At 36.9% G+C, this 56,050-nt stretch overlaps 4 protein-coding genes across 4 annotated transcripts; 1 reads left to right on the top strand and 3 right to left on the bottom strand.

The window, feature by feature from the left end:
* Positions 1-2,788: 2,788 nt before the first annotated feature.
* Positions 2,789-3,721, bottom strand: LOC100717846 (olfactory receptor 10D3-like). The gene has a single exon (XM_003472627.2). It carries the CDS (start codon positions 3,719-3,721, stop codon positions 2,789-2,791), a length of 933 nt encoding a protein of 310 aa, XP_003472675.2.
* Positions 3,722-25,878: 22,157 nt separating this feature from the next.
* LOC100718128 (olfactory receptor 10G7) lies at positions 25,879-26,817 on the top strand. The gene has a single exon (XM_003472628.3). It carries the CDS (start codon positions 25,879-25,881, stop codon positions 26,815-26,817), a length of 939 nt encoding a protein of 312 aa, XP_003472676.3.
* An 8,398-nt stretch (positions 26,818-35,215) lies between these two features.
* Positions 35,216-36,151, bottom strand: LOC100735664 (olfactory receptor 10G4-like). The gene has a single exon (XM_003472747.1). The coding sequence runs from the start codon at positions 36,149-36,151 to the stop codon at positions 35,216-35,218; it is 936 nt and encodes a 311-aa protein (XP_003472795.1).
* A 5,044-nt stretch (positions 36,152-41,195) lies between these two features.
* LOC100718411 (olfactory receptor 10G9-like) lies at positions 41,196-42,131 on the bottom strand. Its single transcript, XM_003472629.1, has one exon. It carries the CDS (start codon positions 42,129-42,131, stop codon positions 41,196-41,198), a length of 936 nt encoding a protein of 311 aa, XP_003472677.1.
* Between the last annotated feature and the right edge of the window lie 13,919 nt (positions 42,132-56,050).

Raw genomic sequence — 56,050 nt, 5'->3', positions numbered from 1 at the left:
AGAGATGTCTCAGCAGAACAGAGAGGAACAAAAGAAAGAAAGCGATGGAAACAGAACAAGAGTCAACAAAAGCAGGAAGGCCTTTATACACATCCCTCCCAATGGAAATCACTTCTGTCTAGTGCAGAAGTGGTTCTCTCAAGTTTCCAGACTAGAGGAATGTGTTCCTAAAGCCATAACTGTTTTACATGAAGACCACGGCAAACAGCCATGACATTGCACACTCTCCTCTTGAATCTAACACTGAGACTCCCACACTCTGGCCTGCTATTAAAATGGTCCAGAATTTATAATGCTTTCAAGCTGTAGAGAGTTAATGCATCTTTCGGGACAATATTCCCAGTGACCCAATATCCTGATTCAAGAAGGATGAACGAGTAAAACAATTACAAGTTTTTGTCTCTCCCTTGTCCACATTCGCATTCCTTTCCTCATTACTTTGTGATCTGATATGTTGACTATACAAGTGCATTAAAATTTTGTCAGCTTCCTTCTAGCTTCCTGGAGCATGCAGTATAGTGATGTTATCTCATCAGTGCAGTTACTCACCAGAAACACATTGCTTCTACTTGTAAGTTATAACCCATACATCAACCTTTACCCAGTAAGAAAGGCTTTTATAAAAAGACTAGAGATTGAAAGTGCTGACAAAGATTTTAAGTACAGGGAATCCTTGACCACTGTTGGTGGGAATGTAAATTTGCACAGTCAATACATACAACAGTATGATTAGTCTTTAAAAAATTAAAAACACAATTACCATGTGATCCAGAAATCCCAATTCCCTCCAATAAGAATAACCTTGTGCTCCTCCATCCCCATTACCTGCTTGGTATATTAAAAACTTTCAGAGAAAAGAAACCAATTATCTATAAAGAAAACTCATTAGAATCATGAAGGATTTCTTGATACAAGTCATCAAATCAATAAGAGCTTGGAATGAAGTAAACCGTGCTCTGAAAGAAAATAACCTCCAACCCAGATTGATGTATCTTGAAAAACTGTCTCTCAAAACTAATGGAGAAACAAGATACTTCCATGACAAAGAGGAACTGGGGGAGTTCATGACCACCAAACCAATCCTACAAAAAATACTGAAGGATATTAGAGAGAGAGAGAAACAAGACCAGGTTTCAGGAACAGTGGCACAGGGGGATCACTGAATGGGGCAGACAGTGGAATGAAGGAGAAAAGTAGACAACCAATGTTAGAAAAATAACATGGCAGAGATGAAGCAGAGAAACTTGGCTACCACTAATGTAGATGGCCTCAATTCACCAATAAAAAGAAACAGGCAGAGTGGATCAGGAGATAGGGTCTATCAATATGCTCTATATAAGAAATACAATTAACCTGAAAGAGGATTTATAGACTGAAAGTCAAAAATGAGAAAACAATGCTCTGTGTGACAAGGAACCAGATATAAGTTGGTTAGCTTGCCCATCAGCAGCAGATTGGCTAGAAAGACATAACACTTTTATACAATGGAAAACTACTCAGCTATAAAGAAAGAAAACCTTGAGGCTCTTGTAGGTAAATAGGTACAACTTAAGATCATGCTCAGGAGTAAAAAGGTTCAGAATCACTTAGGTGAATAGCAGTCTGCCTTCCTAATCTAAAAACTGAAGTAGTTAATGGGATGCAAAATGTACATTGCGCTCTGTGAAAGTGAGAGGGGAAGAATTGTCTAAAAAGGGAAGGCAGTGGACATTGTTAATATTTTATCATAATTTGAATCCCATATTGTTTTTCATCATTCTCTTTAGTTTGGTTTTATTCTGTTCCAGTTTGCCTTCTTGTATTAGATTTGATGGCATGGACAGTGGACAACTATTCCAAAGATAGCAGGATATATTATGGTAACTATATCTGATTTCCTATTAACTTGATTTGAAGCCCTGTATTGCTTTCACTGTCTTGTTTTGACTGATTTTACTCTATTCTGTTTTTTTTTTTTTGATAGTACCAAATCTGAGGGTATAGGCAACTGCTTTGAAGACAGTAAGACTCACTATGATACCCATTCTGATTTGACTGTTATCTTCTTTTGAAATCCTGTAATGGAAACTTCTGGAATGATTTTCCGGAATTCAGAGCATTGTGAGAAACCATCTCCCAGCCTCCTGCCCAAACCCTTTCTTACATGACTGTTTAATCTTTGCCACACAAGTCATATACTTAACAAGCTCCTTTGTACTTTGAACTATAAAAATAGGCAGATATTTAAAATCTTGGAGAACATTTTGAAAGTTGTTTGAATTTGGTGTCTCCTGAATGAATTCTTTGTTGGCAACCAGGTTGTTTTTATTTTGATGAATAGCAGTAATTAATATTTACCATATTTCCTGAATGTTCAACCTTAATTTAAATTTCATTTCTTTGGGACTCTAAAATACAGCATTGTCAAAGAGTCAGAGTGATATTGTAGCACAATAAAGTTGGGCACATTAAAAGAAAGGAAAGACAGAGAAAGGAACAAGACACTCTATTGCATCTAGAAACTTGTGGTCATATTATGCCAACTAAAACAGGTTTTCAACAAGTACAGACTAAGTGGAGAAGATGTACACTGTTTTGGAAAATTACTAAAAAAAGAAAAGCTTAAATTAATCTGAGAAAAAGATTTTAAAAGAGTAAATATGTCTCTGCTCACTCATTCCCTACCACAGAATATTTAGGACTCCCAGGAAATGAGAGAATATAATTTTGCCCAGCTTTATATTTAACAAAGACCTTATGGATCTGAAGCAGCTTCCAAAAATTTTCAGAGACAAATTATTCCTACTCCTTATGACTCAAAAGGGTGGGCCACTTGAACTAATATCTTCTTTAGGGCCAATTTCACATCCTTGTTTCTCAAGGTGTAAATCAAAGGATTGAGGGAAGGCGTTACAATACTGTTCAGCACCTGAACCACAGAATCTAGCCAGGGGCTGGAAGCTGGACGGAGATAGACAAGAAACACAGGCCCGTAGAAGAAGAGGATGGAGGTCAGGTGGGCACTGCAGGTGGAAAAGGCTCTGCGCCTGCCTTCTGAGGAGCTGATTTTCAATATGGACAGAACAATGCGCATATACGAGGTGAGAATAAGGAGAAAGCACATGAGTGCAACAACACCTATATTGGTGAAACTCACCATCTGTGCTAGGGAGGTGTCTGCACAGGCCAGGGGAAGCACCACAGGGATATCACAGAAAAAATTGTGCACTTCGTTGGGGCCACAGTAGGGTAACCTGAAGGTGAGGAAGGTGAGAACACTCCCGTGGAGACAGCCCCCCAGCCAAATGCTCACCGTCAGGACAGTACACACCCTGTGGCTCATGATGACAATGTAACGCATAGGATGGCAAATGGCCACAAAGCGGTCATAGGCCATCACAGTATAGAGGAAACACTCAGTGCCACCCAGGGTATGGTAGAAGAAGACCTGGGAAGCGCAGCCCTGGTAAGAGATGGTGTGGCTTCGCCCCACCAGGAAGGCCATCATTTTAGGGGAAACCACAGATGGAAAAAGTATGTCAAACATTGATATATTTCCCAGGAAGAAATACATGGGGGTGTGGAGGTTGGAGGAAGCCAGAATGGTCAGGAAGATGGTCAGGTTGCCCAGTAAGGTGAAGAGGTAGAAAGTCAGGAACAAGATAAATATCATGCTCCCCAGCCCTTTAGTATTAGAAATTCCCAAGAAGATGAATTCGCTCACGGATGTGTAGTTCCTCATAGTTAGCTGCATGTTCATGCTGTGACCGACAGCCCTAGAAAAGCAAAGCAACAAGCATGATCGAGTCTTCTGTGCTCTCAACCAATTGTTTTCATCTTGGTTAGTGATATAAATTGGTATTTACCATTATAGTCAGGAGTTGTGAGGAGAATAATTACAATCAGGACACACAATTTATTTTATTATTTTATGATGGTCACCCAGAGTTAAACACAAGAAAGTACAGGAAATCTGTTCACAACACAGAAGACACAGAATATTTATCCAAGGGCCTGGATCCTACTGCAATGTCCTGCATGAGTCCAGATGAAGACCTAGAGCCCATGACAATGCCTCCCATGTGTCCAACTGGAGGTCTAGAGCCTACAACAAGGACTCACCCAGGCTGTTTTACAAATCTGCTGGGAAGGTCCAAAGGTCAGTGGTGGAAGCCAGAAAGTTTATGCCAGCTGGCCAAAGGTGCTGTGCTGGTAGGTTGAGGCTTCTACACTGGAGCCAAGATGTCATACTCAAAATAAGGACCACGGCTGCCCTGAAAAGTACCACAGCCATCCTCAGCAATACAGAGGTCCCGAGCTCCTCCAATGATGAGAACAGTAAAATACATGCCAGAAGGCCAGTATAACAAGCTTCTCCTGGAGATTAAATGACACACATCTTCCCTTCCAGAGCCAGGGAGACATGCTCAATGTAAGTAGCAGAGCTCCCCCAAAGTGAACCACAGCCACCCTCACCAACAAGGTCCCAAGCTCCTCTGATGATAATAACTGAATTCATATCAGGCAAGCTAGCCAGACAAGCTCTTCCAGGAGAACCAACAGCCAGAAACAGCAACCTTGCCTTTCTTAAGACAAGAAAAAGAAGTCCAAATGAGGAATAAGAGACCATAATAAATCTGGCCTGGAGGTTATAGTAAGAAATATGCAAAATTTGGCATCAATTTTCTCACATAAAAGTGTATTTGGCAAGACCTTATGGAAGTCAACTCAGGACCAACTTAATTTATTTTATCTAAATCTTTTTATCATCATACTAGCATATTTCATAGCAATCTCTCTTCCTCATAAAAAAATTTGCTAGGAGATGACAATGTAATAATCATCAGCTAAGTTATAGTTTGTAAGTAGGGTTACTAACTATGTGCATGGACATATTTAAAATAACACAGAAAAGATAAACACCTTAGCTTTACTTTCCGCAATGCTTGTTTTTCATCATTTATATTTGAGTGAATAAATATATAATTCATATTCATAATCTTCTCACTCTTCTACAAAGACGTAGACTGAGCATAGAAGCTTATAGAAATGATTATTCCAACCACTAAGAATTCATTCAACTAGATTTTATTTCTATCCCACAGAACTCCAGATACAAATTTCAATAGCATTACTGCAATTGGCTTTATTAGTTAATACTAGTACTAGATAAACCTAAGAAACAACCTAAATTAGGTTTGCTAAGGTCCAATCCATCCCTCTGATTTTGGGGGATTTTTGTCATTTGTTTGTTTGGGGTTTATTTGTTCCATCCCATTTTTTTCTATATCTCCATTTGTTGCTTTGAGATATAACTAATTTTCCTCTGCTATGACAGGTTTTCTTCACAGCAAATAGTCTGACAAATCTATTTTTAGCAACTTTCAGACTGTTATCTTGCTACAGTTGTCTAAATTATTGCACTTCTGACAAGGGTAAAGCTGTGCTGTGGGTAAATTTCTCAGGGGTGTAATCAGGACAAGAAGGAAGAGGAGGGAAGGGAGTGCTCTTGGGAGCAGTGCTGAGGGCAGACTAACAGCCAGAGCCTGAGGGACAACAGGCCTGCGGCAGGGTTTCAAGGGTTTGAAAAAGCGGCAAAATTATGCCGAGGAAGTGAGAAGGACTCCGGTACACAAGCAACTAAATTTCATGCCTGTAAGACTGAGTTAAATGTTATAATGTCGTGGTACCAAAAGTATTTCCAAGATGAACAAAAATGTGATTAGAAATGGATTTAAGCTTTGGATTTAGCTCAGCAACTCAAGTGCTTGCCTGGTAAGCATGAGATTGTGAGTTCAATCCCCAGTACCAAAAAAAGAAAAAAAGAAAAAGAAAAGGATTTAAAAGACTCCAGGCAGAGGAAGAGAAATGGACCATTAGGGCTCCAGACAGTGTGTTAGGTAAAAATACCCGCAAAGTTAAAATATAATCTTGTAGGTGAAAAGAACATAAGCATCCATCTACTCTGAAGTTTCCTGTGTCTAGCTCCGCCATCAAATTCATACCACACTGAATTCACACTGCTATATGACACAAACGTGTGGTCCACGTGCCCCAGGCAAAAATAAGTATAAAGCTTCACCTTAAATACACTTTCTCTTCTTTGCATCCCTTCTTTCTTCCCTCCTCCCTTCCTTCCCTCTTTCTTATCTTTCATTTTAATTGTTTTTGCAGTACTGAGGATTGAACATACAATCTTTGCATTGAGCTATTTTCCTAGCCACCACCCTCTTCTTTATTGTTTTGAAACCATGTTGTACTAAATTGCCGAGGTTTCACTAAGACTTGCAATCCTCCCGCAGCAGCCTCCCAGAGTAATAGTACTATAAGCATGTGGTACCACACGCGGGTCATAGATATATTTTCAAGCTTGTCCTGCCTTCCCACTAGATATTCAATTCCACATCTCTGTGCACATCTATTATTAAGGAAAGTCTGATATCAGTCCAAGAAAAAAATCCAACACCAGTTTTCACCAGCTCATAAATATATTCATTTGGAAAGAACTGAGTTTCAATCACAGAGTTTCATAAACTGTTCTGCAGAGGATTGCAAGTGGAACCTTCAGGATTATCTCTCAAGGAAAGAAGACAAAATAGATACTTTCTTCTAACTATAAATTCTAAAATTTTATAATATTAGCTTTCATAAACTTTTTGAGTTTCACAATTACCACACTCACTAATATTTGCATTTTCCCCTTTGTTAATGACAGGTTGGAAATTTACATGTCTAATAAATGAAGTTTCTATATTGATGGCTATATGTTAAGGATAGTGAAAATTACTAATTTTTATATTAATTGAAAAATAAGATCCCTGAAAAAAAGGATGTATCTCATCCCATGTCATCTATCTTCTCCCTAAAAGTTGCACTCTTGACACGTGTGTGTGTGCGCACAACTCTCCCTTTCACTGCTCACTCAGTGCTGGCTTAGCATCGATTGCTGAAATAATTGGCCTAATATAAAATTTCTCTTCAGTTCTATGATTCTCCTTCTCTCCTTGGCAGACCAGGTAAAATGACTAGGACATATAGAATATCTCCATGGGACAAAGGAAAACAAAGAAGACAGCAACATGGGCAGAAGAATAATTAACAGAAGCAGAAAGAGAATCACACACCTACCAGCTGATGAGAAACACATCTAGCGTGGATACAGACAATTTTTCTAAAATTCCTAGGTAAGAAGAATGTGTCCCTAACACTGGACCTCCATTTTCCATAAGATGCCAGGGCAAAGGGCCATGATTTGCACCTTCTTCTCTGGAACCTAAGACATAAATTCCACACTAAGCCATGCTATTCATCTGGTCCCCAGACTCTGAATTTATAAGGCTTTAAAACGGCCGTGTATTAATGGACCTTCTTTTGAGACAATATTCCCAGTGGCTCAAGCTGTGATGCAAGAAGTTGAAGGAACAGAGAAAGTCATTAGAGGCTTCTTGCTTTCCGGGAGCCCTTCACCATCCCCTGCCTCATTATTTTATCATGTGGCGTATTTACCATGGAAGTAGGATGAAAGTACAACCTATTTGGGAAATAGCCAGAAAAGCAAGAAAAATACCACATTTCCTTAAATATAATGTCACCAGGGTTTTTCCAGTCACTTCTGTTTGTGGTAAATTTTTAACTACTTACAATCACAGTGTGGGTATAACTGTGCATCTCTCTTTTTTAAAAATTTGATATGAATTTATTTTTTCAACAAATTTTCCATATCACTAAGTTTTTACAACTATATTTTAACTGTAGTATCATCTTCATTATTACATGCATATATACATATACATATAGGTATATATACATATAAACATATATAAAATAACATAATATAGAATATATTATTATATAATATATATTATATATTAAAGTGCTAATTTTTCATAAGCCATTGTTAAACAATTGTGTTTAATATTCATTTTTCATTAGTTACCAGTTAAATGTATTTGGAATTTCTTTTTATTACTTTTCTTCATAACAATTAAAACACAGTGGTGTTAGTGTAGGACAAGATAAAAAGATAAATGCAGGCCAGGAATATAACTCAGCAGCCCAGGGTGTACCAGGCAGGTATGAGATTGGGAGTTCAATCCCCATTACTAGAATAAATAAATAAGTAAGTAAGTAAATAACAAATGGAAGAGGATAAAGACCAGTAAAAGAGCACTTGAAAATACGAGTAACTGATGTTAAAGATGGTCTGGAAAAACATGAGAAAAAAATTTTTGCAAGAAACTATACTTGGGAAATAAAATTGAAAAGGAAACAGTGAAATTCATCTCTTCCCTATGTATGGTAATACACAGGATGAAAGTTAATTTCAAAGTTATTATAAACTCAAATACATAATATAGAAACAAAACTTTTATAATTCAAATTAAGAAAACCCTTTGATCAAAATAAGGAAACTAACAGTAATAAGGGATACACTGAAATTTTTGTTATTTTAATGTTGAGTTAATATTTAAAGGTAAGGAGGAAAAATTGAAAACTAGAGGAGGAAATACAGCCAATATTACTAACAAATACAACTCATATTTGAACTATAAATAGAACTTCTATAATTTTTGTTAAACAAATTAAATATTAATAAATGACTTGGTTAATCTTCACCAAACAAAAAAGCATTTAATTTTAATAAGCAAAAGAAAATCTGCTCAGTCAATTTAAGATTTGAGAAACTTAAAATTACAATTAAAATACAATTTTTCGTAAAGATGTTAAAATGATCAATTACTAGAACTTTTACACACTGCTGAAGATAACATCAACTTATGAAATCACTTTAGAAAATGGCTGGAAGGTACATTGGCCAGAATATGCAAATTTCTCTGTAAAAATTCAGGCATATGTGCATCAGGATAATGTCCAGGAGTCCCAGTAGACTTTTCAGTGAAATATTTGTACACTCATTGTGCACAGGTGTCTGTCTTTCATGATGCTTGGATATGTTTCAGTAAAAAGATAAATCTGCAGTTATACAGGTGTTAGGTTTGAATTATCAACATCCCCAAAGATTCATTTGGGGATGGCCATATCGGGAGATGGAAAAACTTTAGAAACTATGCCAAGTTGAAGAAAGTGGGCTGTCATGCCTTGAAATTGATATTGGTACCAGCCCCTTGCCTCTCTCTGTTCCAGCCACTGTGAAGTAAGTAGCTGTGCTTCAGCATGTGCACCTCACCATGATGGTTTCTCTGGCCACAGGCTCAAAGTGATGAGGCAAAGTGACCATAGAGGAGACTTCTAAAACCACGAGCCAAAATTAACTTTCCTCCTTTAATTATCTCAGTTATTCTGTCACAGCAACAGAAAGCTAACACAGAAAATCTGTACCAAGAAAAGGGGTCATTGATTAGATTATAGCTGATGATGTGATTCAGCAAGCTTTAAAACTGATTTCCAGGAGGAATTTGGAACAGTTTAAATTGTTCCAAAAAATTTAGGATACTATAAACAGTGCTTACTGACATAGGAACAATGGCCCCTGAAGGCAGGGAAAAGATACAGTGAAGGCCTCATGGAGTTTTATCAAAAATTAATAGGCAACCTCAGCCTCTGGAGGGAGACTCCAGCAATTAGAAAGACAAAAACAAAGAAATTAGGTCTACAAAACTCCCTGGTAGCACAATTAACATAAGAACTACTTGGAAGACAACAATTTGCAATATATTAACTAGTATTACTTTCCTATTATTTTGCTTTGTATTCTTATTCTTTTGTTGTTGTTTTGTTTTGTTTTTAAATTAAAAGTAAAGAATTGCATACTTTTCCTTTACTTAATCCTTAAATCTAAACTACTTTCCTTAAAGAACTCACCCACTCCCAAGGATGGGAAAAGTCATAGCCAGAAGAAATCTAAGGTTAGTGTGAAAGACAAGCCAGGGAGCCAGTCAGATTCCAGGAGACTGGATGGGGGATGGTACTCAGTGAAAGGAGCTGCAGATAAGAAAGTCTTGAGCATTTCACTCTTGAATATGCCCTACTCATTCAGAATCAATCTCTCTCTCTCTCTCTCTCTCTCTCTCTCTCTCTCTCTCTCTCCTCTCTCCTTTCCTCTCTTGTAATCCACAAATGAGCCCCCAAGCTCAAAAAATGAGGCAAAAATATATTTTAAAAAAGCAACACTGATCTATTTTATCCTGGGCCCAGCAACACGGTGCAGTTGGAGATTGCAAAAACTGTGTGTGTGTGTGTGTGTGTGTGTGTGTGTGTGTGTGTGTGTGTGTCTATACTTGCCACCTTTAAGCACATATCACAATTTACAAAGTAAGGGGGTCATGGGCTTGGGTCAGGAGGTAGGCTAATGGGGAAGGTCCTGTTTTCCTCAGCAGAGAACAGAGAAGTCTAGCAGCAATTAGCAACCTTTTGTTACCTTATTTTAGCACCACATCTGTTATTTGTAGAGGGAAACAATGGTTAACATATCAATTAGGTAAGATTTTACAATTCTTTACAGAGGAGAGCATTGATTAACACATCAATTAGGTCACCCAGAGGGGAAAAGAAAACACATACACAGCACAGCCACATTACAGGTATTTTGGTATAATACAAATATAATGAAGCTCTCTTTTCTAGTGTACAACATCCTTCACCTTCAGATAAGTCCTCTTTTATTTTAAACTCTGCTGCTTTAGTTACTTTACCCACACTTGGTTTAGGGCCCGGAGCTGGAGTGCCAGCAGAGCAGTAGCATGGCCTGGCATGGTGCAGCATGGTGATTACCCTCCCCAGACCTCACACTGAGCAATGCTGGGGGGACCTCACAAAACCAGAATGCTGTTAAGGACTTGGAGTACAAATGTCTGCTGATGTTTCAGATGCAAATGAAAACTCCACTGAGAATTGGATGGGAAAACTGAACAAGCAGTATCACATTCTGGCAAAGAAATTCTTGATGTTTCTTCCCTGTCCTGAGACCTTGTCTGAGGCTGATTTTAAAGGCAGCAGACTAACTTGGCAGAGGAAATTTCATGCAGAATAGTATTCACATAGTGACATGGACCTTGCTGGCTTGCACTAGACAGATTTCCAGTAAGACTTCAGAGCAAAAAGCAGAGTAAAAAGATATGAAAAATCTGTGGTTTGGTGAGAAAAGAACATCGTACAAAGTTGCAACCAAGATGGGTATGGTTGCTAACGAGATTAACACCATTAAAAAAGAAGTTACATAGTTGTCACTGAGACAATGGGAAATTTTCTTTGAAGGGGGTCTCAGGAATTAGCAAGACAACACCCATCCAAACTCCAGGGTATGTGATTATGCACTCGTGTTAAAGAATTTCCTTACAGAAAAGCCAAAGGGTGCACTACTAAAATAGCACTTGGAGGACCATCTAAAGAACTATTTTTCCAGGATTTCTTTCCACATATTCAGCCATCTGATACAGTTGACTGGATCAAAAATAGTACAAGTTCTTGCCAAGTGTGTAGTGTGTAGTAAGTTTACTGAAGATCACAGGGCAGCGGCAGGAAGAGGAAGAATGGTAAAGTAGGCAAAAAGGGCCTTTGTAATGTAGGCTTCCAGTATTTACAGGGTTAGACACCCACTGATTTTAGGTGCTTCCTACTCTCTCTCCTGACCGATGTCAGCAGTCTGTATGATCTCCTAAGCTTAAACCTGAATAATCATCAAGATGGTGTTGCATTTATGGTTGAATAGAGAAAGGGGAGGTGGTTCACACAATGTCCCTGTGTTAGGATTATGGAGGTGTGGATAATCATTAGAGTGGTATAAACAAAGGGAAGAGTGACTCAGCTCCTTTTTTCTAACTGCACTATATCAAGATATTCAAAGACGGTCGCAGCTATGGTCCAAGTGGGTCCTGCTACTGCTCTAGCCAGTGACAGCAGATCTTGGCAACATTTGCATGATTCTGGGTTTGTAGGCTTGCACTATGCAAGAGGTAGAAGAATGTAAAGGTTTCCGCAAGGATTTCAAAGGGAAGACTATGAAGTCAGGCACCTTCTGGCACATAGTAGAATGTAGCCATGTTGGATGGAGAATGGAGCCCATGTTGGATGGTGTGTGGGTTATGCAAATAAAAGCAAAGCTTCAGTGGTGACCCTAGAACCATGGAGATGCCAGGTATAAGAAAGACCTGCTGAAGGAAGCTACAGGTGGTGAGCAGAACTAGGTGGATAATAGGAGAAAGACTTCCCAAGCCCTTGGAGCTCACGTAGTGACCTGGGTTTCAATAATGAAACTATAAGATTTCATATTTACGTTGCTGGATTTGGGTCTTACTTTGGTTCAGTTTCTTCTTGGTGTTTTCTTTATTCCTCCCTTTAAAACTGGAATGTTTACACTATGCTATTGTTTACACTATACTATCTTGGAAATATTTAACAATTTTGTTTTTCAAGGACTCATGATTAAGGATTTGCCTTGGGTCTCAGAGATTTGAATAAGACTTTTGGCAGTGCTGGAACTGTGAAGACCATGGGAACCCATAGGGATAGACTGAATGCATTTTGCATTGTAAAATGCATGAGAGCATTTCGGAGTCTGGGATAGAATATTATAATTTGCATCTTCAATGTCCCCCAAAATCTTGCATATTAAAGGCTTGGTACCTAAGTGACAGTGCTATTGGCAGATAGCACAAATGTCAATAGGGGAGGCCTGGGGCCCTGGAAATACATACTGGGACCTCTGAGCCTCTTCTGTTTCTTTTTTCCAATCACAGAAAAACTGCCCCATGAGTAAGAAGTTTTTCTCAGCTATATCATCCTGCTATGAGGCTCTACGTTTCCACAGGTTCAAAGAAATGAGTTAAGCCACCATTGGCTTAAAGATCTAACACCATGAAACTAAATAAGTATCTTTCATATTGGTTATCTCAAATCTTTTGTCACAGCTATACAAAGATAGTTAACACAACATAGCAACATGCACATCTTCAAATTGTAGTTTAAAGTTATAGAGACTGCACTTTAAATATTACTATATTATTCTACTTACTTAAAATGGGCATCTGAGATGAACACACATTTCTCATATGAAGACATACAAGTGGCAAATAAACATGAAGAAATATTCACCATCACTGTCATTTGAGAAACGCAAATTAAAACAGCACTGAGATTTCATCTCACCCCAGAAAGAATGGCTGCCATCAAGAAATCAACTGGTAGCAAATGTTGGTGAGGCTGCGGGGGAAAAGGAACACTGCTCCACTGTTGGTGGGAGTGTAGACTGGTGCAGCCACTATGGAAATCAGTATGAAGATTTCTCGGAAGACTAGGATTGGAAGTTCCATTCAACACAGGTATTCCGCTAATGGATATTTTCCCACAAGAACTGAAAAGGTCATGTCACAGTGATATGTGTGCACTCATATTCATAGCAGCACAATTTGTAATAGCTAAATCTTAGAAACAACCAAAATGCCCATCAACCACAGAGTGGATGAAAAAGATGCAGTATTTTGATACAATTGAATCTTAATTAGCTATAAAAAGAACGATATTGAGGCTTTTATAACTAAATGGAGGCAATTGGAGACTATCCTAAGTAAAATAAATAAGAATCATATTTATAAATATCACGTTGTCTCTCTAGTGTAAAAATTAATAAAAACTATAGCAGTAGTAAGTTCTGAAATATGTAATAGCTATTGTAAAGAAAAAAGGGAAGGAAAGTGCTCTAAAGGATATAACTGCATGTATGTTTAAGTGTGTAAGATGGATAACCATTAATAAGTTTTTGTTGGATCATTGAACAGAATGGTTTGCACTCTCATTGTCTGATTATCCACTTTCTATGCTTTAATTTTGTAACTTGAACAACTATTTCTAAGATGACAATATGTAATTTATCAACTAGTGATTTCTTAGAGTTAGGATTTTTAAAAATTCTGTATTATTTCTACCCTTTTTTCTGTTCTATTTTTTTCTCTTTAAATAAAATAAAAATTAGTTTGTCCTTATATTGTTTGATCCATTATGCATGCATATATATTCTAATCTGAGCAACTACTTTGAAGATAACAATACACAATACATTAACCAATGTGACTTTTCTTTTATCTTGCTTTTGAAATTCTATATCTTTGTTTTTATTTTTTCTTTAAAATACTGCTGCTACTAATAATCAATATTTTTTTATTTAAAGAGAGAAGAAAAAAAGGACATAAAAAATAATGCAGTAAAAGGGTATAAATAATACAGTATTTCTAGAAAAAAATATATAGAGTATGAAATCACCAGTTAATAGGTTACATATTATCTTCCCAGAAACAGTTGTCCATATCACTAAATTAAAGCATATAAAGTGAACATTCATACAGTGAAATTGCAGACAGTTCCGTTCAATGACCCAACAAAAGCTCAGTTATATGGTTTTCCATCCTACACACTCGAACATACCTGCGGTTATATCCCTTAGTCCATCTTGCTTTCCTCTCTTTTATACAGTAACAATTAGACTTTTAGGGTTTTATTACTCTCACGGTTCGTATTACTTTTTTGAAGAGAATAAAAACGAATGTGATTAAGCAAAACAGAGTCAGAACAGAAGGGTGGACATAGCACGTGATGCAAAAATAGAATACCAGGTGATCAAAAGTGGTTACCATTGTGCCTCTTGCTATTTTTAAATTGAGTTGTCTATATCATCAGGTATAATAGAATTGATCGAAACAGTATGGAACAAAACCAATAAAATCTACCCTGAGGACCTTACAGGACTTCAAAAAAAAGGATGATAGTCAATCCATATCTTATTACCTTCAAAGTGATTGCCTATACCCTCAAATTTGATACTATCAAACAAAATAGAATATATAATAATCAGACAGAACAAGTTGGGGAGAGCAATACTGGGGTTCAAGTCAGGTTAATAGGACAACAAAAAAGTTACTATAGTATGTCCCGTTATTCTTTAATTTAGTTTTCCCTTAATTAAAAAAATGAGAGAAAATAGATTAGTTTAAAAATAGGGGAAGATTGAGATAAGAGAGGACATTGTAATAGAACAACACAGGGCAGAACCGAGCAATTCAAGCATCATGTGTTTCACCACCAGATAATCTAACATAATAGTAGTCGCCGTAGTGCCTCTTTCCTTAAGTTGAGTGTAACTTCGCGTGCTATAATATCAAGCATATCTAGACAGTGTGAAGCCTTTCAAGAGAATTACAGGGAAGAATTACAGGGAATTTAGAACCTGCTAATAGAAAACAAACAATGGTTTCTATATTATCTCTTTGGCTATAAAGAATTTTGCTTATAATATAGCATATAGGGAAATATAGTAAGATACAACATGTTAAAACCAGTGGAAATAGATGTACTACAGCTTGATGGGACTTCAAAACAAGTTGATATTAAATCAGCACTAGCTTTTATGTTGTGTTGCTTTCTTCAAAATAGCTATTCGTGCTATCATAGATACTAAAATCTAACACCCCAGGTTAAAACCATTGCAGTTAATGAGTGAAAACATTATATGGCTTCAAACCAATATGATTGGGAATCATGATTACCACATACTTCTATGTATTCTTATCATTTCTTACACTACGGAAACTATTCGGTATTTATACATGTGAGTTTGATTTATTTCACTTAAGAGTATGGTCTCAAGCTGCGTCCATTTATTTATAAATGTCTCAATGCAGTCATTCTTTGTAGCTGAGTGGTACTCCATTGTATAAAAATACCACAACTTTTTTATCCATTCTTCAGTCAATGGACACTTAGGTTGTTTCCAAGATCTGGCTATTGCAAATTGTGCTGCTATAAACATGGGTGCACATATATCACTGTGCTATGATGCTTTCAGTTCTTCTGGGAAGATGCCTAGAAGTGGTATAGCTGGATCATATGGGGCTTCCAGTCCTAGTTTTCTGAGAAATCTCCAGACTGACCTCCACAATGGTTGCACTAGTCTACACTCCCACCAACAGTGCAGGAGAGTTCCTTTTTCTCCACAGCCTCTCCAGCATTTGTTGTTGTTGGTTTTCTTGATCTTGGCCATTCTTTCAGGAGTGAGATGAAATCTCAGTGTGGTTTTGATTTGCATTTCTCTAATGACCAATGATGATGAACATTTTTTCATATATTTATTTGCTATTTGTATTTCTTCATTTGAGAATTATTTATTCATCTCAGTTGCCCATTTTTGGATTGGGTCTTTGAATTTTGGGGGTGTGATTTTTTTTAATTCTCTATATGTTTTAGACAGAAGTCCTTTGTCTGAGGGGCAGTTCACTAAGATTTTTTCCCAGTTTGTGGGTTTTCTTCTCACCACGCTGGAGACTTCTTTTGACGTGCAGAAACTTTTTAATAAGAGGTGATCCCAGTTATTGATTCTGGGAAGTATTTCCCATGCGGTTTGAGTCCTGTTCATGAATTCTCTACCTACCCCTATATCTTCAAGGTTTTTACCCAATTTGTCTTCCAATAGATTGTTTCTATTTTAATATAGATCTTTGATCCATTTAGATTTTATTTTAGTACATGGTGATAGGTATGGGTCTATTTTTAGTTTTTGACATATGGAGAGCCAGTTTTTCCAGCACCATTTATTAAAGAGACTGTCGTACTCCCAGTGAACATGTTTGGCCCCTTTATTGAAGATAAGGTGGTTGAGTGTGTTGGCAGTTGTGGTTGTATCTTCTAATCTATTCCATTGATCTTCAGCTCTGTTTTGATTCCAGTACCATGTTGATTTTACTACGGTTGCTTTGTAGTATAATTTCAAGTCAGGGATTGTGATACCTCCTGCCTTGCCTTTACTGCTTAGAACTGTCCTTGCTATTCTAGTTCTCTTCTCACTCCAGATGAATTTTAGGAGTGATTTCTTGACTTCTATGAGGTATGTTGATAGTATTTTTATCGGGATTGCATTGAATCTGTATAAAAGTTTTGGGAGAATGGCCATTTTCACAATATTTATTCTTCCTATCAATGAGCAAGGGATGTTTTTCCATTTTCTGAGATCATCTTCAATTTCATTTTTCAGTGTAATATAATTTTCCCTGTACAGGTCTTTCACTTCTTTCGTGAAAGTAATTCCTAGATATTTCATTTTTTTGGTTGCTAGTGTGAAGGGTGTGGCTTCTCTTATTTCGCTGTGACTTTGTTGTTAGTGTATAGGAATGCTATTAATTTTTGAGTATTGATTTTATAGCCAGCTACATTACTAAATTTATTTATTATATCTAGCAGTCTTTCAATGGAGTTTTGGGGATCTTCTATATAGAGTATCATGTCATCTGCAAACAATGATAGCTTAACTTCTTCTTTTCCTATCTTTGTGCCTTTTATTTCTCTGTCTTGTCTAATTGCTCTGGCTAGTACTTCCAGTACTATATTAAATAGGAGTGGTAATAAGGGACATCCTTGTCTTGTGCCTGATTTTAAAGTAAAGGCCTTCACTTTTTGGCCATTTAGTATGATATTGGCTGTTGGTTTGTCATAGATGGCCTTTATTATATTGAGGTAAAGACTATCTATTCCAATTTTCTGCAGGGTTCTTATCATGAATGAATGTTGGACCTTATCAAAAGCTTTTTCTGCATCTATAGAAATGATCATGTGGTTCTTACTTTTGGCTCTATTAATATGGTGCATTACATTTATTGATTTACGTATATTGAACCATCCCTGCATGCCTGGGATGAATCCCACTTGGTCATGGTGTATGACCCTCTTGATGATTTGCTGCATCCAATTTGCCAATATTTTATTGAGGATTTTTGCATCTGTGTTCATTAGGGAGATTGGTCTGTAGTTCTCTTTTTTAGTTGGGTCTTTCTCAGGTTTTGGTACTAGAGTAACATTTGATTCCAGGAATGAATTAGGAAGGATTGCTTCCCTTTCAATTTCATTGAAGAGTCTGAGGAACGTTGGCATTAGGTCATCTTTGTATTTCTTGTAGAATTCTGCAGTGAATCCGTCTGGGCCTGGATTCTTCTTTGTAGGTAAGGATTTAATTACGTTTTTTATTTCATTAATAGAAATTGGGTTATTTAGTAGCTTTACATCTTCATGACCTAGCTGTGGTACTTTTGTATGCTTCTAAGAATCTATCCATTTCCTCTGTGTTATCAAACCTTTGAAAGTAGAGGTTTTCAAAATAGGTGTTGATGAATATCTGTATTTCTATAGGGTCTGTAGTGATTTCTCCTCTTTCATTCCTTATCGCATGAATTTGAGCTTTTTCTTCCCTTTTTTAAATAAGGTTGACTAGAGGCTTATTAATTGTATTAATTCTTTCAAAGAACCAACTCTTTGATTCATTGATTTTTTGGATTTTTTTTTTTAGTCTCTATTGATTTCTGCTCTGATTTTTATAATTTCCTCTGTTCTTTTGGCTTTGGGCTTGACTTGCTCTTCATTTTCTAAGTGTTTGACATGCAACATCAGGTTATTTATTTGTATTCTTTCTGTTTTCCTGATGTGTGAACTCAGTGCTATAAATTTTCCTCTGAGGACAGCTTTCATTGCATCCCACAGATTCCGGTAAGTTATATTTGTGTTTTCATTTTCTTGTAGGTAGTGTTTAATTTCTTCTTTGATTTCCTCTGTGACCCACTGACTACTCAAGAGTGTGTTATTCAGTTTCCATGTGTTTGTGGGAATTTTGTAGTATCTTTTATCATTAATTTCTAATTTCATAGTGCTATGGTCTGATAGCATGCAAGGGATGATTTCAACCCTTTTGCATTTATTTAGATATGTTTTGTGAATTAATATATGGTCTATTTTAGAAAATGACCCATGTACTGCTGAGAAGAATGTGTATTCTGTTGTTGTTGGGTGGAATACTCTGTTTATGTCTATTAAGTCCATTTGTTCACAGGTGCAATTCAGTTCTTTTATTTCTTTGCTGATTTTCTGTCTGGTTGATCTGTCCCTTGGTGTCAATGGCATATTAAGGTCTCCTGTTAGAACTGTATCACTGTTAACTTGGTTTTTCATTTCTGTTAGTATTTGTTTTATATAACTGGGTGCTCTGGAATTTGGTGCATATATATTTAAGATAGTTATATCTTCCTCTTGGAGTTTTCCCCTAACCAGTATGCAATGACCTTCTTTATCCCTTCTGATCATTATTGGCTTGAAGTTCACAATGTCTGCAAACAGAATAGCCACCCCCACTTTTTTGGGGTTCCTGTTGCATCAAGTATTGTTTTCCATCCTTTGACTTTCAGTCTGTGGGTATCCTTTTGGGTTAGATGGGTTTCTTGTAGACAGCATATGGTTGGATTTTGACTCTTGATCCATTCTGCCAGTCTGTTTCTTTTCATTGGTGAATTGAGACCATTTACATTAATGGTTATAACTGTTATATATTGGTTTATTTTTGACATGTTATCTTTCTGCTGTTGCATCTTTGTCTTTTGGTTCTGTTTGTCTGCTTTGTTTAGTGGTTTTTTCTGAGATGCATCTAGGCTGTCTTTCAGTGTTCTTTGCAGGGTTGGCTTGGTGATCATGTAGTTTTTCAGCTGTTCTTTGTATTGGAAGTATCTTATTTCTCTATCCATTTTGAAGGACAGTTTTGCAGGATACATCAGCCTAGGTTGGAAATCATTTTCCTTTAGCATCTGAAATACTTTGCTCCATGCTCTTCTTGACTTTATTGTTTGTGCTGAGAAGTCTGCTGTGATTCTGATAGGTTTTCCTTTATAGGTGATCTGTCTTTTTTCTCTTACAGCATTTAATATTCTATTCTTTTTTTTTTTTATTTCTGGGATGGCCATTACTATGTGTCTGGGTGTAGTTTTATTTTGGTTATGGCTATTTGGAGTTCTATATGCTTCACTGATCTTGATATCGGTTTCCAGTCTCATGTTTGAGAAATTTTCAGCTATTACTTCTCTAAATATCCTCTTGACATCCTTTATGTTGTTCTCTTCTTTTTCATTTATCTCTATTAGCCTTATGTTGTTCCTTTTTGCATCATCTTGCAGGTGTTGAATTGTTATTTCCTGATTTCTTGTTATTTTTAAAAGATCTTTCCTTTCCTGTTCACTGGCTGCAATCTTGTCTTCAAGGTCTGAAATTCTATCTTCACATTCATTGAGGCGGTTTTTACAACTTTCAATGGAGTTTTTGATTTCCTATATATCTCTTTGCATCTGCTTTATATATTCTGTTTGTTTCTTATATTGTTCATCCAGGGATTCTATCTTTTTGTTTATCTCCTCAAGTTTTTTAACTGTGTCTTCTTTAGATATGTTCACCATCCCTTTAATTTCTTTTACCATTTCTTCTTTTACCTGAGAGATTATTTCTAGTTTGATTTCCTTTAAGGCTCCCCAGAGTTTCTTCTTTATTTCAGTTACTATTATTTCAGGTATGTGGCATATATTTTGTTCTATGCTCATGGCTCCTAGGCTTTCTTGGGATGGACTGGATGTTTGAGACTGCATTTTGGTCTTTCGTTTTGTCATTTTCCTATATTTTTGTGCTTCAAGTTTTGTTCCAAGTGACATAGAGGGGTCAGCCAGGCTGGGACAGAAGTCCCTGCTCCCTTCTTACTCACTGATTTCCACAGGAAGCTGGATCCTGGGCCCTAGGCAAAGAAAACAGTTCGCAGGGCTGGGGCAGGGTTCCCTGCCTCTGCTGGACTTACTCCACCAACAGAAACCCAAAGCCTGGCCCCCAGGCAATGAAGAGAGTTCCACACCTCCACTGGACTTACTGGATCCACAGGAAGGTAGATCCTGGGCCCCAGGCAAAGAAAACAGTTAGCTGGCCTAGGGCGAAGTTCCCTGCTTCCACTAGTCTTACTGGACCAACAGGGAGCTAGAGGAGCCTGGCACCCAGGTGAAGAGGAAAGTTTCATGCCTCCGCTGGACTTACGAGACCCACAGGCCAATAATCAATATTTAAAACAAAAAATAAAACTTGAAAGAACAACTTTTTAAAAAATCACTTTTTCTTTGTTGTTATATTGTTGTGTATTTGTGGTATATAATGATAACATTCACTGTGGGGATTTGGTACATGTACATGACACATATTATTTTTATCCCCTTCCTTCCTTTCTCCTCTTTCCATGTCCTGAATCCCATTTCATATATATATATATTCATGAATAGAGCACAATGCCTGTCTCTTTCAATTTTATCTCCATCCCCTCTTTCCAGATACTAAATATGTTACTATTTTCTATTTTCTATAACTTTATTTTGCTCTTTCTTTATATTTTGTTTATCTCATATATGAGAAGTCAATGATATTTAAACTTGTGTATAGCCTGTGTATTCACTTTAATATTATGGTCTTTAGGTGCATCCATTTCCTTTAAATGACCCTGGTTTATCCTTTGTTTTGGCAGAGTAGTCATACTCCACTGTGAATAAACAACACATTTTCTTTACCTATTCATGTGTTGATAGGCATATCAGCTGCTTCCAAGATTTAGCTATTGTCAATTGTGCTGCTGTAATATGAGTATGCATGTATCACTATAATGTAATACTTTCAAATTTTTCAGGAAGATACCTAAAACAAGAATAACTGAATCAAATGAACCTTCTATTTTTAGTGTTTTGAGGAATTTCTTACTGATTTCCATAGTGACTGTAATACTTTATACAGTCCAACCAACAGTGAAGAACCCTCTCTCCTCACCATCCTCACCTGCAATTGTTATTTGACTTTATGAAGATAGCCATTCCTTCTGGAATGGGATGGGATCTAAGTGTTGTAATTTGCATTTCTCAAATGGCCATTTTTTTTTCATGTATTTATTGGTTATTTGTACTCCTAAGAATTGTGTATATCCATTTCAGTTTTCCATTGTTTAATTTGGTCTTTTAGTTTGTAGTGGTTTAACTTTTGTGTGTCTTCTTTATACATTCTAGATATTAGTCCTCTGCTGAAAAATAGGTGGCAAAGTTTTTCCCATTCTATAGGTTGCGTCTTCAGTCTTTTGGTTGTTTTTGGTTGGTTGGTTGGTTTTGGCTGTGCAGAAGCTTTTACATTTGCTATGATCCTTTTGTTGATTCTTGGTATTATTTCTTGCTCAACTGGGACTCTATTCAGAAAGTCCTTGCCTACATCTATGACTTCAAAAGTTTTATCTATTTTGTGTTCCAGCATATTGTTTGTTTCAATATATAAATTTTTAACCATTTTGATTTTAGTCTGTTACATGGGTACAAGCATGGGTTTAATCTCAATCTTGGCATGTGGAATGACTTTTCTTTTCACCATTTGTTAGAGGATATCTTCCCACCAACGAAAGTTTTTGGCCCCCTTCTAAAGTTAGGTAACTGAGCATACCTGTAGTTGCTTCCTCATCTCCTATTTTGATCCATTGATCTATAAGTGTTTTTTGCTAACACTATGCTTTTTTATCACTGTAGCTTTGTAATATAATTTGAAGTCTGGGATTGCACACTTTCTTGCTTGCACTATTACACGGGATTGCTTTTACTAGTCTAGGTCTCTCATAGTTTCATATGACAGGATTGTTTTCTCTAGTTCTGTGATGACTGCTATTGGTATTTTGAATGGATTGTAGTACATCTGAATACTAATTTTAGAAACTTGGCACTTTTGACTATATTTGTTCTGCCTATCCAGGAACAGGGGATATCTTTCCATTTTAAGTCCTCTTTAATCTCCTTTAAAAAGCAAGTTTTAATGGTATTTTGGCAATATCTTCAAAATTAATAAAAAATTGGAATAATCACAGAAGTTTTTAGAATGGGTGGACAGGACTGGGTTCATAATGGAGATGAGGGGACTCAAAGGTAGCTGGTATGTTTTTTTTTTTAAGTTTAGAGATGATTGCAATAGTGCTTTATAATAAAGTTGTGCATTTATGTTTACACATTTTTGCATCTGTATAGTTTTTATGTCACAAGTCAAATTATTAAAACAAAACCGGTTGCATTAGAGATTGTCAGTTCTAGGCTATGTGCACCAACAAGGATTAGGCTTATTCCAACACTTGGGGATAAATAGGGGTACCAGGTGTTAGTGCATGGGCTTCCAATCCTCTTTAGTTTCAAAGTATCAGCTGAACTCATCAGAATGTGAGTGGAATCTGTGGGGCCTTTTCCCATGCGCAAAGATTATCAATGAAGAATTTTTTATATTACTTGTCCTGGCTCACTAGTCATACTGAATCTCACTGAATTTTAGTGACTAGAACCAAAATAAAGGATTATTCCTTTCTTGTTTCCAAAACAAGTAAAACTCACCCCCAGTGATGAGTTTTCCTTATAAGAAAATTAGTAATTTTTTCAGTATGCATAAGGGATCTAATTAATATGTGAACAACAGATATATAGGCAGCATCAGTATTTTCTTCCACTCCCAAGAGAGAAGAAAATTAAAGTAAGTTTACTTAGGAGAAAAAAGTAATATTTTATAAAAAGAATATACAACTTCATGCCCAAATAAATGGAAGATAGCAGCATTCACCACAATATGCAAAAGAAGATAGATGGATATATAAACTAATAAAATTTAGGAGTCTGAAATTTGTTATGATGATGTAACTCTGTAATTCCAGCACCCTGGGTGGCTGATGCAAGAGGACAGCAAGTTTGAGTCCAGTCGGGGTGACTTACAGACTTAGCGCAACTGTCTCAAAGATAAAAATAAGTAAGTAAAGGGGTTGGGGGTGTAGCTCAGTGTGAAGGTCCTGAATTTAATCCTCAGTACAAAAAAAAATAATAGCATACACTTAACTAAGAGACTTTGAAACACATTAAGTAGATCTAAATTGCAAATAATTGTTAAAATATTCTTTCATCATTCATATTAAATATGTCAATATAAATGGGTGCCTAGTGTCAGATAACCCGATGTTGTGATAATTGGCAGAAGTACTAATTCACCAGGCTTCAGTTTTTTGGTCCTTTTTTAAGGGAGCTCTGTTATCTATTCACAGGCAACAATATCTTCATTGGCACAAAAGGTGCATAACGCCACAATTTTCCTTCTCCAAAACAGTGCTTTGGTCTCTGCCATATAAGATCATTTCTTGGTTTTGGTTTCATAAAACTTTTCCTGATAGATAAGACATACATTAATTTGAGAAAAAATTTGTACCTTCTCACATTTTAGACAAGTTAAGTAAAACTAAAATGAGAAAATAATAAAATCAAAATAACTTTTGCAAAAATGTAAATATAAATACAGTATAACCACAGAGGACACAAGGTAAAAATGCAGAAGTGTCAGAGAAGAGGAAATCTCTGAGAGATGAGCTGAGGTAACATCCAAGCTTAGCCAGAAACTTGCATAGTACTAGTAAGCTAAGACGCAGAGGGAGGACGCTTAATTAATTAGGATATTAGTGTACAAGAAATAACATTCTGATTATCCCTGGAGTACACAAGATCCCTAGGACTTTACTGTGATGAGCTATAATCACCAGAAAGTTAGAGATTCATCAAAGAGACTCTAAACCTCACCAGATAATTATCCCTCTGGGAGTAAAAGCCCATATTTTCCACTTTGGAATTCAGGGAAGAAATCAGAAAAAATTACTTACTCCTCACAGAACTTGAAACCTGAGTATCTTTGTTTTTTCTTATTTATTTGAGAAAACATTTTGGTTTATATAAGATAGCTTATGGAATGCTGGTCCATCAAAGCAGAACAAATTTTAAGAAGTTGGAATAAAATTCTAAATATCCACCATAGCATTATCTTTAATCATGAGAAATCTAGGGCCAAGACCAAAGTTGCCAAAATATTAAACAATTTTAAGTTCTACTTGAAATATTTGTTGCCATAGAACTTTATTCCATGTTTTGCACTGTGCAAGAAAAAGAATTATACTGCTCATCAAGGATTGAAAGTTTCTTTAAACCTGAATTCAGCTTTATAGTTCAAAACTTGTTTGTAAAATTGGTAAGTAGCAAAAATTGGAGAAACTATAGCATATTTCATTGTTGGACTCTTTGCAATGATTATACTACTCTTCTAAAACTATTGTTAATACCTGTTTTTAGGGGTACAATTGTGTTTGCTTTATGACAAGGATATTACTCTCATTTTAGTTCAGCCCTGAAACACAAACACCAGGGCTACAGGTAAGTTCTCTTTATTTCTTAAGCAGAGCTACTTCTTCTTAGATATCTTCAATTTGTTCATTGTTCTTTAGCTTTGGATTAGATTGCCTTAGTCATGACTTAGCCAATATTACATAGTTTTGTAAAAAGGCTCTACATTCTGTAAAACCATAAATTAAATATTTTCTCAATGAACATTAAGACTGAGCACCCAATTCAGTTCCAGCTGAGTTCTACCATTGAAAAGACTCTGTAAAAGACCCTGAAATGAAGTTAGTTGTAGATGAGCTCTGTGACAGAATAATCTGCTGTTTCACGGGGCCACGAATGAGTGGACTGGGTAAGAGACAAATGGGAAGTCGGCTGCAGTATTCCTAGAGAGATGTGTGAGGGAACTATTGCTCAGCCACAAAGGATAGAAATGGAGACCATTTTAGAAATGTTATTAAAATTAGTGTACCCATGTGTGCGTGTGTGAATGTGTGTATGTGTCTGTTTGTGTATCAGAGAGAAAAAAGACTAAATGAGAGGTGCTTGAATAAAGGGATGGTGGTAGCAGAATCCTGCTAACATTACACAATTATGTGTTGTGTTTATCTTTGCTAATTCTACAGGAAACAGAGTAACTAATTTGCTTATCTTTTTAAATTTTAAATGATTTTTTCATGCACATTCAGTCTTCTTTTTATCTGGGCTGACTTTGTTACTGACGTAAAGAAGAAACCACCATTCTCCAAGACTCCTTTTGAGAGCAAGGACCACAAAAATGATAAAAGACATTTTAAGTTTTGTGGTTTCCACCAGAGACAATATAGTTGCCAAATTGATGTGACATATGTTTTCTATAAATTCCAGATTTGTCTTCCTACTCAGAGGGATAGAATCCCACATATGAGAAATGATATCCAACATGAGCACACTGACAACATTCTTCCTCACGGGCATTCCGCACACACTGGAACTGGACACCACGCTCTTTGGCCTCTTCCTCCTGATTTACGTGCTCACTGTGCTGGGGAACCTCCTCATCCTGCTGGTGATCTGGGTGGATCCCCACCTCCACACTCCCATGTACTACTTCCTCACAAATCTGTCCTTCATTGACATGTGGTTCTCCACTGTCACTGTGCCCAAAATGTTGATGACCTTGATGTCCCCAAGTGGCGGGGCTATCTCTTTCCACAGCTGCATGGCCCAGCTCTACTCCTTCCATTTCCTGGGGAGCACCGAGTGTTTCCTGTACACGGTCATGTCCTATGATCGTTACCTGGCCATCAGTTACCCCCTCAGATACAGCAGCCTGATGAGTGAGAGAACATGCACCTTCCTAGCCGCTGGCACCTGGCTCAGTGGTTCACTGCACTCTGCTGTCCAGACCACTTTGACCTTCCGTTTGCCCTACTGTGGACCCAACCAGATCCAGCATTACTTCTGTGATGCCCCGCCCATCCTCAAGCTGGCCTGTGCAGACACCTCTGTCAATGAGATGGTGATCTTTGTCAACATTGGTGTGGTGGCTTCTGGCTGCTTCCTCCTGATAACACTGTCCTATGTGTCTATTGTCTGCTCCATCCTGAGGATCCGCAGCTCAGAAGGGAGACACAGAGCCTTTCAGACCTGTGCCTCCCACTGCATTGTGGTCCTTTGTTTCTTTGGTCCTGGTCTCTTCATCTACCTGAGACCCAGCTCCAAGGACGCTGTGGATGGAGTTGTTGCTGTTTTCTACACTGTGCTGACTCCCATGCTCAACCCTGCTGTCTACACCCTGAGGAACAAGGAGGTGAAGAAAGCGCTATTGAAACTAAAAACTGCATCAGTGTTCACTCAGGATCGATAATGAAGAGAGTGCAGGTACACCTAATTATTTTTAAATTTATAATTAAATTACACTTCCGACATGAACATGATGCTTACAAGGAACATTTCAAATGCCCATTAATTTTTGCTGTAACATTCCTTACAGTTTAAATTTTTGTGCATATCAATTTTCAGAATTCCAGTTAAAGCACTCACTGAATGACAGTATAAGAGTAAAGATATTAGTTCACTCAGGCTTTTATGTTCCATAAAGTAAATCATTTAAAAAATAATTTTTGCCATCCATGTAAATTTCTTGCAGACATACATGTTATTAGTTTATTGTATTTCTTCTAGTTAAAAGTTTTAGTTGAGTTGAAAAAATTTCCTGTGTTTTAAACTTTCTATACTAACAAAACATTCATATTATTCACAATCCATTATATAAAACAGTGTCAGCATTATGACACTTTCAGTTCAGAAAATACTTGCTAAAATTAAAAAGGGTTCCTAATTCACCTTCATGACCTAATATAAATTATTTTTATAACAGATGACAGACATTTTTATAAAAAAATTATCAAGTAATCTGGAAGATATAAATATACTACAAAATATTTTAATATTGAGAATATCTTCCAATTTATAAAAAATTAGAGGACAACAGTACTCATATAATTTTACTTTGCCTGTAAGTCACATTTGTTTGACTTAAAGTTTAAAATGGACATTTACCCTATAAAGAAAGGCTCATGTCATGAACCTCAAAATCAGTCGTCCAGAAGAATGCCAGTATTAAATGTGTGATTTCATTTGTCTAAGTTTAAATGCTTAATTTCAATGTTCATGTATCCTTTTATTACAATACATACCCATTCTCCCTAGCAAACTAGAGAGAGAAAATTGGAAAACTAACACTAAACTAATACTGAAAAGTGGCCTCTTCAGACTTTCAGGAGCTACATTCCAGAGATGCTTCAGCAAGAATGTCCTTTGTGTCAGTTTGCTATATCTTGCTCAAAGTGCGCTGTGAAACTTTGCTGAGAAAAAAATCACACTAATTGCAGTATACAAATCATTAAGCAGTTATAGACATACAAAGCTAGTTATTTGTGCTTACACCAGGAAACCAGATTAGCAAGGGCTCATTATATAATCTAATTCATTTTACAAAAGAGAAAAGTGATGTAAACATAGGCCAAAATGACTTATCCATTAGGTTCACTTCTATTCTGTCCAATTCCTGGTAGTGGCACATTACTTTATTTAATTCACAATTACATGAAATGTTATGGTGCATTTATTGAATAGTAAGGCATATGATAAGCATTACTAGATGCAGAAGAATAGCAGATTTCTCTATTCAACAAGGTCACTGCCTAGCAAGGGAGACAAACAAACACAGCATTGTTGGTGGAAGTTCATTATAGGTTTGAACTGGAAATGTGCTGGGAGATTTCATACACTATAATAGTATGTATTATGCAAAATCATGTTGAAAGCAGTTTATATTTTTAATGTGATATTTAAGGCAAATACCCATGCCTTTATTTAACTGAGAATACTATAAAAATAACTGTAAAACTACATGAGGTTGTAATAAATGACAGTCCTTTTCAACTTTTCCTAGTTAAAAATTTGCAAAGCTACTGAGTAGTATCTCAACTAACATTTAAAGGTTAATATTGTTGTGTCTGGCTCCTGTTCAGGGAACCAAAAGTGTCCCAGCTGTGGGATGAGCACCACTGTTCCTGCTGGTCAAGCAGCCTGCTTGTGTCATAGGCTCATCTCCAATAATAAATAAAAAGTCAGAGGGACAAAGTTTAAGGAAAGTAACACAATTTATTTGTTTTAAAAACAAGGAAGATGAAGGTAAGAGATATAGATAGCTGCCTTGGTAATAATCAGTGCAGAAGGCTCTGGAAAGATGGAGGACCAATGAGCATTTATTTTTGGCTGCTTTTACTGGGGGTCAGAGATGCCCCCAAATTCCAGTAACTAGATCAACATCCCTGCCTTTCTGCCTAAGGGCATTTCTTCTGGTGCTCTCCATGTAGCTTATTTCTATCTGTTCACTGGTCCTGAATCTACTTTTTAAGACCTTATCTTTGGGGTGGGTGGTTAGTTGACAAGAGAGCACTTTGGTCATAGTGAGTTCAGAGTTAGTAAGTGGGCATCTATTGCACTCTGCAATGGTAAGTGGGTATCTATTGCACTCTGTAATGATCCTAGTGACTCTAGAGTAAACCCACAGGTACATACCCGTACATGTTAGTACACAGGTATGAGTACAGACTGCCTTAAAGTCCACCCCTTACCTTCTCTATATTCTCTGAAAGATGGCCACAGACTATTATTTGGCTTTCTCTCTGTGTCCTTCCTGTCAGCTTTTTTCCTGTCTCTCAGTGCAGGTTCAAGAACCACTTGGAGTTTTTCTTTATCTGTTTTGTCTCATTATCTACCCCTATCCTTGACCTTTTTCCTGCATAATTTCTCTAATAAAGTTAGTTTTTAATTCTTTATAATCAGTATTAGCTAGAAGACCTAATGAGACCTCCATGCTATATTTTTCTCAACTACAGAGCACTTACCTTACAGTATGACCATCAGAAATTATTCAGAATTATCAGATGGGAAATTTAAAATAACTATGATTAATATGCTAAGAATTGGAATAGAATAGAACATGAAAGAACAGATGTATAATGGAAGTGAAAACTGAAACTTCATAATAGGACTGAAAAGAAATGCTAAAATCAAAAACACTATAAAAGATAGGAAGAATGATTTCACAGGTTCCAGATCTGTTTAATTTTTGATGAATCTCACTTAAATTGAAAGTCATGGCCTCTGTGTGGAAGCACATCTATAATACAAACAATTTTTGTGATCAATTCATAAGCATCTTTGAATGCCAGACAAAGCATCTAGTACTTACTCCCTGCATTTACAGGGCTAATGCTGAGCAGCAGTTAGCACAGCCTCTGTCAGTACTGTTGAATTATTACACAGCCTACTGCCTATTAGGATACTGTTCTGTGTTGACTTGCAGAGTTTTCATATCTGTGAATGACTTGGTGGGCTTCACTAATGCTCTCAATACTCTATCACACTTTGGAGGAATTACAGGAAATTCAATGGATTTTATTCATTAATACTTCACCACATGAGAGCCTATCTTCCATTTATACACTGTCTTTAGGAATTCTGACCATGACACATTTGTGACAGTACAAATTTCAATCACATTTTCAAAATTCCACTTTAACTTTCCATTGCTTCTACTGACTATGGATGAGCTGGGTGGACAACATCTTCAGGAATTGGTCAGTCACAGACTGGGAGGAGAGACAACAAGGCCACATCAGCAAACAAGCCCAGCTAGGAAGCAGCACCATGTGTGGGCCACAACTGGATGGGAAAAAGCCAAACCCCAGCCTCTTTCTGTGCACTGGCTTGCAAACAAGAAATACCAATCCCCACCACCATCCCAGACTATAAGCAACCAGCTTATCCCAAGAAACACAGACTGTGATGATAGCTATGGAGGTGAAATGCAATTGGATGCCTGTGGTGCTTTTTTGTTTCACTGCCACTGCAGGTCTAGGGACGGTGGTCTGATCATAGGGTTAAGGGGATAGTTGTACACAGTGTGGCATCTCGAGGGGATCTCCTTCTGAGGGATGTAGCCATTGACTCCCTATGGTCTTGTTTTGAGGTCCTACATCATCTCCACTGTTTTGTTGGATTGGGTTTTATTCTCTTTTCCTTTGTTTATCCTAAATCTTACGGCAGGAGCAGCTATTTCAAAGATGGCAAGATACATTATGGTAGCAATTTTGTATTTACTGTTGGTTTGTTTAAAATCCTTTATTGCATTCACATTACTTTGTTTTTATTTTTTCTGTTCAATGCTGTTCTGTTCAATTTTTACTACGTCCAAGTTGTCTACAGTTATTCTGAAGACATGAGAAGGCATTTTGGTAAACTATTGTCGATTTCATCATGTTTTAAAGTCCTGTATCTCTTACACTGGTTTGCTTTAATTGGTTTATTCTGTTTTATCCTCCTTAAAACAAACAAAAAAAGAATCTTCAGGGATCATAAATGTCTTTTTGATTTGATAGTCATGTGTCCTGGCTGTTTTTGGTAATATGGGTATCTAAAATGTGAAAATAAAGTCCATAAAATAAATATCTTTCCAATGATAACCTTAAAACCAAGTATGATAGCAGCTATTTTGAAGATGCCCTAGTCTACCAAGTATGGGGATAAAGCATCCTTTATTTTTAATAATTTTGCCCACAATATGAGAAAAGTTGAGTCATGCTATGAACATTTGATTTAACACTCCACTCCCATCTAGTTTAGAACTCCCTCTTCTCCATCTACAGGAATGGAGCAATATAGTACTTATTGGTCTTGTGTCGAATTAGTATAGAACCTTGGCAATACATACACAATCTCAACATTGAGGTTATTACAGAATGAAAGATACATAAAAAACACACTGCCTTGGTTATGCTGTCTTATGCCCACTTTTTTTCTTATAAGAATGAAAAGCTTCAAAATATAGTACTATGGTAAAAAAAAAAAAAGACTTACATAACATACTGTGAAAGTCATGAACTGTAATGAACATTACAATACTCATATACTGTGTATGAGTTATTACAAATTATAAAATTGGAACTTGTCTTTGTTATTTATGCATGCAATTCTGTTCACCTTCATTTAGCAGTTCATTCCACCACCTAATCTGTGTTAGTAGGCATGGTGTTTACTATAGCACCTCGTGTGATGTTGCATGTTTATAACACATTAAAATGTATCAGTTTCCTTTTACATCCTGTGGCTCTTGAAAATATTCTCCTTAGGTTCTGTGTCTTCTATGCCTAAAATTTAACACTCACTGAATGTAAATGATGAAAGGAAATGGTTAATTATTGAGAAAACAGGGCTGAACTAAAACTCAAGTATCAACAGTGAAGTCATGAGGAAGGACAACCTAGTACTCTAGAATTTGAACCAGGTAATCCCTATATTGTAGCTACATATCTACTTCTTTTAGTTGGAAATTCTTTTCACTATGTGCTAACTCAGAAATTGTAGCTTCAGGGAAGCAGCCAAACATATCTTGGGACACTCAAGCTGTACAAGATGCAAGTTAACAGGGAAATAACAACCAGTAATAACGAGTCTCTGCAGAGAACAGTGCATCAGAACTACTAACTCAAGGGTAAAAACCCAAAAGAATAGATTGAATTATGGACTAAGGTGATGAAAGATTAGCTGAGGTCTCATTACTGATACAGAAATTCAAACAAGACTTTCTGGGTTTCTTATTCTTTTTAAAAATTTTTGCCTTTTGAAAACCATACTGGTAGCTCTTAGAGTCTGATAATGATACAATTCAATATTAATGAAAGAGGTTTTTCTAAGTTGTTATTTGATAATATAACTAATTTTTATTCAAGCTTAAAATAACCTCTGCATTTCTTTATTTTCAGTCACTATTTGCGTCATCCTACTCACCTCCCCCTTTTATTTTCCTGTTACTATTTTCCTTCTTACTGTTGTTTCAATGACATGAAGAAGACAGCTCTGAGTGAAGAGGATGCAGAGCGTCCAGCTCCAGGATTCGTCTTATTGAACCAGCTGCAGCACATAAAAGACAGAGTATAAGGACAAGGGGAGAAATACTTCTTTTCCAAGATATAGGATGTTTGGTGAAATAGCCTTATATCAAGGAGAAAATTTCAAGCAAAGTAAATTTATTATTGACTCAACCTCAAACAATGAAATGTAGTTTAAAAATTCCTATGTTGACATATAAAATACAATTAACTATAGGAGAATATGGGCATTGTTATTTTAATTTATGTTCATATTCCCTGATACAAACTACCCTATTCCTCAAGAAAACAGAAAAAAGTACCTCAAATCACGTGAAAATATCATAGCATAGAGGTTAACATCATGCGCTTTGGTGACAGATATTCTGGGAAATCTTGAGTATATTTTTTTAGTAATTGCATCAATTTGTATAATAGTACTAGTACAATAGTATCTCTTAGCACTCTCTTCAAAGATTAGATTATGATAATTTTGACAAAATGTGTACCATATCACAAATTCAGAAATATATGTTTCTGCTTCTAAAAATTTAATTTACTATTATTTCATTATTTCATGTATTTTATTATAGCTAAATATCTTGTAAAAACAGTAAATACAGTAGATTCAAGTTACAAAAATAATGAAATGACTAAATTGTCAATAGCAGTAATCATTACTAAAATAATTTACTAGTAGTACTGTGAAGGAAACTAGATTTTGACATCCATTTTAAAAGTTATGTAATTAGCAACAAAAGCTAACATAAGCAAAAAAGTTGCATCATAACAAAACATTTCACAGAATGTAAAAACAACCTAGAAACTGTTAGAGAGTTGGCAAACCAAATATTTGATAAAGGCTTCATACTCCAGATATATAAGATATGTAAAGAATCCTCATGACTCAACTGGAAAAAGAACAAATGGCTCTTGAAGAAAAAAAGAATCAGACAAATTATCCAAATTGATACTTCAAAGAAGACACATATATTACTAATAAATATATAAAAAGATGTTCAGCACTATTAATCAACAAAATGTGAATCAAAACTACAATAAACTAATACCTCACATCTATAAGTGTGGCAATTATAAAAACTTTAGAAGTCTTATATTCAGATGCTTCCAAGTATGGAATTTATTCATCCTGTGCAACTTTGCATTGAGGGTTTTTAAGATATTATGTGTATGTGTCTAGTCTTATTTTCCTAGTTTGTAAATATATTTAAATCTTTTAATAAATTTAGTTTCTTAGTTTGCAAATATATTTAAATCTTTTAATAAAAACACCTAATTATATTTTCACTTTCCTGACTTTTAAATAAACACCACAATTGCTTCCCTCCACCACCCTTGTGGGGCATTCCTGTATCACTGAAGGTGCTACTGTGCTGAATTTCCAAGATGGTGGTAGAAGGAGGTATCTGAATAGCACAATCAGTCAAAAGTATCTGTAGAAAATGATCCTTCTAAGTGTAAAACATAAGTATCTGATTCAGTAGGGTAGAAAATTCAAGGTGCAGCAAAGTCAGAGTACATGACAGAGATTGGAAATATTCACACAAGTTTTATTACATATGTATGTAATTCTAAGGGTTATTAGTGTCTGACTTCATCCTAAACCCAGTCATCAACATAATGACTTGTCAGGGTTCTCCAAGGTACTAACTATTTTCAGTTTGTACATGTATTCCTGCTCAGAGATAAAACGATTTTCAGAAAATAAAGAGTATGTCTATGTAGGAACAATTAAGATGAACAATCTTGGCTAGCAAGAAGAATTAGACAGTAGGACCTCACAGAACACATGCTTACCCACACACATACATACAAACCCTCTAACAGACCCACTAACAGGTTTAAAAAGTCATCTTCATGACTTCAGCCCCAAATAAATGGCCCCTGATATTTGTTGCTATAGTTTTCAATCATCCCAGTGATAATGAAATCCCAAGTTTGAGTGTAGGGCAATCGGAGACCCCTGAAATGGACCCCAACGCTCTTCCAAGTGTTATAGCACATGGTGAGAGAAAGAGCATGTAACAAAATGGTGCAGCAGGGGCCTGGGTGACCAGTTGTTCATGGGGAACAAAAGGCCACAAGACAGTCAGAAGCGTGGATTTATTGATCACATTTGCACAAGGGTGAACAGCAGCTGGATGTGCGAGACAAATGGCAGCTAGGCAGGCAAGGCATATCACAGCAGGAGCAAAGCATTCTTGCAAAAGGGACAGAATTTGTGCTTAATGAATAACCAGCTTTGTAGCCAATTCTGGGAAGGAATTTTCCCCTGGAGTCATGCAGGCTTCAGGCAGAGATATTATCTTGTATTTTAGGCCCATGGCAGCTGCTTACTATCTTGAAAACACCACACAGACTTGGCCACACGCACTAATTAACCTGAAAGCCAACTGAGGGAAGTCGCCTCCATGCAGCCTGCACTGTTCACAAGCAAGCATGGTGACACATGGCTCTGAGGGAGGGCGACATGGCATTCTTCCACATGGGACAAACAGAGAAACAGAATCAATTTAGATGGATGATTGATTTACCCCTCTGTATCTAAGATTGAAGTAGAAAATGTATTTATTAAAAAGTTAAAAGCAAACCCAAAACTAATTTTCCCATAGAACAAAATGTGCAGCATAAATATCCCACTCTGATGTTAAAAATCCATTTGAAAGTCTCTGAAAGAAATATTTTTGAAGACATGGTCTTAACCACTGTTTATCACAGAACTCAGTACACAATAAAATTTGTTTGAGCAACTATCTTGTACTCCTAATTTTGGGGAAAAAATGGTATGCCTGCTTCCAATGTTTATTCTGTTTGAAAATGTGCAACTTTGTCTTTGAGACTAAACAGAGCTTTCTTCACCTCCTTGTTCCTCAAGGTGTACACAGCAGGGTTGAGCATGGGAGTCAGCACAGTTTGGAAAACTGCAACAACTTGATCCATAGCATCCTTGGAGTCAGGTCTCAGATAGATAAAGAGACCAGGGCCAAAGAAACAAAGGACCACAATGCAGTGGGAGACACAGGTCTGAAAGGCTCTGTGTCTCCCTTCTGAGCTGCGGATCCTCAGGATGGAGCAGACAATAGACACATAGGACAGTGCTATCAGGAGGAAGCAGCCAGAAACCACCACACCAATGTTGACAAAGATCACCATCTCATTGACAGAGGTGTCTGCACAGGCCAGCTTGAGAATGGGGGGTATATCACAGAAGTAATGCTGGATCTGGTTGGGTCCACAGTAGGGCAAACGGAAGGTCAAAGTGGTCTGGACAGCAGAGTGCAGGGAGCCACTGAGCCAGGTGCCAGCGGCCAGGAAGGTGCATGTTCTCCCACTCATCAGGCTGCTGTACCTGAGGGGGTAACTGATGGCCAGGTAACGATCATAGGACATGACCGTGTACAGGAAACACTCGGTGCTCCCCAGGAAATGGAAGGAGTAGAGCTGGGCCGCACAGCAGTGGAAGGAGATAGCCCCGCCACTTGGGGACATCAAGGTCATCAACATTTTGGGCACAGTGACAGTGGAGAACCACATGTCAATGAAGGACAGGTTGGTGAGGAAGTAGTACATGGGGATGTGGAGGTGGGGATCCACCCAGATCACCAACAGGATGAGGAGGTTCCCCAGCACAGTGAGCACGTAAATCAGGAGGAAGAGGCCAAAGAGCATTGTGTCCAGTGCCGGTGTGTGTGAAAGGCCCACGAGGAAGAACGTTGTCACTAGGCTTGCATTTGACATTTCATCCCACCCTGGTCATCCTCTCTGTGGATAGAGAAGGAACAATAGCCTTTGCCATTTAATTACAAACTGACCATCTGCTGTCTATATGGTAACTGTGTCATACATTGTACATAACTCCATAATTCTCCTTACTTTACCCATTGCAAAGTTCATTTGGCAAACATGATGGAATGATTTCAATTCCTCTTTCACATACAGAGATACAGACATGAAGAGATAGAGACATATGATAGACACTGAAATAGGAGAAAGCCATTCTATTCGGTGTCTTTGAGTGTACTGTAAATTGTAACAGTGATACACAACATGCACATTTATTATCACACCCACTCCTCATATCTAGTTGTTTGTACTTCCTCAAGTTCATGCCAGTTTTAACAAAGAATAAACTGAGGTTGTAATCTCATCTGAAGCTCAGAATCATGTTTCAAATTTATGAATCATGGTGGCTGACTCCTTATTGTATTTTTAGGACTGTGGTTTCTGTTTGCTTAGTGGTTCTTAGAGAAGCACATCACTCTAGGTTTCTAGAGACCACAATAGGTTCTAGGAAACCCTAGCATCTGAGATTCTCACAACATAGTACCTACTTCCTCAGAGTCTACACTGTGATGTGAAAATGTTGCATAAACAATTCAACCAAGGTATTTAAATGTCATCATTTTCAGAGGTTTCATGCACATTTAATAAAAGGTACATGCAGAGACTGTACACCAAGCAGTGAGAGCCTTGGAGGTCATATGGAATTCACCTACCACACCCTACCATTCTCATGGGGTGAAGCAAGGATGTAATTCTTTGATAGGAAGAAATATTTAAATAGTTCACTGTATACCTAAAGAATTTTCTAGTATCCTCACTATCAATATGATATAGTGAGTATCATTTTCCTCACTGAGTGGCAAACATTAAATAAGATGATGCAGATGCATGCTATAGAGTTTGGCATGTGACAATTGCTTAACAATTGAAAGCAAATCATACCACAGTGCATCTTTGGATGATACCACAGAATAAGTTTTTTGATCTCAGATAGAAAGAAAACAAGTAAAGTGTCTTTTCATTAACACATAATTCTAAATTCCAAGGCTGGTTCTTGGAGAAGCCTTCATTCCTGGTACTGTTACTGGTGCCACTTACTGCTCACAGCAACTTTCTCAGGTATCTCCGAGCACACAGGAATAGCAGTCAACCTCGACGGTGGAATTTCCCACAAAAAACCATACAATGCAAAAATCAGTCAGTCTCATCTGTTGCAGTCTCCCCCACACTCACCTGACCATCTCTAATAGAGCTCTAAGTATATTAAGTTCACATGTTTCTGTGAAATGCAGTCTCTTCGGTAGAGGCCAGTTTCATTCATGCATCCTTTATCCTAGATATCCAAATATTTTCTAATATTGGTTTCATTGCATTTGACCACAACCCTTTTCTCTTACTCCTCAGCCTCATAATTACAGATGAAGCTGTCATAGGAGACAGATCTCTTGGACCTGTGTTTCTCACACAACATCTGTGAACTGAGGCAGGAAAAACAAAACCAGTGCAAAAGAAAGAGACCGATATCTTTTTGATGTTAACAAACACTAGGATTCCATATGACTGAAGCAGAAAGCATATTTTTATTTAATATAAAATATTTCATAGGGTTTATGATTGTTATTGATTGTCCTATGTGAGAAGACTGTGAAACTAGTTTTTCATTAGGAAATAAATCTGGATGTACTTGAAGTGGAGCCCAGATAAAATGTGTCAAATATCTAGGGAACATGGCTTAAACTATATTAAGGCTATATTTTTCTAAATAAAAAAATACACAGTAAAAATGAGATTATTGTGATTAATGAAAGCAACTTCACGATTTCAACTAAGCATATAATATATAATTTCCCCTCTCTATAAACAGGACTGCGTCACAAAGACTATCATACTTAGATTTGATTAAATAAAAATTCATCTACTAATGTCCATAGAAGTCTGAGACACAAGACAGGAAACTCAAGCAAAGGCTGGTGTTGACTGATTTGTATAATACACTAGGTAATTATTGACAGCCACTCAATCATTGTCTGTCTACTATCCATCTATGTATCTAGAAAAATCAGTTAACTGGGGTAAAGTCTAACAATGTCCAAGCAACACTGCTGTGCATTCATGTTTAAGGTAAAAGGAAATAAAACAGGCAAAATAAATTAAATTTACTTTCCCATTAACTCACCTTATAGGATGTGATACATTTCATTCATTAAAATTGCTTTAGTCTCTTTCTATTAAACATTCATTGTCTACATGGTATATATAAGCCCTAGTTGGCAAGTTATTACTCACAAACAGGATAAATACCTGGTGCTGACAGTGATTCATTTCTAAAGAAGGACAAAACTAGTACAGGTGCAGAGAACGGAAACTAACATGGCGAAACAGGTAGAAGCTGACTTGGTTCAGAGTGTGGGGGATAGGACTGCTCTTGAGTTTCCAGGTTCCTCCAGGAGAGTAAAATCAACAGGAAGAGACTCTCACAAGGCTTTTCATAAGCAAATACACTTCCCAATGTGGCTCTTAGTGAAAACCTCCAGGGAATAACCCAAGTCTTGCAAGAACTAATGTTTATACTTATGAGAAAAGAAATTATCCACTTCCCTCACTGTTGATGGACAGACACTCAGAGAAGATGCTTCTCAGTTTAAACATATCCACCATCCACAGTGATCAAAACCTGCCTGTGCTCTCCTCCACCTTATATCACAGTCTTTCTCACTGTATTTTTATAATCAGCTAAACATCCAAAATCCCATACCTTGTGGTAGTTGTTTAGTGTTCTGAAGTTACTTTTTCCAAACAAAGGCCTTTAAATTCAAATTATTTCCAAATTTTGTCATTAGATTTTTTTCCATTTTAACATTCATTGCTTGTACATACACGAGTAAACATTCATTGTTGGGGACCACAAATAATAAATTGAGTGTAGAGAGGTCTGCACTTGTTCCTGTCCTGTCTTTGAGCCAGACTGAATGCAGACATTCCATGGTCTTTTTTGGTCGTAGCTGCAAGACCTAGAGTTAAGGACTTCTGTGGTGCTCACAGGGCAAGATCTGACCTGTTCACCATAATAAGGCATCTGGTAAAGTATAGTTTCCTCATTGTCTCCCTGTCTTATCCTTGTGCTTGTTAGGAATATTTTCATCTTCCTAGCCATTAATGTTCCCAGAAATACCCAATGTCTTTTACTCATGGTCCTTGACTCAGATGTCAAGAAGAAATAACAAGGTTCTGAGTGGTTCATGATCTTCTGATCCTCAAGAACAACTGGTCAGACTCCTCCCTGTTCCTCTATTTTCTCTCTTGTTGGCTTTCATACTGCCATATGCCACAACTCCAGTCAGGAGACCAGGACCTTACTAAAATAGTCAACATAATTCGATATTTCCTACCTGGAAATTTCTTTTGCAATATGTTGTAGTCAGGGGTTGTACACAGAGAAAATTCAGGTCAGGACATGGAGTTTATAATATTTTCATAATGGTCACTGAAAGTTAACACAGGAAGATGCAGGAAATCCATCCACAACAACAAGACATAGATTATTTAGTCAAGAGTCTAAACCCCATGGCAAGTCCCACATGAGTCCAGATAAAAACCCAGAGCTCAGAACAACGCCTCCACGAGTCCAACTGGAAGTCCAGAGCCCACAAGAAGGACTCACGCCAGTCTCTTTTATGGATTCGTGCCGGGAAGACCCAAGGGTCAGCGGTGGAAGCCAGAAAGTCCATGCCAGCAGGATGAAGGAGCTGTGCTAGTGGGATGAGGGTTCTACACTGGAGCTGAGAAGTCACACTCACAACAAAAAGGGAGGCTGTCCTGAAAGGAACCACAGCTGTCCTCAGCGACACGGAGGCCCCGAGCTCCTCCGACGACAAGCACAGTCGGGAACGTGCCAGGAAGCAGCGTGACAAGTTCACCCTGGAGACCAGGCAGCACATGTCTTCCCCTCCGGAGCCAGGAAGCAATGCTCGATGTGAAGACCAAAGCTTCTCCAGGAGAACCAACAGCTCAGACAGCAACTTGTAGGAGAACTAACAATGCCTCCATAACGCCTCAATCCCTCTCCTCTCCTCTCTTCTTCTCCACCTATTTATCCTGGCAACCCTTCTCAGGTGGAGCATCTTCTCTCAATGCTTGCTGATGCATTCCAGCTGGCGTTAAGTTGACCACTAGTTATCAAACCATAACACAATAATACTTTAATCTTACTGATTTTCCTAACCTTCTACAAATTGAAAATATTCATTATTTTATTGTGAAGTAGAATGTGGATTTGAATTTTTCATTGTTTAAACATTTTTATTTGTGTAAATTGTTAATGTTCTAGGAATTTTTATCAATTGATTTTGACATGGTTTTTGGTCTTAATATTGCAACAGTTGCTAAGCTTTTGAGTAATGTATTTTTGTCTACAAAAATAGCATTTCCAAAAATAATAATCTACTTCAACAAATATATATTATGTGCTATATGTATGTGTGTATATATATGCATGCTTAGATTTGCAATTACTTTAGGAAACTTACACATTACATACTATAAGTCTTGGATTTCTGTGTGCCCTTAAATTCACTTGCACACAGATTAACACAGAGCCACTAAAAGAATTGCAAAACATTAGAACAGCTACATCCTCTGAAAAGGATAACAGATAATTGTTACTGCCTTTGAACAATATCCCTATGATTGGATACTGCCAAATTTGTGTGCACGACAAAACAAAAAGAGAGAACATAGCTACGAAACTTAGCTACAAAAGCAGTTCAGGCTTCATGTGGTATCTGAGAGTTTGTGATGAATTCTTATTTTTAAAAAGTGAATAAATCAATGAAGCATTAGATAAAGAGATCAAAATATAGGCATCATGCAGCAATAGATTTAATTGCAATCATTAAAATCTATTAAAAATTAATGAAAAGATTTTTGAGTAAATTTTCAATTAATGTTTAATAATTATATTACTGATTTTGGAAATAATGAGCACTGTGTTCTACCATGTTTAATTGTTCTGAGAATGTGTTATAGTTTCTTTGAGTTTAAACAGAGCTTTCTTCACCTCCTTGTTCCTCAGGGTGTAGACAGCAGGGTTAAGCATGGGAGTCAGCACAGTGTAGAAAACAGCAACAACTCCATCCACAACATCCTTGGAGCTGGGTCTCAGGTAGATGAAAACACAGGGCACAAAGAAACAAAGGACCACAATGCAGTGGGAGACACAGGTCTGAAAGGCTCTGTGTCTCCCTTCTGAGCTGCGGATCCTCAGGATGGAGTAGACAATTGACCCATAGGACAGTGCTATCAGGAGGAAGCAGCCAGAAGCCACCACACCAATGTTGACAAAGATCACCATCTCATTGACAGAGGTGTCTGCACAGGCCAGCTTGAGGATGGGCGGGGCATCACAGAAGTAATGCTGGATATGGTTGGGTCCACAGTAGGGCAAACGGAAGGTCAAAGTGGTCTGGACAGCAGAGTGCAGTGAACCACTGAGCCAGGTGCCAGTGGCCAGGAAGGTGCATGTTCTCCCACTCATCAGGCTGCTGTACCTGAGGGGGTAACTGATGGCCAGGTAACGATCATAGGACATGACCGTGTACAAGAAACACTCGGTGCTCCCCAGGAAATGGAAGGAGTAGAGCTGGGCCATGCAGCTGTGGAAAGAGATAGCCCCGCCACTTGGGGACATCAAGGTCATCAACATTTTGGGCACAGTGACAGTGGAGAACCACATGTCAATGAAGGACAGATTTGTGAGGAAGTAGTACATGGGAGTGTGGAGGTGGGGATCCACCCAGATCACCAGCAGGATGAGGAGGTTCCCCAGCACAGTGAGCACGTAAATCAGGAGGAAGAGGCCAAAGAGCGTGGTGTCCAGTTCCAGTGTGTGCGGAATGCCCGCGAGGAAGAAGGTTCTCACTACGCTTGCATTTGACATTTCATCCCACACTGGTCATCCTCTCTGTGGATACAGAAGGAGCAACAGCCTTTACCATTTAATTATTAACTGTGAATACATGATGCCTGCAGAACCTGCATCATCCATGGTAAAAAAAAATCTGATGTGGTGCTAGTTTAAAAGCTCATTTGGTTTGGCAGTGGTATGATTTCAGGATCTATGTCACACATACACATATATGTTTAGGGACAGATACACACAGAAGGACACATACAGATATATGCAGAATTAAATAGAGGAGAGTTATGTGCTAGCTTTTTGGTATGTTAAGTAACCTTTTTCAGTGATAACAGAAATCTAATATAATCAGCTTATGAAACAAAATGCTTTACCATGTGTGGTGGTGCATACCTGTAATCCCAGCACTTGGGAGACAGAGGCAGGTTGATTGCCACAAGTTTGAGGTCAGCATGGACTACATTTTGAGTTCCAGACCAGTGTCTACCAAATAGGAAGACCTTGTCTCAAAAAACAAAATAAAACAAAACAAACACAGGGGGGGAGGGAGGGAGGGAGGGAGAGAGAGAGAGAGAGAGAGAGAGAGAGAGAGAGAGAGAGAGAGAAAGAGAGGGAGGGAGAAAGAGAGAGAGAGAGAAAGTACTTGAAAATTTTATTCTACATTTTTGAAAATTTGAGCCTGTGTCAAGGCAGTATATTATGTAAAGGAGCGCAAAGCATGTGTCCACTTCATTGTTATAACACAAAACAAAGAAGAAAAGGAAAAATCTGGGATCCCAGTGTCTCTTTCCAGGGCACAGTTCCAGTGACCAAAGTTCTCATCACACCCCAATAATGACACAAACTGGTGACCAATGTTGTAACACACGTGCCTTGGGAATGCTTATCTTAACCCCACCCTAGGTGCATTATAAATTGACACAGATTTAGTGACTTAAAACCTACAAATACATGACATAATTTTTGCTATAAGTGAAGTCAGCCAGGGTTTCTGTTCATGATATCATGTGTTTTAACCCAGGTATGAAGCAAGGGCCCAATCTCTCATGTGGTTCAGGTTCCTGTTGCAACATTATTTAGGATGTTGGCACAGTTGACTTCCTGCAGTTCTGGATATTTGAGTTGGTTGTTGACAGGGCTCTTCATCGCTGGGCTCCTACCAGCTACCATAGGTTTTACAAAATCCCAAGTATCTGGCCTTTTCACGCAATGGTGATAATTTCATGCCAGTATTACTGACCTGTTGCCTTGGCAAAATGTTTTGTGATAGAATATAATCAACAGAGTGATATCCTATCATGTACATAGCCCACAGGCACTCAGAGAGAGGAACTGTTTGCCATTTGGCAGCAGCCTTGGAAGCTATTTAGGATTCTACCTACCCACTTCTATTCCTCTTCCCCAAAATCCATGGGGTGTGTTCAAATGCAAAAGAATTTTAATTACTGGTAACAGTGAATATTTCAAAAGTCCATAGCACACTTAATTCACCTCTAGTGTCTTTATATGCTATCTAACATTACTAACATCATCTAACTTACTGAGAAGTTACACTCAATTAATATGATGCTACATACAAAGTTCCAACCAGTGTTTGGAATGTGAAAACTGCTTAATAAATGTAAATTCCAGTAGTGTCACAGAATTGCTTTATCTGCACATAGAGAAAGATTATTCTCTTAATGTTACCAGATACTTCTAAATTTCAAAGCTAGTGGTTTTGGAAACCTCTATCCGTGGTACTAGTGTTGGTGTCTCTACTATTCTTTCTCCTGAAAGAGTTTCTCTGAATCTCTGAGAGCAAATAACAATGTCAGTTAACCTTCATAGTAGGAGTTCCAGCAACACAGCAGATGACCTAGAATATGCAAAACCTCACCCACGACTGATGCCCTGCTACTTCTCCACCTGACCATCCCTTATAAGGATCTAAGAATGCTGACTTCATATGTTTTTCCACCCCAAAAGGCTAATTTTCTGTCATACAACCTTGTGTCCTAGATATACAAATACATACTAATATCAACTTCTTTGAGATCATATTTACCTCTAAACTTTCTCTTAATCCTCATCCGCATAAGCTCAACAATATTCTCATAACAGGAGATGGTTCTGTCAAGCCTGTTTCTTACTTAACACCCATGATCCAAGACAGGAAAATCACAACTATGTGGAGGGAACCTGCCTTTGGCTTGATGTCAACAAAAAGTGGGATTCTATTCAAGAGTAATTGTAGCAGAAATGTTTCTGACAATACAAACTACCATTTTTTATGATTAATATGATTGTTAGTAAAAATATATTCATATTTATATTTTCTGTATTAATAATGTAAACTGTATCTATATTTTTTGTTGCGAAATACCATGAAACTAGCTCACCAGCTAAGAGAAGCCAGCAATTGCTCTTAGTAAAGCTCAGATTAAATATACCTTATCTCCAAGGAATGTGGTTTAAGGTACATCAAAGTTGTATTTTTTAATATGCAAATAAATAGCAAAACAAGACTATGTGAAAGTACTGTAATTTCCTACATAGTTTTTAGATTTATTGAACTGGTAAGGATACAAAGTATCTACCACAAAACCAGAATTTAAATCACTGAGAGACCTCTAAACTCAGTTGGAAAGTAGGAAATTTTCATCAGGTGAAGTTCAGAGTAGCCTGAGACTTAAGGCAGGGATTTCAATCAGAGAGCTAACATTTCACTTACTTCTCTGATATGACTACTTAATGACTATCAGTACCACTCAACTACTCTTAGCAAGGGATGCTGCATGATTAAGATTATGATGAAGTCTAAAAGTTTCCAAGTAACATTAATGTACGTGCATGTTCAAATTAAAGAAAATAAGAAAAACAGGAAAAAATAAATTAAATCTACCTTCCTAAGAACTCACCTTACAGGATGTGATTCATTTCGGTCATTAAACTTGCTTTGGTTTTCTCCCATAAAATTTTCACTGTCTACATGCTTCACATAACCGCTAGATTGCAAGCTACCACTAACCAATGAAATAAATACCTGGTATGGACAGTGATCCATTTCTAGTCAAGAACAAAACCAGTCCATGTGCAGAGAATAGAAACAACATGGTGAAATGGGTAGAAGCTGACTTAGCACAGAATCTGGGGGATGGGATTGCTCTTGGAATTTCCAGATTCCTCCATGACAACAAAATTAACAGGAAGAGACCAACACAAGGGTTTTTATACGCAAGCACATTTCCCAATGTGGCTCTTAGTGAAAACCTCAAGGGAGTAACCCAAGTCTTGTGAGAACTAATATTTATACTTATGAATAAAGAAATTATCCATTTCCCTAACCACTAATGGACACTCACAGATGCTTCTTCTCCATTTAAACATATCCAACATCTAAGTGAGCTTCAACTGCTTGTCCTTTCCACCTCACTATTACTGTCTCCTTTACCATCTTTTAAAACCACTTAAACTTCTAATTCCTTTATTGTTGTTTTCAGGGTTTTAAGGTCTCTTCTCTCAAAGAAATACCTATGAGTTTATAAGGATTTCCCAATTATATAAGTAAAAATTAGGTTTTATTGCTGTTATAATTTACATTGATTTTATAAGTGCAAATAAACACTTGTGATAGCTGACAAGTGTATTTTCTTTTGGAAGTTAGCTCTTCAAGGACATTATTTATTTCTTTGGAGTTGTGTTTCATATTGATCAGTCTGAATTTACAAATAAAGAACATTAATTTGCTACCTTACTGTGTGATATACTTTAAAACGTTTCTTTGATAAATCATTCTTGGCTAGGTGTGGGGGCTCATGCCTGTAATCCCAGCACTCGGGAAGCTGAGGCAAGAAGATAGTTACGAGTTTGAGACCAGCCTGGGCTACAAAGTGAGCTCAAGGCCAGCCTGAACTGCATAACGAGACCCTATCTCAAAAAAGACATAAAAAATCTTTTTTGCTTTTGTGCATTATTTTAATGTTCCAAGAAACTTTATTAATTAATTGTGGAATAGTTTTATTGATGGCATTTTATCTATAAAAGATTTTCTGCATACCAAATTTTGATCTTTTTTATTAGGCAATATTAGTACTTGACAGCTTTTTTTCTCCTTTACTTCATTACAAAGTCATTCATTTTAGGTATGAAGATACTTTTATTTTGTAAGTATTTTGAGATTGTGGCTAGAATTAACTTATTTGTTAACCTCTTTTTAGAAATTTTGTATAAAGTTGCCAAATGCTGTTTTCTTTTTTATAATTTCCTTATTGTAGATTAACTTTATTACTCATTATCAAAGAATGAGCTATAAAATTTATCTTATAATTAATAAATTTAAGCCAACTTGTCACTTTTATAGTGAGCCTCTTTTTTGTAATTTGCTTTATTTAAAACTTTTACTCAGACTCTGGCAGGGGTAGCCAGTATGGGGAGGGAGAACCAGCCAACCATGCTTTGGAGAAGCTGTATGTGTCTGGAGAAGCCTGCCCTCTGCCCCTCCCTGGGTTGGGAGGAATCCAGGTGCCCAGCCCATTACCAACAACACAGATGGGTAACCAGTGCATGTACCCTGCAACAAGCTCATCCTGGAGGAAACAGGAAACTGTCAAGATCAAAAATTGAAAGGCAATTTCTGGCCTAAAACCCACACAGAACAAATCCAAAAGATATATACATGTAAGAAATTGGAAGTGGACAGCTGAAATTTCTGGGGTGATGGTAAATGAAGTAAAGAAACTATTTCACGAGGTTGTAAATGAAATCAGATCAGAAATAATATCTCAGGTAAAAGAAGAAATGGCAAACATAATAAAAGTATTACTGAACATATCTAAAGAACACATAGAATCCGGGAACTGGGGCTGCTTGAGTTGATTTCCAGCACACCAGTGTGGGCCAGGGAGATTGTCGTTCCCAATGGATAAGTGCCCACCCAGCTTCCAGCCAAATGAGACTAGGCTTGGGTGTTTTTGTGGACCCAACTAGACCACACCCAGCTACCTTATTCAATCAGGGGAGCTGAGGGCACATGAAGTGAGTTCCAGTGCATCTGTGTTTGCCCAAGGAGAGCTTTGGATCATCACCCACACTGCTTAGAAGCCCACCCGCATTCCTGGAACATCAGAGGTGGCATAGGAGGTCCTGTGGGCCTGAATGGACCATGCTCAGCAGACCCCATTCAGTCCCAGAAGATAAGGGTATAGGAGGTGATTTCCAGCATGCCTGGGGGGAGCTTTGGAAAATCACTTGAAACATGGAAATATAGGAAAATGACAAGACAAAAGACCAAAATGCAACCTCAAACCTCCAGCCCATTCCAAGAAAGCCTAGGAGCCTAGAAGAAAAAATATACCATACATCTGAAATACCAGAAATAATAGCAACTGAAATAAAAAAGAAACTCTAGCAAGCTTTAAGGGAATACAAATTAGAAATAATTTCCCAGGTAAAAGAAGAAATGATAAAAGTAATGAAAGAGATGCTGAACACATCTAAAGAAGACACAGTTAAAAATTAGAGGAACAAAGCAAAAATGCAGAATAACTGGATGAACAATATAAGAAACTAACAGAACACATGAAGCAGATCCAAAGAGATATACAGTAAATCAAAACTTCCATTGAAAGTTGTCAAAACCACTTCAATGAAAGTGAAGACAGAATTTCTGACCTCAAAGACAAGACTGCAGCTAGTGAACAAGAAAGGAATGATCTTTTAAAAAAACAAGGACAAGAAAATAACAATCCAACAGCTGCAAGATTTCAAAGAAACACAAAATAATACTGATAGGGAAAATGAAAAAGAAGGTGACAACACAACTGATATCAAGAGGCTATTTACAGAAGAAGAAATAGCTGAAAATGGAAACTGACATTAGGATTAGTGAATCATATAGAACTCCAAATAGCCATAAACAAAATAAAACTATACCCAGATTATATAATAATCACCATCCCAGAAATCCAACATAAGAATAGAATATTAAAAACTTTTTAAAAAGACAGATCACCTATAAAGGAAAACTGATCAGAAGCATAGAAGACATTTCAACACAAACAATGAAGTGAAGAAGAGCATGGAGTGAAGTATTTCAGATCCTAGAAAAAATGACTTCCAAACTAGTTGGTGTACCCTGCAAAACTGTCCTTCAAAATGGATGGAAAATAAGATACTTCCATGACAAACAACAGCTGAAGAACTTCATGATCACCAAGCCAACCCTGCAAAGAGTACTAAAAGACAGTCTAGGAACACATAGGAAAAAAAAACAATAAAAAGGCAGACAATTAAACAGAATGGAAAGATAAAGATGTAACAGCAGAAAGATAACATGCCAACAATAAACCAATATATAACAGTTATAACCATTAAATGTAAATGGTCTCAACTCACCAATTAAAAGAAACAGACTGGCAAAATGGATCAAGAAACAACATCCAACCATATACTGTTTATAATAAACCCGTCTAACCTAAAAGGAAACTCATAAACTGAAAGTCAAAGGATGGAAAACAATACTTCATGCAATAAGAACCCTCCCCCCTGAAAAAAACCAGCAGTAGTCATTCGGTTTGCAGACAATGTGAACTTCAAACCAAGAATGATCCTAAGAAATAAAGAAGGTCACTACATACTAGTTAAAGCAAAACTTCAATACAAAGAGATAACAATCTTAAATATATATGCACCAAATTACAGAGCACCCAGTTATACAAAGAAAGTATTAAAAGAAATGAAAAATCAAATAAGCAATAACATAATTATAACAGGAAACCTTAACACACCTTTGACACCAAGGGACAGATCAAGCAGACAGAAAATCAGCAAAGAAATAGCAGAAATGAATCACACCTGTGAACAAATTGACTTGATAGACGTATACAATGTTCCATCAAACAACATCAGAATATACATTTTCTGAGCAGTACATGGGAATTCTCTAAAATAGATCATATACTAGGCCACAGAAGATATTTAAGTAAATGCAAAAGAGTTGAAATTATCACATGCATATTAGCAAATCATAGCAACATGAAACTAGAAATTAATGATAAGAAAACTGGAAAAACCCCAGAAATACATGGAAATGGAATAACACACTCTTGAGCAATCAGTGGGTCACAGGGGAAATTAAAGAAGAAATTAAATAATACCTACAAGGAAATGAAAATACAAATACAACTTACCAGACTCTGGGATGCAATGAAAGCCGTCCTCAGAGGAAAATTTATTGCATTGAGTTCCCACATCAGGAAAACATAAAGAATACAAATAAACAAACTGATGCTACACATCAAACATCTAGAAAAAGAAGAGCAAGTCAGGCCAAAGTCAAGAGAAGGGAGGAAATTATAAAAATCAGAGCAGAAATCAATGCAATAGAGACTAAGAAAACAATCCAAAGACTCAATGAATCAAAGAGTTGGTTCTTTCAAAGAATAAGTAAAATTGTTAAGCCCCTAGACAAACTTATTTTAAAGAGGAAAGAAAAAGGTCAAATTCATGCAATAAGGAATGAAAAAGATGAAATCACTACAGACTGTGGAAATACAGAAGATCAACACCTATTTCAAAAACCTCTACTCTCACACGTTTGATAACACAGAAGAAATGGACAGATTCCTAGAAACATATGAACTACCAAAGCTGGGTCAAGAAGATATAAAAGTGCTGAATAACCCAATTTCTATTAATGCAATTGAAAATGTAATTAAGTCCTTACCTACAAAAAAAGAGTCCAGATGGATTCACTGTGGAATTCTACAAGAAATACAAAAAAGACATAATGCTGACACTCCTCAAGGTCTGCAGTGAAATCAAATGGGAAATCAATTCTTCCTAATTACTCTAGTACCAAAACCTGAGTAGGACTCAACTAAAACAGAGAACTGCCGGCCAACCTCCCTAATGAACGTAGATGCAAAAATCCTCAATAAAGTATTGGCAAACAGAATGCAGCAAATCAGCAAGAAGATTACACACCACCACAAGTAGAATTCATCTCAGGCATGCAGGGATGGCTCAACATACATAAATCAATAAATGTAATTCACCATATCAATAGAACCAAAAGTAAGAATCACATAATGATTTCTATAGATGCAGAAAAGGCTTTTGATAAGGTCCAAAGTTCATTCATGATAAGAATCTTACAGAAAATTGGAATAGATGGTCTGTACCTCAATATGATAAGGGCCATCTATGACAAACCAACAGCCAGTGTCATACTAAATGGACAAAAACTGAAGGCCTTTACCTTAAAATCAGGCATGAGACAAGCATGTCCCTAATCACCATTCCTAAGCAACATAGTACTGGAAATACTAACCAGAGCAATTAGACAAGGAAAGAAATAAAAAGTAGTAAAGACAGGAAAAGAGCAAGTTAAATTATCATTATTTGCAGATGACATGATACTCTACATAGAAGACCCCCAAAACTCCATTGAAAGACTCCTAGATATAATAAATAAATTCAGCAATGTAGCTAGATATAAAATCAATACTCAAAAATCAATAACATTCCTATACACTAACAACAAAATCACTGAGAGAGAAATAAGAGAAGCCACACCCTTTACACTGGCATCCAAAAAAATGAAATACTTAGGAATTAAACTTACAAAAGAAGTGAAAGATCTATACAGGGAAAATTATGATACCCTGAAAAAGAAATAGCAGAGGATCTCAGAAATGGAAAGACATCCCTTGTTCATGGATAGGAAGAATAAATATTGTGAAAATGGCCATTCACCCAAAACTCTGACACAGATTCAATGCAATCCCAATGAAAATACCATCAACATACCTCATAGATCTCAAGAAATCACTCCTAACATTCATCTGGAACCAGAAGAGATCTAGAATAGCAAAGGCAATTCTGAGTAGCAAAGGTAAGGCAGGAGGCATCACAATCTGTGACTTGAAGTTATATTACAAAGCAACTGTAATAAAATCAACATGGTACTGGAATAAAAACATATCTGAAGATCAATGGAATAGATTAGAAGGTACAACCACAACTACAAACACACAGAAAGATAGATATACATGTACAGATTCACACATGGGGAGAATTTCTAAAGTTTATGGGAACAGATTATATAATGCATGATGTAATGAACAGATACTCGGAAGAAGAAGAGACACTAAGAAACACTGTGCTATTTCTTTGGCATTGTGCTATAAAATCTAGCAATACTATTATTCACTGTTCAGAGTGATATTAGTCTAGTCTCTTATGTTTAATTTCAGCATACATAAAGATAAAGATAGCTACTATGAAGAGAATGAGAGACATTATGGCAGTCATTATTGACTTCCCCAATGTCAGGTCTTGAAGACTAAAAAGCCTTCATCATCCTGTTATGATTTGATTAGTTCTATATTGTTCAGTATGTACTCAATGTGTGTGAAGATGGGTACAACTATTTGGAAGAAAACTAGAGACAATAAGATAGATAGTGAAGATCACCAGTGGATTTGCTTTGAAATTCGTGTTTCTTAAAATTGTTTCCTTAAGATCTGTTTCGTTCTGTTTTGTTAATAACTTTACCCTCTTTATAATTTAAAAAAAAAAACAAAGAACCAGGATACAAAAATTCATTGCCTGCAAGACAATTTAAAGAAAAATAATTTAATACTGATAGGTGTCAGTTAAAAAGCCGGAGTCAACACAAATGACCTAAAAAGAAACAGATCACTTATAAAGGAAAACCCATCAGAATCGCAGGAGACTTCTTAACACAAATCATCAAGTCAAGAAAAAGTCAGAATGAAGTATTCCAAGTCCTGAGAGAAAACAACTTCCAACCTAGATTGATGAATCCTGAAAAACTATCTTTTAAAATTAATAGAGAAATAAGACACTTCCATGACAAAGAACAACTGAAGAAATTCATGGCCACTAAGCCAACCCTACAAAGAATACTGAAAGACATTCTAGAGAGAGATAAAAAATATTTATGCTTCCAGGAACAGCAGCAGAGTAGGATTGCTGAGCTGGTCAGGCAATTGAATGGAAGGAAAAAATAGAGAACCAACAGCAGGAAAATAGGCAGAGATCAATGATTTCATGTTGATAACAATTAATGTAGATGTTCTCAATTTCACTGATTTAAAAAAAAACACAGCAGAGTAAATCAAGAAACAAGATCTATCATTATGTGGTATAAAATAAACACATTTAACTCAAAAGGAAATTCACACACTGAAAGTCAAAAGAGAGGAAAAATTGCTCCATGTGACGAGGAAGCAGAAAAATGCAGGGGTAGCTTGCACATCAGTGACAGAATGTACAAAACGATACAGCATTTTTATACAATGGGAAGCTACTCAGGTATAAAGAAGAATAATGGTGAGGCTCTTGTAGGTAAATGAATGCAACTTGAGCTCATGCTTAAGGGTAAAATGGTTCAGACACAGAGAGGTGAACATTGTATTATCTCTCTAATATAAAAAACCAAAGAAGTTAGTGGGATCCAAAATGTACAAAAGGGTTCCCGGCTGTGCTCGGAGGATTGTGGAGTTCTAAGCAAGCAGGCGGACGCCACCGGTTCCAGAGGCCTGGAGTCCTGAGGTAAGTACCCCGCACACTTTCCCCCAAACCCAGCTAGTTTTGGACCCTCTCTTGGCCCCGGCCAGGGAACCTAGCAACTTCCAGGTACACTGGAGCAGCGAGGCAGGTGCCGGAAACAGGCATCAGCCTTCCCTCTCCCGGCTGTGCTTGGCTGACTGTGGAGTGGTAAGCAAGCAGGCAGGTGCCATAGGTTCCAGAGGCTGGGCTTGAACCAGCCTGCTTCATCCCCAGTGACCCTCTATCAATCCAAGGAACTGGGTGCCAGAGTCCCAGGAGCTGAGGGCATAGAAGAGGATATCCAACAGACCCTGAGGAAGCCTTAGAATAACAGTCAATACACTTGAAACACAGAAGTATAGGAAAATGACAAAAAAAAAAAAAAGACCAAATTACAATCTCAAACCTCCAGCCCATTCAAAGAAACCTTAGGAGCAATGTATATAGAAGAAAATATATGCTATACACCTCAAATATTGGACATAATAGCAACTGAAATAAACAAGCAACTCCGGGAAGCCTTAAAGGAATTCAAAATACAAATACTCTCCCAGGTAAAAAAAAGAAATGATAAAAGAAATGAAAGAGATGCTGAATATACCTAAAGAAAACACAGTTTAAAAATTGGAGGAACTACACAAAAAGATAGAATCCCTAGATGATCAATAAAAGAAATAAACAGAATACATAAAGCAGATGCACGGAGATATACAGGAAATTCCACTGAAAATTCAACTGCAAGCTGTAAAAACTGCCTCAATGAAAGTGAAGATAGAATTTAAGACCTTGAAGACAAGATTGCAGTTAGTGAACAGGAAAGGAAAGATATTTTAAAAATAACAAAGAATCAGGAAATAACAATTCAACAACTGCAAGTTGACACAAAAAAACAACAACATAAGATTGATTGGTATTAATGAAAAAGAAGGGGATGACATAAAGGACGTCAAAAGGACATTTAGAGAAGTAATAGTTGAAAATTTCCCAAACATGAAATGTCAGAATCCAACATCAGGATCAGTGGAACATTTAGAACCCCAAATAGTCATAACCATAAAACTACACCCAGACATATAATAATCACCATCCTAGAAATCCAACAAGAGAATAGAATATTAAAACTGTCAGAGAGAAAAGACAGATCATTTATAAAGGAAAACCTATCAGAATCACAGCAGCTGACTTCTCAGCACAAACAATAAAGACAAGAAGAGCATGGAATGAAGTATTCCAGATCCTAAAGGAAAATGATTTGCAACCTACACTGATGTACCCTGAAAAACTGTCCATCAAAATAGATGGTGAGATAAGATACTTCCATGACAAAGAACAGCTGAAGAACATCATGGTCACCAAGCCAACCCTGCAAAAAACATTGAAAGACAGTTTAGAAACACTTAGGAAAAAAGCACTAAGCAAAGCAGATAATTAAACAGAACACAAAGATAAAGATGCAACAGCAGAAAAATAACATGTCAACAATAAACCAACATAATACAGTTATAACCATTAATATAAATGGTCTCAATGCACCAATTAAAAGAAATAGACTGCCAGAATGGATCAATATTCAAAATCCAACCATATGCTGTCTACAAGAAACCCATCTAACCCAAAAGGATACTCACAGACTGAAAGTCAAAGGATGAAAAACAATACTTCATGCAACAGGAACTCCCCAAAAAAAGCAGAAGTAGCCCTGCTGTTTGCAGATAATGTGAACTTTATACTAATAATGATCAGAAGAGACAAAGAAGGTCACTATATACTTGTTAGGGGAAAACTTCAAGAGGAAGAGATAACTACCTTAAATATATATGCACCAAATTCCAGAGCACCCAGTTATGTAAAACAAGTATTAACAGAAATGAAAAACCCAATTATCTGTAACACAATTGTAACAGGAGACCTTAACACACCATTGACACCAAGGGACAGATCAACCAGATAGAAATTCAGCAAAGAAATAACAGAACTATATCACACCTGTGAACAAATGGACTTTATAGACATATACAGAGTGTTCCATCCAACAACGTCAGAATACATATTCTCAGGAGTACATGGGTCATTCTCTAAAACACACCATATATTAGCTCACAGAACATATTTAAATAAATACAAAACAGTTGAAATAGAAATAGAAATGAAATAGAAATACAAATGGAAAATCACAGAGAGAGACCTTGCATGTTATTGGATCATAGAGCTATGAAATTAGAAATTAATGATCAAAGATACTGAAAAAATCCAACAAACACATGGAAACTTAATAATACACTCTTGAGTAATCAGTGAGTTACAGGGGAAATTCAAGAATAAATTAAACAATACCTACAAGAAAATTAAAATACAAATACAACTTACCGGAATCTGTGGGATGCAATGAAAGCCGTCCTCAGAAAAATTTATTGCACTGAGTTCCCACATCAGGAAAACAGAACAAATACAAATAAATAACCTGATGCTACACATCAAACATCTAGAAAAAGAAGAGCAAGCCAAGCTGAAAGACAAAAGAAGAGAGGACATTATAAAAATCAGAGCAGAAATCAATGCAATAGAGAATAAGAAAACAATCCAAAGAATCAATGAATCAAAGAGTTGGGTCTTTGAAAGCATAAATAAAATTGATAAGCCCCTAGCCAACCTTACTAAAAAAGAAAGAAAAAGCTCAAATTCATGCAATAAGAAATGAAAAAGGTGAAATCACTACAGATGTTATAGAAATACAGAAAATCGTCAACACCCATTTGAAAAAACTCTCTCAAAGGTTTGATAACACAAAAGAAATAGACAGAATCCTAGAAACATATGAAGTACCAAAGTCTAGGTCAAGAGGATGTAAAACTGCTGAATAACCCAATTTCTATTAATGAAATTGAAAATGTAACTAGCTCCTTAACTACAAAGAAGAGCCCAGGCCCAAACATATTCACTGCAGAATTCTACAAGAAATACAAAGAAGACTTAATGCCAACACTCCTCAAACTCGTCAATGAAACTGAAAGAGAAGCAATCCTTCCTAACTTATTCTTGGAAGCAAATATTACTCTAGTACCAAAACCTGAAAAAGACCCAACTAAAAAAGAGAACAAAAGACCAATCTCCCTAATGAACACAAATGCAAAAATCTTCAATAAAATATTGGCAAATAGGATGCAGCAAATCATCAAGAAGATTACCCATCATGACCAAGTGGGATTCATCCCAGGCATGCAGGGATGGTTCAAAATATGTAAATCAATAAATGTAATCCACCATATCAATAAAGCCAAAATAAATACATGATCATTTCTATAGATGAAGAAAAGCTTTTGATAAGGTCCAACATTCATTCATGATAAGAACTTTACAGAAAATTGGAATTGACAGTCTTTACC

Source organism: Cavia porcellus, unplaced genomic scaffold, assembly GCF_034190915.1.
Source record: "Cavia porcellus strain 051 isolate PalLab524CR breed Dunkin Hartley unplaced genomic scaffold, mCavPor4.1 scaffold_9, whole genome shotgun sequence".
NCBI classification, from domain to species: Eukaryota; Metazoa; Chordata; class Mammalia; order Rodentia; family Caviidae; genus Cavia; species Cavia porcellus.
The sequence above is the reverse complement of the archived record's forward strand: the minus strand, read 5'-3'. Positions and strand labels throughout refer to the sequence as shown.

Bases quoted from the DNA above. Each gene is read 5' to 3' on its own strand.
- LOC100718128 (XM_003472628.3), top strand. From the start codon at position 25,879: ATGATATCCAACATGAGCACACTGACAACATTCTTCCTCACGGGCATT.
- LOC100717846 (XM_003472627.2), bottom strand. From the start codon at position 3,721: ATGAGGAACTACACATCCGTGAGCGAATTCATCTTCTTGGGAATTTCT.
- LOC100735664 (XM_003472747.1), bottom strand. From the start codon at position 36,151: ATGTCAAATGCAAGCCTAGTGACAACGTTCTTCCTCGTGGGCCTTTCA.
- LOC100718411 (XM_003472629.1), bottom strand. From the start codon at position 42,131: ATGTCAAATGCAAGCGTAGTGAGAACCTTCTTCCTCGCGGGCATTCCG.